Source organism: Medicago sativa, chromosome 8 (genome assembly GCF_051527215.1).
Source record: "Medicago sativa cultivar Bolivia chromosome 8, Bolivia_mono, whole genome shotgun sequence".
Lineage (NCBI taxonomy): Eukaryota > Viridiplantae > Streptophyta > Magnoliopsida > Fabales > Fabaceae > Medicago > Medicago sativa.
Window position 1 is genome coordinate 60,803,756 of NC_140756.1, and position 72,089 is coordinate 60,875,844.

At 34.0% G+C, this 72,089-nt stretch overlaps 2 protein-coding genes, 1 long non-coding RNA gene and 4 pseudogenes across 5 annotated transcripts; 3 read left to right on the forward strand and 4 right to left on the reverse strand.

Annotated features, from left to right (window-relative positions):
• Positions 1-6,763: 6,763 nt before the first annotated feature.
• Positions 6,764-9,022, reverse strand: LOC146900157 (uncharacterized). Its single transcript, XR_015023891.1, has 2 exons — positions 8,730-9,022; positions 6,764-7,083 (listed from the first exon to the last, which is right to left on the reverse strand). It is a non-coding gene; the product is annotated as an uncharacterized LOC146900157 (long non-coding RNA).
• A 6,823-nt stretch (positions 9,023-15,845) lies between these two features.
• LOC146900158 (L-type lectin-domain containing receptor kinase IX.1-like) lies at positions 15,846-17,931 on the forward strand. Its single transcript, XM_085733487.1, has one exon. It carries the CDS (start codon positions 16,270-16,272, stop codon positions 17,818-17,820), a length of 1,551 nt encoding a protein of 516 aa, XP_085589613.1. The 5' UTR covers positions 15,846-16,269; the 3' UTR covers positions 17,821-17,931.
• A 5,097-nt stretch (positions 17,932-23,028) lies between these two features.
• On the reverse strand, positions 23,029-25,278 carry LOC146900159 (L-type lectin-domain containing receptor kinase IX.1 pseudogene; annotated as a pseudogene). Its single transcript, XR_015022130.1, has one exon. The product of XR_015022130.1 is annotated as an L-type lectin-domain containing receptor kinase IX.1 pseudogene (transcript).
• An 18,066-nt stretch (positions 25,279-43,344) lies between these two features.
• Positions 43,345-45,793, reverse strand: LOC146900160 (L-type lectin-domain containing receptor kinase IX.1 pseudogene; annotated as a pseudogene). Its single transcript, XR_015022131.1, has one exon. The product of XR_015022131.1 is annotated as an L-type lectin-domain containing receptor kinase IX.1 pseudogene (transcript).
• A 1,362-nt stretch (positions 45,794-47,155) lies between these two features.
• LOC146900161 (lectin 11) lies at positions 47,156-48,001 on the reverse strand. The gene has a single exon (XM_085733989.1). It carries the CDS (start codon positions 47,999-48,001, stop codon positions 47,156-47,158), a length of 846 nt encoding a protein of 281 aa, XP_085590115.1.
• Positions 48,002-55,306: 7,305 nt separating this feature from the next.
• On the forward strand, positions 55,307-56,086 carry LOC146900162 (lectin 7 pseudogene; annotated as a pseudogene).
• Positions 56,087-59,338: 3,252 nt separating this feature from the next.
• Positions 59,339-60,121, forward strand: LOC146900163 (lectin 7 pseudogene; annotated as a pseudogene).
• Positions 60,122-72,089: the final 11,968 nt, after the last annotated feature.

The window sequence follows — 72,089 nt, forward strand, 5'->3', positions numbered from 1 at the left end:
ATAAACGCACTGAACCGGTTCGGTTCAGTTGAACCAAACCGGTCTAACTTAAGCCCAGCAGTCCTTTCCCTTCCTGCAGCCCAATCTTCCCTTTTTATTTCCTGCACCCCCTTGTTTGCTTCCTGCATCCCATTTCTGCATTGTTTTTACTACACTTCATGCATTTTAATTTCTTTAGCACTTTTATTTTCTTCTCATGCATTTTTAATTCGTTTAATCTCTTTTATTTTTTTTCTCATGCTTTTTTATTTTATTTTTTTGCATTACATTTTATTGTCTATTATTATCATATGCATATTTAAATTTTGTCATTAAATACACACCTCAAATCCAGAGTACTCTGGTCCATTTTAGTTCTCATGCATTTTTATTTTATTTTCGCATTACATTCTATTATCTACTATTATCATATGCATATTTAAATTTTGTCATTAAATACATAAATCAATCCAGAGTGCTCTGGTCCATTTTATTTTCGCATTCATTTTTATTTTATTTTCGCATTACATTCTATTAAATATAAATCAATCCAGAGTGCTCTGGTCCTAAATTAACTATTAATATTATTTTATTCTCCAGAACAATCTGGTCCTTGTTAATTAAATTTATCCAGAGTGCTCTGGTCCTAAATATATTTTCTTTCACACATTTTAATCTTTTATTTTCGTTCTCATGCATTTCTATTTTATTTCTTGTTCGTATCTCATCTCATCTTATTTTTTATTTTTTTTTATCGCATGCATTTAAATTATTGTTATTTATTTTATTTGCAAAATTTAGCATGTAATTAGGGCCAATGTAAACATAAACGAAAAATAGCGTGCGTGGAACACCCCGTTCTCCCAACAAATTAATATTAATAAATAAAATCAGAGTAATCACACAACGGAGTGTCACACTACTTTTCAAAATTTCATAATAGAAAATTGTCTATTTATTTAAAAACGGACATTTAAATTATCTTACAAACTGCAGCGGAATAATTCTTTAAAAATATAGTTTCAACCAAATTCAACCTCAATGAAAATCTTGGCACAAAGCCCTCAACGTAATAGACATTATTTTCAACAACGATAAACTCTAATAGCAAGTCTTTTCCAAAATATGTGATACATAAAAGAAATGAGAAGACATTCGCAACGATTTCCCCATCCTAGTATGTATCAGAGCCCTAGACACTTGAGCCGACCAAACCTACAAGTCATCAGTACCTGCACATTACCCACGGTCGAGGCAACATATACGCAGAAGGGGTGAGAAACTTATCCAATAATAATAATATATAATTTATCAAATTAATGAAAACATCAACAATTCAACAACAAGCATTATCAAGTTCATATATACATATATATATATATATATATATATATATATATATATATATATATATATATATATATATATATAACTCAGCATCATATTCGTTTTCAACAGCATTAGACAACATCCACCACAACATAACGTCATCATCAACAAAGAACACCAACTCGACTATGCAACATCATCAACTTAACATCATTTAATAAGGATAAAGCATCCTACCACATCTTAGACATCAACAACATATATATTCATCATTATATAACATCAATTAATATCATCCATTAACGTCAGAACAACAACATCATCAAGAACAGCAACAACATCTTCAAGAACAATAACAACAACATCATCAAGAACAACAACAACATCAACATCAAATTCGTTATCAATAACGACACCGACAACTCGACAATGCAACGACGGCAACGACAACAACAACAACTCGACAATGCGACAACAACAACGACAACAACGACAACTCGACAATGCAATAACAACAACGACAACTAGTGCATCATGCATGTGGTACCAATCTACGCGCGTTGAATGCTAAGCATTCCAGGGCATAAGCCCCCAACAAATTGGATGGTTAAAGCATCCCAGGGCATAAGCCCCCAACAGGTGAATGATAAACATTCCAGGGCATAAGCCCCCAACAATGTGGATGGTTAAAGCATCCCAGGGCATAAGCCCCCAACAGGTGAATGATAAACATTCCAGGGCATAAGCCCCCAACAGATGTGAGTATGCAAATGGACTCAACTTGTGTATATCAACATACAACTTCAACAACGACAACAACAACAACAACGTATGTGCCTAAACAATTATGACACACTCCCCAACTTCGACATCAGATGATACAACGACATCAACAACGGAAATCAACAACATAGCATATATATAAATCAATTACATTAATCTCAAAGTCTAAAACATCCCCCAAAAGCAATTAAGTTTTGATCAATATAACATAATCCAAATACTCATAAAACATCTCAACTAAATCCCTAACACTTAAGTTTGAAGTTGGGAAACCAACCATAAGTTTTGGACTAACTTGGGAATAGTTATGCTAAGTTTTCTTAAATTTTTCTGAAGACCCACCTGGACTATTTTTACCATAACTAAAAATCTACAAATAATTTTCTAGTCACTCCAAAGCCATTAGAAAGCTAACTCAATTATCTACAACTTTTATGTTTACACCTAAAGCTAATTCAAAATAGAAACGGGTGAAAAAGACACAAGAACGCGAAACAGAAAATGCTGTCACTGGACAATTTCGCTAATAGCGAAAATTGAGCTAATAGCGTACCTGTTCCAGAGGGTTACGCTAATAGCGAATTTCTGGCGAGTTTTTCATCTACTGTTACGATTTTAACACCATTTTCACCCCAAAAACCCATTTTCTGATCCCCTAATCACCCAAAATGAATTAGAACAATGTTTACAGGTTTTATATACAACATAGTAACTAAAACAACATAGAAACATGCATCAAACAACACCATTCATCATATTTTCTTCAATTAACATAAAACTTCTAACCCTAAAACCAAGAACAACAATTCATCAAATTTCAGAGTTATATGCCATGATTATTGAAAGGAATCCCACCCTTACCTTAATTCAGCAACACCAAACGTCAAGCTACCGCAATCGATTCCTTCCTAGCTCTCTCTTGGCCTCTTCTAGGTTTTTCTCTCCAAAACCAGTTTTCTTCTAATGTTTTTACGAGAAAATGTTTCTCTCCCTTTTTCTTTCTTTTACTTCAAAAATATCTCTCTTTTCTTTTCTCACCCAACTCCCTTAATTTCTATTAATTTCCACTTAATTCCCCTTAACCAAAAATAAATACTATTTCTATAATATTTCTATTTCTCATATTATTTCTATCCAATAATAACAACATTCATTTAAATAATACACAACCCCAATATTCATATAATAAATAGCATCATAACATATTTCATATAAAAATCATATAAAACATATATTTCACATAAAATCACATATATATATATATATATATATATATATATATATATAGCAATTAAAGTCATATAAAAGTATTCACACATCTACTAAAATATTAGAATAAAAATGGGGCGTTACAACTCTCCCCAACTTATAGAATTTCGTCCTCGAAATATTACCTCAAGTAAACAAGTCAGGATAAGACTCATGCATCTTACTCTCCAACTCCCAAGTAAGACTTTCACCAGCTGCTCCTCCCCAAACAACTCTCGCTAGAGGTATCTCCTTGCCTCTCAACGTCTTCACCTTACGATCATCGATCCTCAAAGGTAAAGTTTCTACCGTAAGGTTGTCTCTAACTTGCACATCATCTCTAGGAATGACATGTGAAGGATCTGCTACATACTTCCGAAGTTGTGACACATGAAACACATCATGCAAGTTCGAAAGATGTGGTGGCAAACCAACTCTATAAGCCACCGTGCCAATTTTCTCAGATATCTGATAAGGACCAATAAACTTTGGAGTCAACTTCTTGGACTTCAATGCACGACCCACACCGGTCATAGGAGTGACTATCAAGAACACATGGTCACCCTCTTGAAACTCAAGGTCCTTCCTACGCTTGTCATGATAACTCTTCTGTCGACTCTGCGACGCTTTCATATGCTCTCTTATCATCTTGACCTTCTCCGTAGTCTGCTGAACTATTTCAGGCCCTAACACAACACTTTCACCCGACTCAAACCAACATAAAGGAGTTCTACACCTTCGACCATATAAAGCTTCGAAAGGTGCCATTACCAATACTCGAATGGTAACTATTGTTGTACGTGAACTCTATCAATGGTAGGTGACTGTCCCAAGCTCCACCTTGCTCAAGTACACACACCCTCAACAAGTCTTCTAATGATTGAATCGTTCTTTCTGACTGACCATCTGTTTGCGGATGATACGCTGAACTCAACTTCAACTGAGAGCCCAAAGCTTCTTGCAAGCTCTTCCAAAATCTCGAAGTGAACCTCGGATCTCTATCCGACACAATACTCGATGGAACACCATGCAACTTCACAATATTATGAATATAGATCTCCGCCAACTGAGCTACTGAATAGGTGATATTAATCGGAATGAAGTGTGCCGACTTCGTCAATCTATCGACAATAACCCAAATGGCATCATGCCCTCTTTGAGTGTTTGGTAAACTCGTCACAAAGTCCATGGAGATGCTATCCCATTTCCATTCCGGCACATCTAATTGTGTCAACAAACCAGCAGGCTTCTGATGTTCAACTTTCGATTTCTGACAAGTCAAACATGCATAAACAAATTGTGCGACATCACGCTTCAATCCAGACCACCAAAACAGTTTCTTCAAGTCATGATACATCTTTGTAGCTCCCGGATGAATACTCAAGCTACTTCTGTGTCTCTCTTCTAAAATCAACTTTTTCAATTCATCATTATCAGGGATACAAATCCTGCCTCGGAATCTCAACACTCCTTGATCATCAACCTGAAAATCACCATCTGCATTCTGATTACTAGCAGTCATCAAATCTACAAATTTCACATCAACTTCCTGTGCTTCCTTGATACTCTTCAAGAAATCACTATTAATTTTTAACATACCCAACTGCACACTCTGAGGTGCCAATTCACAAACAAGACTCAAGTCTCTAAACTGTTCCAGTAATTCAAATTCTTTCACCATCATAGCCGACATGTGCAATGTTTTCCTACTCAAGGCATCTGCAACCACATTGGCTTTACCTGAATGATAATTCAAACCAAAATCATAATCCTTCAACAACTCTAGCCACCTTCTCTGCCTCATATTCAACTCCTTTTGATCAAATAAATATTTCAGACTCTTATGATCACTAAACACTTCAAATCTGGAACCGTACAAATAGTGCCTCCAAATTTTCAACACAAAAACCACAGCAGCCAACTCTAAATCATGTGCAGGATAATTCTTCTCATGTATTCTCAATTGTCTCGAAGCATAAGCTACTACCTTGCCATCTTGCAAAAGCACACCACCTAAGCCCAACTTGGACGCATCACAATATACAACAAAAGGCTTATCTGGCTCTGGTAAAATCAGAATTGGAGCCGTTGTCAATCTCCGCTTCAACTCATTGAAATTATTCTCACACTGAGCATCCCACACAAAAGCTTTACCTTTACAGGTCAACTGAGTCAATGGAAGTGCCAACTTCGAAAATCCTTCGATAAATCTTCTGTAATAACCAGCCAAACCAAGGAAACTTCTGATCTCCGTAACTGACTTAGGAGTCTCCCATTGCGATACCGCTTCTACTTTCGACGGGTCAACTGCAATACCACTACCAGAAATAATATGGCCAAGAAAACTTACTTCACTTAACCAGAACTCGCACTTTGACAGTTTTGCATACAATTTCTTTTCTTTCAGCACCTGTAAAACAATCTTCAAATGTTCTGCATGCTCTTCTTCAGTCTTAGAATAAATCAAAATATCGTCAATAAACACAACAACAAATTTATCTAGAAAAGCATGAAAAATTCTGTTCATATACTCCATGAACACTCCAGGCGCATTAGTAACACCGAAAGGCATCACTTTATATTCATAGTGTCCATACCGTGTCCTAAATGCCGTCTTTTGCATATCTTCATCCTTCACCTTAATCTGATGGTAACCTGACCTCAAATCAATTTTACTAAACACACGAGCACCCACTAATTGATCCATCAAGTCATCAATTCTCGGAAGTGGATACCTATTCTTTATCGTCACTTTATTCAGCTGACGGTAATCTATGCACAATCTCATGCTACCATCCTTCTTCTTAACTAGCAACACAGGCGCTCCCCAAGGTGACACACTTGGCCTTATAAACTTCTTATCAAGCAAGTCTTCTAATTGCTTCTTCAACTCTGCCAACTCTGAAGCTGACATACGTAAGGAGCCATCGACACAGGCTTCGTACCCGAAACAAGGTCAATTGAAAATTCGACCTCTCTTTCTGGCGGCACAACCGGAATCTCATCAGGAAAAACTTCAGGAAATTCATTCTCAACGGGCCATCTATCAATTACCGACTGATTTTCCACATACAAATATGCCATTAAAGAAAACATCAAGTCTCCATCATGTTCTAACTGCTTCAGCCGCTTGGTAGATAAAAATTCTGCTCCACTCTCTTCTTCAGCAGAAGAAAAGTACACCGTCTTTCTAAAACAATTAATATGAACATGGTTGTTCTCCAACCAGTTCATACGAAGGGTTACACAACAACAACAAACAGGACAAGAAGGACAATACAAAATTGTCACACAACACTACTAGGCTCGACACGACTCTACTAATTGGCCGGACGGACCGACTTGCTCTGATACCAATTGGAACACCCCGTTCTCCCAACAAATTAATATTAATAAATAAAATCAGAGTAATCACACAACGGAGTGTCACACTACTTTTCAAAATTTCATAATAGAAAATTGTCTATTTATTTAAAAACCGACATTTAAATTATCTTACAAACTGCAGCGGAATAATTCTTTAAAAATATAGTTTCAACCAAATTCAACCTCAATGAAAATCTTGGCACAAAGCCCTCAACGTAATAGACATTATTTTCAACAACGATAAACTCTAATAGCAAGTCTTTTCCAAAATATGTGATACATAAAAGAAATGAGAAGACATTCGCAACGATTTCCCCATCCTAGTATGTATCAGAGCCCTAGACACTTGAGCCGACCAAACCTACAAGTCATCAGTACCTGCACATTACCCACGGTCGAGGCAACATATACGCAGAAGGGGTGAGAAACTTATCCAATAATAATAATATATAATTTATCAAATTAATGAAAACATCAACAATTCAACAACAAGCATTATCAAGTTCATATATACATATATATAGATATATATATATATATATATATATATATATATATATATATATAACTCAGCATCATATTCATTTTCAACAGCATTAGACAACATCCACCACAACATAACGTCATCATCAACAAAGAACACCAACTCGACTATGCAACATCATCAACTTAACATCATTTAATAAGGATAAAGCATCCTACCACATCTTAGACATCAACAACATATATATTCATCATTATATAACATCAATTAATATCATCCATTAACGTCAGAACAACAACATCATCAAGAACAGCAACAACATCTTCAAGAACAATAACAACAACATCATCAAGAACAACAACAACATCAAATTCGTTATCAATAACGACACCGACAACTCGACAATGCAACGACGGCAACGACAACAACAACAACTCGACAATGCGACAACAACAACGACAACAACGACAACTCGACAATGCAATAACAACAACGACAACTAGTGCATCATGCATGTGGTACCAATCTACGCGCGTTGAATGCTAAGCATTCCAGGGCATAAGCCCCCAACAAATTGGATGGTTAAAGCATCCCAGGGCATAAGCCCCCAACAGGTGAATGATAAACATTCCAGGGCATAAGCCCCCAACAGATGTGAGTATGCAAATGGACTCAACTTGTGTATATCAACATACAACTTCAACAACGACAACAACAACAACAACGTATGTGCCTAAACAATTATGACACACTCCCCAACTTCGACATCAGATGATACAACGACATCAACAACGGAAATCAACAACATAGCATATATATAAATCAATTACATTAATCTCAAAGTCTAAAACATCCCCCAAAAGCAATTAAGTTTTGATCAATATAACATAATCCAAATACTCATAAAACATCTCAACTAAATCCCTAACACTTAAGTTTGAAGTTGGGAAACCAACCATAAGTTTTGGACTAACTTGGGAATAGTTATGCTAAGTTTTCTTAAATTTTTCTGAAGACCCACCTGGACTATTTTTACCATAACTAAAAATCTACAAATAATTTTCTAGTCACTCCAAAGCCATTAGAAAGCTAACTCAATTATCTACAACTTTTATGTTTACACCTAAAGCTAATTCAAAATAGAAACGGGTGAAAAAGACACAAGAACGCGAAACAGAAAATGCTGTCACTGGACAATTTCGCTAATAGCGAAAATTGAGCTAATAGCGTACCTGTTCCAGAGGGTTACGCTAATAGCGAATTTCTGGCGAGTTTTTCATCTACTGTTACGATTTTAACACCATTTTCACCCCAAAAACCCATTTTCTGATCCCCTAATCACCCAAAATGAATTAGAACAATGTTTACAGGTTTTATATACAACATAGTAACTAAAACAACATAGAAACATGCATCAAACAACACCATTCATCATATTTTCTTCAATTAACATAAAACTTCTAACCCTAAAACCAAGAACAACAATTCATCAAATTTCAGAGTTATATGCCATGATTATTGAAAGGAATCCCACCCTTACCTTAATTCAGCAACACCAAACGTCAAGCTACCGCAATCGATTCCTTCCTAGCTCTCTCTTGGCCTCTTCTAGGTTTTTCTCTCCAAAACCAGTTTTCTTCTAATGTTTTTACGTGAAAATGTTTCTCTCCCTTTTTCTTTCTTTTACTTCAAAAATATCTCTCTTTTCTTTTCTCACCCAACTCCCTTAATTTCTATTAATTTCCACTTAATTCCCCTTAACCAAAAATAAATACTATTTCTATAATATTTCTATTTCTCATATTATTTCTATCCAATAATAACAACATTCATTTAAATAATACACAACCCCAATATTCATATAATAAATAGCATCATAACATATTTCATATAAAAATCATATAAAACATATATTTCACATAAAATCACATATATATATATATATATAGCAATTAAAGTCATATAAAAGTATTCACACATCTACTAAAATATTAGAATAAAAATGGGGCGTTACAGTGCGTGTGTGGGTCTTTTATTTCTTTACAGCTTTACATATTGAAAAATGCAAAAAGATTAGGTTAGGGACTATGTAGTAATCCAACGTCACTACAAGTCTACTCGCTTTTATTTTTATTGCTCTGTTAAGTCTAATTTTCAATCATTATTCAAAAACAACAAAAAACATGCAAATATATAAAAATCACAAAAATATTTTCATAAACAAACCTTGATCTTAAATCAAGTGATCGTGCATTTTTGTTTTCTTTTTTAATCAAATCATCAAATCAATTTAATTCTACTTTAAATTTATTTTCTTTCAAATATCAAAAATACAAACAGATTCCAATTTGCCATTTGGCTTTTCATTTTAAAACTTTTTTCAAGAACATAAAAAACACTCAACCAATCAAACGTCAATTTTTACCCCGAACTACGAGGTTTTGATCCCTCACGGGTACGTAGGCAGAGGATACTCGTCCTTCCAAATCAATAAAACGTAGATAATTTAGGTCTCTAATTTTCTTTTATCATTGCGAATTCCATTTTTTAAAGCAAGCAAGTTTATAGCACAAAAGTTAAATAAAATCAAGAGGTTCTCGTAGAATACTACGAATATTTAGGGTGCTTAACACCTTCCCTAAATATAACCAACCCCCGAACCCTTAATCCCTAAAAATGTGGTATTTGAACCTTTTTCCACTTTCTTTTGAAAAGAATTAAATGTTCAGTCGTGAAATCAAAAAGGGGTCTTTCGACCAGTCCGAAAAATGACGCGACAGTCTTGTTTTGATTTGACAGCATATTGTGATGCTGATTATGCCGGAGATAAAATTGAAAGAAAAAGTACAAGCGGCACATGTCAATTTCTTGGGAATGCACTTATCAGTTGGTCATGTAGAAAGCAAAACAATATTGCTCTATCAACCACTGAAGCAGAATACGTGTCAGCAGCAAACTGTTGCTCCCAGGTATTGTGGATAAGAAATCAACTGGAAGATTTCTCAATAAGGTACACAAATATTCCTATATTATGTGATAATACAAGTGCAATAAATTTATCAAAAAATCCTATTCAACATTCGAGATCAAAACATATTGAAATTAAACATCATTTTATTAGAGGTCATGTCAATAAAAAGGAAATTGAATTAATTTTCGTTGACACTGAAAATCAATTAGCAAATACTTTCACTAAACCATTAGTTGAAGATCGTTTTAATTTTATCAAAGAAATATTACATATTATTCGTAAGCCGTAAAAAACTTAAGAACGTTCTCTGACGAGACTTGCATCTCAAGATTTTAAGATGTCTCACTCAAATTTTTTTTTTGAAACATCTTGTCCCCTCTTTTGGCTCTCTCTCTCTCTCGCGGTTACTAAGGGAAAAATACAACTCATTAATGCAATATCATCATTAGCTTTTCAAAACCACCTTTTTCCAAAAAACCACCATCAATCATGCCTTATAAAAATTCCTTTCACTCTTTTTCTTCTTCTTTTACCGTCCTTTCCTCTTTCTTCTCCTCTTCTCAATACAACTTTCTTTTCTATAAAACAATCACGCCTCTTCTCCAAAAGATTCATAAAACTTCACCATGGCTAGAACTTAAACACTTTGTAATCCACCCTCTCCTTCACCTTCTTCTTCTCCACCGCGGTCACCATCACCACCCTCACCACCACCTGACCTCAACCGATCTCCTCCACCCTCTCCTTCATCATCACCGAACTCTTCTCCACCACCATCTCCAAATTCCGTTGTTGAAACCAATCCTCTAGCAATGGTCATCTTCAAACCTGTTCAAACCCTTCTTCCTACCACCACCAAATCTGCTCCATCCATCAAAACTCAGTCAAAACCTAAACCTAGAAAAACAAAATCCACTCACTCTTTAGGAACAAGAAGGTCTCAAAGGCTGATTTCAAGTGGAGGAACAAACAAAACTCAAGATGGAGATGTTCCTGTCAATATCAATCTTGTATCTGATGAAGAAGAAACACGTGAGGATGTACCAATCACAAACCCACCTTCTTCTCCTAAAATCTCTCAAAAATCAAAACCTTCCAAAACTGTTGAGCCTAAAAAGGCGCCTCCTACCTTGAAGGAAAAAGGAAAATAGAAAGCTGTCTCTATCTCTAAATATTCTTCCAAAAAGAATTCTGCTCCAAAAAATCCTATAGCCAAAAATCTGTCAGTTTCAAAAACCAAATACATTCCACTCTTTGATGATGAGTTTGAAGAAGATTTCCAACTCAAATGGTCCACTCGTCCCATTGCTGTTGGACGATATGTCAACTTCCATGCTATTGAGCAAGATGAGGTTCCTCTTAGGGAGCATACCGACAAATTAGGTTGGTCCTCATTTCTTCAAATTAGGGAAAAACACTATCCAAAAGTGATTCGAGCCTTTTACTCTCAAGCAGAGACTTATGCTGATAAAGGTCTGATTGTTTCTACCATCAAAGGCGTTAAAATCTCTATTACTCCTAAGGATATCTCTGAAATCTTCAATATTCCAAACACTGGTTCTTGTGTCTATAGAGATTCATGGATTACTGATCTGAATCTCAATCTAGAATCCATCTGTCAAAAGATTCTCAAACCAACAACCACTGAACTTATCTGTTCAAACCTTCAGAATATCCCCAAAATGTTGAGTCTCTTAAGTCAACACAGTCTTGTGCATAGATATGGAAATCACGGTGCTGTAACAAAGAATAATTTGATGATCATCTATCATTTGTTCTTCAAAAAATGGTTGTGTCTTCCTCATGTGATTATTCAACACATGATAGCTGCTGCTAAGGACACACATAAGAACCATTGCCTGCCCTATGACATGATGCTCACAAAAAATCTTTCTGAAAAAGAAAATTCCTTTGGATGGGGAAGAATCCATTCTTGAGTATACCAAGTTTACTCCCAAAAATATCAGTCATATGAAGTCTGAGCCCTTCCCCTCTGAACCTGCTCCTCCCTCTGATCAACTTAAGAGAAAAAGGGAAGAAAATGAACCAACAAAAACAGTTGCAGAAGCTGCTGAGGTTCCTCCAGAATGTTCACCAGAACGTTCTGCAGAATGTTCTCATCAACCTTCTCCTATCTTGGCTGAACATCAGAACCTGCTGGCAGAATTTGGTAATCAAATCTCTTCCTTCTCTGCATATGGAGCAACAGAAGTACTTAGAGGTTTCACCTCAAACCCTTCTCCACCAATTAGGGTGTCACAGGCTGCATACTTATTTGTCTCTCCTCCAAAAACAAACTTCTCTGAACTTTTTCGTCCAGACTCAGTAAGCAAATTTTTCAATCATTTTCCAAAATTTGATTCATATGTGCCTTTGGACTCTTTTAGGACTATTCAGTCATCTGTGCCTACTTTGCCTGGCATGTTTTATGATACATGTCCATCCTTTCCTTCAATGAATGAGAGACCCTCTAAAAGGTCTAAGATTGAAGAAGACTCTAGCAAAATCATGAAGGAAATTGCTAGACTCTCTGCTGGACAGCAAACTATCATCCATCGCATGGAGTATGAATCCACTGAAAATCAGCGTCATAGAGAATGGGTATCGCAAACTTTGAGCAATGGCTTTAATGTGCCTCTTCCAACCATGCGCCCCTATCGACCTCTAAAGCTTGACATTCCAATTCCAGATGCATCCTCTTCTTTTGATGCATCCTCTCCTACTATCCCTTTTACTTGATGCTTTCTGCGCACCATCTCCTTTTTGCTGAAACAAAGGGGGAGAAACAATGGGAATGGAAGGGTAGTAATAGAAGGGTAGCAAATATAGGTTTAGTCTTAGCTTCAAAAATTGCTACTGTTGCCTTCTTTTGTTTAATTACTACTGCTGCCTTCTGTTATTTTGGATCTGCTACTGCAGACTTTATCTTATTATGCTTTTTTAACTTTTAGTTATTTTGATGAACCATATCTTGTAAAATATTATGCAATGGATGAAAAAGATATTTTAGTTCATAAAATTATTTATGCTCTCAATTTAAAGTTATTGGTCTTGAATGCTAAAATTGAGGGGGAGATTTGATAAAATTATTGTTTAAGATATTATCAAAATAAATCTCTTTTAAAATCAAAATAAATCTTTGTATGTTTGTTATCATCAAAAAGGGGGAGATTGTTGAGAACAAAATCTTCATCCTATATTTTAATTGTTATCTACTAATACTTTTTGTGAGATTGTTTCATGAGAAAGTTTATGAGAACATTCTGACCTCACAATGATAACAAGATATCTTCATCAAAGCAACAAACAATGCAATGAGCTTTTGAGCTAAAAGTCAAGACTTGCATAATTAAGCTAAAGAATAAATGTCATTCTCTTTGTCTCACCAAGAATAATCATAAAGGATCTATATGATTAAAAAGGCTTTAAATGGCAAAAAGGATATATTAATTGCACATGGGCCATAAGAGAACAAAATCTGCCAAAAGCCCAAAAAAGAATTTTGATCCATTAAGGAAGGAAAAGAAGGAATCTTTGGAAAAGTGAAAACCTTGGATGTAAAGCATGTGACATCATCATGATCACACCAGGTCTAATCAACTCGCTGGAAGCAATCATCAACTCTCAACAGCTCACTACAGCTAAGCAAAAGCGTGTGAAGCTTCTGCCAAATACAACTGAACACATAGAACGTTCTGCAGAACGTTCTGCAAGTGCAAAATGTCATACTTTCTCTCCAAGCTTCATTTTGGAGCTCAAATCAAATTTGAATTAAAACATGACAGCTGTTTTATGAAGTGGGGATCAAGTCTCTCTATCCCTATAAATACAGGAAGGCTGTGAAGAAGGAAGGCAAGAATTTACACACAAAGCTTTCAATCTCTCTCAAAGCAAAAAGCCTTCATTCTCTCTAAAGCTCTTCAACAAACATAAACAAACTCCTCAAGCTATCACTATATTTATTTGTTTCTCTATCAATTTGAGTTTGTGTTTGTAAAATCTCTTTTGAGATATCTTTTCTTTTACCAAAACAAATCACCATACAAAGTGTGTTGTATTTCTCAAAGTCTATTGGGCTTAATAGTTTTGAGATAGAAAATTCCAACCTTTCTTTTGCTAGTGTGCAAAGAATTGTAGAAGCCTGCTGAGGTTGATAATACAGAGTGTAATCGAACTGATCTGGTGTGATCAACAATATAGTGCTATTCAGATGTTTCTGATAGCTGGATACTATAGTGGATAATCTCACAAGAAGTGTGGGGACTGGAAGTAGCCGGCTTTGGTGAACCAGGATAAATCTCTTGTGTGATCTTTCTTCTCTCATCTCTTTATTTTTGTTTAACACATCTCACACACTATCACATCTAACTAACTCTCTAGAGCTCTCTGGTCCTTCTATTGCTTTATTTATTTATGTCATATATCCAGAGTTCTCTGGTCACCTTATTGCTTTATTTATTTCAGTTATATATCCAGAGTTCTCTGGTCACTTTATCGCTTTATTTATTTCAGTTATATATCCAGAGTTCTCTGGTCACTTTATCGCTTTATTAGTCATATATATTCAGAGTACTCTGGTCACTTTACTACTTTATTTAAGTTATTTATTCCAGAATCTTCTGGTTCTCGTATTATTTTACTTATTCCAGTTATATAAATCTAGAGTTCTCTGGTCCTGTTTATTTATTACGTAATTATTTATTAAGTTATATTATTACCTGCTTAACCCTTACCAAGAATTTTCTTGAGTAATTATTTTCTTTCAGAATTAAAATTTAAAAGGGTCACAATTCAAACCCCTCCTTTCTTGCGACAATTATTACTACTTCAATTATTTTGGGAGAAATAATACATAGTCTTTGATTTCATTGAGCATATATTTTTGAATCTTTATTTTAGCCACAAAGAATAGTCTTGAATCCGCTCCTATTTGTATGATCTAAATATTTACCATATTTTAATTATTGTGAACTAAAATGCAATTTTTTTTTTCGAAAATCCTTAGAGGTCTAATATTTGTCCATTTTGAAATGATAAAATTAAAAAGAAAAACACACAATGTTTTATGGTGGTTCATACACGAAATTGCCTAGATTTATTTTTCAAAGAGACTAAATGTTTGTTTAAGGACTAAATTGGATCTCAAAAATTTCTGATACTAAAATGAATTTTCACATCTGATCTTATGTGTGTGTTGCTTTCGATCTCTTAATCACTAAAAAATGTTTCCGAATTGAATTGTTCATGCTGGATAATTTTTACCCATTCAATGCTAGTAATATAACATATATATTTTTTGAATGGAGAAAGTTTTCGTGAGGGTCTATTTAGTGCATGGAAAAAATAAAACCTAAAGAAGTCCCTACCATTTTCATACTAGAGACAAATTAATCCCTTTATTATATATTGAATCAGGAGTAATATAAACCCTATATAAAAATGTAAAGGATTATTTGAATTTTATTTTCGCCATGAATTAAACTGACAGGCTTGAAAATTGTAAAAGACGGCACTCATATATCTATTTAATCATAAATGTCACATATGTTGTTTTGCTAGATTTGTCTTCATTGCTTTGTCCCTTTTACTACGTAGGAATCCAAGACATCTTATATTCATTGAAAATCATATACATCAAATAAAATTTGTATTAACATATAATATTTCTATTTATATGGTATGATTACAACTCAAAGCAATTCAAGACATGTCTTCCAGTTTCTATACCCTTCCCCTAGTCTTCTTGTCCTTAATTTTCTTAACTCTCCCTTCTAATTGAATTCACTTTCAAATTTCTCATTTTAATCCTAGTGATGCCAACATAGTCTACCAAGGTTCTGCAGCACCAATTGATGGAGAAGTTGATTTCAACATCAATGACGCATATTATACTAGTCAAGTTGGAAGAGTCATATTTTTCAAGAAAGTTTTACTATGGGACTCAAAAATAGGTCAACTCACTGACTTCACAACCCATTACACCTTTATTATTGACACTCAAAATAGTTCTAGATATGGCCATGGAATTGCCTTTTTCTTGGTTCCTTTTGGATTTGAAATCCCACCTAATTCTGCTGGTGGCTTTTTTGGTCTATTTAACACCACGACAATGAATTCAACCAGTAACCTTCTTCATGTGGAGTTTGATTCTTACGCAAATCGTCCATGGGGTGAGACAACGGAGCATGTGGGAATCAACAACAATTCAATCATTTCATCGGTGTCAACACCTTGGAATGCAAGTTTACATAGTGGAGAAACTACTGAGGTATGGGTTAACTACAATTCTACAACCAAAAATTTGAATGTATCTTGGAAATATCAAAACACATATGATCCTCAAGAAAAAACTAGTATTTCATATCAAATTGACTTAATAAAGGTCCTACCTGAATGGGTTACTGTAGGAATTTCTGCTTCAACAGGTTCCATTGTAGAAAAGCACAAACTTCTATCTTGGGAATTCAGTTCCACTTTGGATCAAAGTGATAATGATAATAATACAAAAAGGAGTAAATTAGTTATGATACTAGCAGTCACTTGTGGGATTGTAGTTATGGGAGTGGGAGCACTAGCAATATATGCATTACTTTGGAGGAAAATAAAGAGAAGGAAAAAGAAAAAGGAAGGGGCTATGCATTTAAGAACAATGAATGATGACCTTGAAAGAGGAACAGGGCCAAGGAGGTTTACCTACCAAGAACTTGATTTGGCTACCAATAAATTCACCGACGATAGAAAGTTGGGTCAAGGTGGTTTTGGAGCTGTTTATAAAGGTTACTTTTTTGATCAAGATTTAGCCGTTGCAGTGAAGAAAATATCAAGGGGATCAAAACAAGGGAAGAAAGAGTATGTAACTGAAGTTAAAGTCATTAGTCAACTGAGACATAGGAATCTTGTGAAGCTCTTAGGTTGGTGTCATGACAAAGGTGAGTTTCTACTTGTTTATGAGTTCATGCCAAATGGTAGCCTTGATTCTCATTTATTTGGAAAAAAGACACCTCTTTCTTGGAGTGTAAGACATAAAATAGCTCTTGGATTGGCTTTTGGGGTACTTTATCTACATGAAGAATGGGAGAGGTGTGTCGTACATAGGGATATTAAATCAAGTAATGCTATGCTAGATTCTAGTTTCAATGTCAAGCTTGGTGATTTTGGGTTAGCTAAGCTAATGGACCATGAGATTGGACCCCAAACAACAGTGGTTGCCGGAACCTTAGGCTATTTGGCTCCAGAATATATAAGTACAGGTAAGGCAAGCAAAGAGTCAGATGTGTATAGTTTTGGGGTTGTTGCCTTGGAGATCACTACTGGAAGGAAAGCTGTTGAAGTTATGAGGGATAAAGATGGAGATAAGGGATTGATTGAATGGGTTTGGGATCATTATGGAAGAGGAGAGCTACTTGTGGCCATGGATGAGAATTTGAAGAAGGATTTTGATGTGAAACAAGTAGAGTGTTTGATGATTGTTGGATTGTGGTGTGCTCATCCTGATGTAAGTCTAAGACCATCCATTAGACAAGCAATTCAAGTGCTTAATTTTGAGATTGCTTTGCCAAATCTTCCCCTGAATAGGCCTATTGCAACCTATCATGCTCCTACACCGACTCTAAGCTCGGTAGAAGCTTCCATAACCACAAGTCTTCAACATGGTCGTTAATTAATAGTGATAAATCTGGTGTTTGTGTCCCTTCTTGTTTAACATATGTATATCCATTTTTTGTGTATGAATGTTTGAAGTTGGAAATTAGAAACATACTCTTTTTAAATATATCATTTTTTTGCTTTTTGTTTTTGTAAATATACTATTTGTTGTTTCTTATTCTCATTTGAGTGAAAACAGAGATTTCCGTCTTAGCATCATGAACCTTGCTAATTGCTATGTGGGAAGAATTAGGAGATAACATCATGTATACGTTTTTTCTTTGATGTTTCCGTTTCACAAAACTTCACTAGGTGATTGATGGCAAATTAAAGGTCCATTTCAATGAATAGGTTTGAGTGCAGAAGTTAGATAACACCTATTTTGATCTCCATCTACCTTTGGTTGTTCCTAGGTTTGGCTGATCGAGCGAACCTCTTTGGAATGTTGTTGTTCTTTTCCGATGTTGACGTTTCTTCATTGTTGTTGGCCATTATATTTCTGGTGTTGACTATTGTTAATTGTTGAAGGGTTCATTTCTTCCTTCTCCTTGTTTATGTTATTCCTTTTAATCCTTTTGATACCGGGATCAAAAAGTAGTTGATCCAAAGGTGTCTTACCTCACATACAAATATACAATCAAACAACTGTACAAGTAATCAATAAGAAACTGTATTATACAAACTAAAAACAGAATTAAAAACTAAGTTATATATTTACAAGTTTTGACTAGTTTGGAGGGTGAATTAGCTTCGAGAAATGAGCAAAAAAGAGAAAAATATGTAATTTCGTATTTAAACTAATTTTATGTAGTTTGCGAAAACGGCGCCATTTGAGCAAGAGGGTCTTACTAATGGTGTATGAGTTGGCAAGTGTACCAAATTGTACACAACTAATAAAGTTATAAGTTATTGTCTTTATAGGGATCGTCGTTCAATTCGATAATTAGAAAATTTTATTATAAGTAAACAATTTAGAAAAGATGAAGTTGTTTTGGAGGGTTTTAATTGCTCTGCCTAATGCGAGAGTAGTTTTTGTGATTCAGAAGTTTAAAGACGATTAGGGAAACCTTGAACCCCCCCCCCCCCCCCCACCATCTGTATTAGTTGCAATTAACTCGGTTGATTATTAGTTTATGACATTTCTTTCGATATTAGAAAGTAAAACATAACCCCATGATAAATCAGTGGAAGTTTTTTTTTAATATTGCCGCAATTCAATCAGTTACAATTGTGGCATTCCCGTAACATGATTCATATTCCTAAATTCATACTTAGATTCTATTTAAAGATTTTAATTGAGAAAATAAGAAATTTACTACCGTCTAGTTCAGACGGAATTAGGATTGTCAATTCTAATATGTTCTATCTAAAATATGATATAGAAACAGACATATACAAATTAAATCAGACACTTGAATCAAAAACTACATAATTTTTTTATTAATTGAATCCAACAAATAAGAAGGGGTTCATCGTAGAACCCTAATCAAAGAGGTTTAGTTGCACATGACAACTTGCATCAATACAAAACAATAGAAAAACATACCCTAGAGAGAGCAATAGGAGGATGGAGATCCTCTGTCTTGAAGCTCTGATTCTTAAAACTTTCCTTGTACCACCAGCTTTATTAATTAATAAAAGAGTGTACAAGGGTCTGTATTTATAGTATTGTTAGCCTGCATTTTTATCCGGTGTTATTTCGACAGGTAAAAGAAAGTTTAAAGCTGCAAAAATTCTCTAAGTCCATGATCGAAGTTGCTGAGTTCGATAGATGCTGAGAGTATTCGACAGAAGCCACAATTCGAAAAAGCATTAGAAGTTTTCGATAGACACTTATATCAGCAAAGAAAGGTTGGTTTCAAGTGGTTTCAAGTGTCCAGACACGTGGAAGACATGCAATTTTCGACGAAGACATGCAGTTTTAGCAGTTTAGGTTTTGCAGTTATTTTCTATATGTATATATAGTAATTTTTCATACGAAAAACGGTCGCAAATCACTTATGAATATGATGAACATTTATGTATTTTCTGGAAAAAGATTGCTCAACATGTCCTAGGATTTTTGGTTTGATCATGCTTGTAATAACCAAAACTAGTCCTCTTGTTTGCCAAAAACACTGGTAAACAAGTACATCATTACTTAGGGGTTAAGAGAAGAAAACTAGGGTTTTTCAACTAAAATTGCTTGAAAAACAAGGAACCCCTGCTTTGTAACACATGGTAGGATGCATGATATGAGACATAGGGGCACATAAGGCAGCAAAGAAAGATTTCTCATGTCTGGGGCGCATGAGCTAGTGCATCCAATGCGAATTTTGCAGTTTTCATTTCTTTTTTGAGCGTTTGTCCGTCTTGCAATGACTTGGAACTTGAAATTAATTTTCTTCATTTTGTATTGTGTTCAAAGACCTTTTTAGAACCATTTATCTTCAATCTGCATATCCTCAATCCTTCATGTGATGTCTTATTTTGTCAATTTACATGATTCTTGATAGAGGTCTGGCAAGTGCACCAAATACTATCGAAGTAGTAAAAATATCGATCCCACGAGGACTGTTTTAACTTCAATAATTCAATCGCGTTATATGAATAGGATGTATAAAAGTTTATTTTAGTTTGCCACTAGGCAGAAGATTTGGTTTGATTTTTGGAAATCAAATAAAAAAGAATAGATTTGATTAAGAAAATAAGAGAGAAAGATGAGATCAGATCCGTCGAATCCTCTAAGTTCCCCTAATTGGTCTACTGCACCTATTTGTTATGAACCCTCTTCTAGTTTACGATGATTAACAAAATAGCCCTAATCAATCCCTTGAATTAGGACTCTCTTCTTAAACTACAGCCCCTAATTCCTTAGGTGGTCTATTAATTCTTGAAGGTTTTACCGAACGTTAACCTATTATCACTAACAAACGATTATCTATTCCTAGACTAACCCTGTTTATTAGAACAATTCAATTAGGTCTAAGTCGAAAGCCATGGTCAGTGGTCATTCGTTCTCACAAAATCAAGTTATATGTGATCAAGATATAAAAAGCATTAAGAACAATTGAATTGAATAAACTAGAATTGAATTCATAAACAAAATAGAGTTTCACAGCAACATGTGTCAATTAGGGTTACAAAGATTCATCTTGGATCTAATCTCTAAGAGATTTAGCTACTCATAATCGAGTTTACAAATAGCATAATCAATGAAATAATTAAAACATACATGAATTGGTAAAAGGTTGAAGAAATCGCCCTTCTAGCCGTCTCCGATGTCTCAAAATCGCACTTTGCTCTCCAAAATCGTAACCCTTGTTCTTCAGATTGAGTGCAGTATTTATAGAAGTCATGGGCCTGACCCATCAAAATCGCGCCGCGCCTTGTTAATTGGCGTGCCGCGATTTCCCCTTTACAGGAAGTGTGTATTTTTGCTTCAAAAATCGCAGCACGGCTTGAAATTGGCGTGGCGCGATTTCCTTCGAACAGACTTCAAATTTTAAGCTTTTTGCACTCCAGAACAGTAAAAATTGCATGAGAACTATATCAAAATGTCACAATAAGTCCCTAATATTACGTAATGACAGAATGTCATCAATTCTCACTAAAAAAACACAAAACACTTGTGAAGTTGCATAAATTAGGATAAAACTAAATTACAACGACTCAAATTAAAACAACACAAAATGTTTCTCAAACCATTGACAACTCCTCTAAATGACACTTCTAATTTGCCTTTAAATGCAAAGAAAATAACTAAAATTATAGCATAAAATATCATATTATGTTCCATCATCAGAAACCCAAACTTAAATCGTTGCTTGTCCTCAAGAAGCAAAATATCAAGAAGTTAGAATTTACATTAATTTAAAAATTGAAACATAACTTTCCAGAGATGATGCTAAGATTATGACTCTTCCCACTTCCACATTTGACTAGTTTACCACTTCCATGCAAGCGGAAAAGACTTAAAGAAGATACTCTTAATTTCAACCACTTATAATTCAAAGATACACGTATCTACCTCCTAAAGATACAATTCAAAATGAGGGGTGCCCCGGGCAAAAGCAAGTCTATGCCTAGTCACTAGGGTAGCGACAGAAAAGTCAAATGGTCAGAAAATAAAACAGGGCCTCTTAATGCAGTTTGACATGGGTTAGCCCTTGGGTTTGCAGCCTTTTCATAAACACGTCAGCCCATTGTCAAATCCTTCTACAAAATTGTTTTTTTGTCCAAAGCCAGGGTTAACCTCTGGGAAAGGCCCTGACAAATGGCCTGCCATCTCTGCAAACCCACATGATGTGTTCTTTATTTGAATTTCAAAACTCCTGCGCTCATTTTGCCAGGAGCCAACATGCAAAAACGAGGGGCACACCCCTGTGTCACCTTGGGATGCATAAATGCAATTTACCAAGGTCATCTCCTCGCTTCACTGCACACAAATTTTCCAGGGGTACCTGCCCCTGGAAAATAGCCATATTTCTTGTAGTGATCACAGCCAGGTTGTAACAACAAATTTTTATTTTTTTAACAAGCGGTTACAACATCCAACGATGAACAAGAAGATCCGTTTATGAACTACTTGTCTAAGAGTCAAAGGAAAAAAAGTTGAATAGAGCTTACCAAACGTGTTTTAAGTGTCCTCCTTTTAATGCTCCCCAATGAGTATTGAAATATGATGCAAATTGGCAATTCTGAATCTATAAATGCTTTCAAATTGTATCTCTCCTGGTCGTCAAGTGATTTCATATAAAATTTTCAGCGAAGGTAAGGTTTGCGCAAACATGCTTGTGAACCATGGCCATCAGATAATTGATACGGTTTGGTGGGTTTTTTTTCCGGTTTTATATGTGATGACTTTTTTAGGGACCATTATGGGTTACCTAATTTTTGCTTTCCGCAACTTTGTTTTGTCATCTTTTGCTTTCCTTTTGGCTTTTTCTTATAGGGTTTTGGTTTGGCCCCTCCTGTACATATTTTACCCTTACTTTATAATATATATTATTATGAGTAAGTGGCGTAGGATGAGAGTTTCTTAGGAGTGCCGACCTAGTCGGGATGCCCAATCTCTTCTTGATATCCTCCTTACTCGTGATTCAGTTAAAAAAAAAAAAAAACTTGTATTTATCTATTGACTTCTTTAAGGCATAATATATACTCAACTTTCACGCAACCATATTGCCACTGCTTAAGATAAAGTTTTTTATTCCTCAAACCATACTATATTTTACCTTATAATTATACATTCAAAGTGTAACCATTAAAGAAAAATATCATTGGACTAGTCAAGACAATAACTTTTTATTATAAACGTATGCAAAGAAAATAAGTAACATTATCATGATACCATTGATAAAGTATCGATTAACGACCATCTTGAAGGCTATTGGTTATGGAAGCTTCTACAGAGCTTACCGATGATGAAGGAACATGATAGGTTGCAACTGGCCTCTTTGGTGGAAGATTTGGCAAGGCAACCTCAAAATTAAGCACTTGAATTGCTTGTCTAATTGATGGTCTAAGACTTACATCAGGATGAGCACACCACAATCCAACAATCATCAAGCACTCTACTTGTTTCTCATCAAAATCATTTTGCAAATTTTCATCCATGGCCACAAGTAACTCTCCTCTTCCATAATGATCCCAAACCCATTCAATCATTCCATGCTCTTCATTTTTTTCCTTCATCACTTCAGTAGCTTTCTTACCAGTGGTAATCTCCAAAACAACTATCCCAAAACTATATACATCTGACTCTTTACTTGCCCTACCTGTGCTCACATATTCCGGAGCTAGATAGCCGAATGTTCCGGCCAGCCCAGTTGTTTGAGGCCCAAGTTCATGGTCCATTAATTTAGCCAACCCAAAATCACCTAGCTTGACATTGAAACTAGCATCTAACATGACATTACTTGATTTGATATCTCTATGCACCACACACCTCTCCCATTCTTCATGTGGATAAAGCAAACCAGAAGCCAATCCAAGAGCTATTTTGTGCCTTACACCCCAAGAAAGAGGTGTTCTTTTACCAAATAAATGAGAATCAAGACTACCATTTGGCATGAACTCATAAATAAGTAAAAACTCACCTTTGTCATGGCACCAACCTAAGAGCTTCACAAGATTCCTATGTCTCAGTTGACTAATGACTTTAACTTCAGTTACATACTCTTTCTTTCCTTGTCTTGATCCTCTTGATATTTTCTTCACAGCAACTTGTAAATCTAAATCATCAAAGTAACCTTTATAAACAGCTCCAAAACCACCTTGACCCAACTTTCTATCCTTAGAGAAGTTATTGGTTGCCAAATCAAGTTCTTTGTAGGTGAACCTTCTTGGACCTGCTCCTCTTTCTAGGTCATCATTTATTGAAGTTAAATGCATAGCTTCTTCCTTTTGCTTATCGCTTCTCTTTCTTTTCCTCCAAAGTAATGCATATGCTACTAATGCTCCCACTCCTATAACTATAACCCCACAAGAAACCGTTAGTATTATAACTAATCTTGTCTCTTTTGTACTACTATCACCACTTTTGGCCAAAGTGGAGTTGAATTCCCATGACAAGAGATAATTTAATTCTTTAATATGATTTGATGAAGCAGAAAATCCTACAGTAATCCATTCAGGCATAACTTTCATTAAATCAATTGAAAATGAAAGACTAGTATTTTCTTCAGGATTTGAGGTAGTTTCGTATTTCCAAGATACAGTCAAATTCTTGGTTGTAGAATTGTACCTAATCCATACCTCAGCAGTGTCACCACTATGTTTGCTGGCATTCCAAGGTGTCGTAGCTGATGAAATGATTGAATTAATGTTGATTCCCACATGACCTCTTGTCTCGCGATTTGCACGATTTGCGAAAGAATCAAATTCTACATGAACAATTTGGTTACTAGATGAAACCATTGTTGTGGTGTTAAATAGACCCATAAAGCCACCATAAGAATTGAGTGGGATTTCAAATCCAAAAGGAACCAAGAAAAAGGCAAGGCCATGGCCATAATATAAAGGCGATCTACCTTGAGTGTTGATGACAAAAGTGTAATGAGTTGTGAAGTCAGTGAGTTTTCCTGTGTTTGAATCCCAAAGTAACACTTTTTCTGAATAGAAGACTCTTCCAACTTGACATGAATAATTTACATTGATGTTGAAATTAACTTCTCCATCACGAGGTGCTGCAGCACCTTGGTAGACTATGTTGGCATCACTAGGATCAAAACTGGGAAATTTGAAGTGAATTGAGCTAGCGGGGATATTGAAGAAAATTAAGGACAAGTAGAAAAGGGTTAGGATATAGATACTGGAAGCCATGCTATGAGTTTCAACAGAAGCGATGAGCTTTGATAATCTTGAGATAATCTTTATCATATATATAGATAGATGATAGTATTATGAAAATGGTTTGCATCAAATCACAGCTACATGAAAGTATATAAAAAGTTCATAACATGTGACTCGTTCAATAAATATTAGATTTTTTTTTTTTGATGGTCGAAGTTCGAACCCAATAAATATTGGATGATAGTATTATGAATTTTCCTTCCACCTAATAATTTTTTTATAAAACTAATAATTAATATGTTCCTCGTTTAAAAATTTCAAAATTTGTTGGTTAATGTTTTTATGATATTCTAATTACACCTACGAAATTTGGAAACGGAATTTGACAAGTGGATATATGGTTACTCAAAACAAAGTTGCGATTTTGCATATTTTGGTTGAAAAATTAAAAGAAGTCGAGATTTATTCAGAATGCTACGAAATTTGGAAATTCTTTCTATGTATTTTTATAGAGGTCTCTAAACAAAATCAGTCCAAAGTTGACGAATTTATGTAGATGTTATCAGACCAATACAATACTAAACCTTAAGTATAATAATCCATTTATAGCCCTCTATGGGCCTGATTTATCGTGACTTAAACAGTAAGTAATGAGGATACTTAGGTCTTTATGCCGAGCTCTAGAGACTTCTAGAAGCTAGCTGAGGTGGCTCCGTGGGAAGGGCATGCCCTAGTCCTTAGAGCCCTTTAGAAGGGCGCTGAGGCCTCTAGGAGGATCCTTAGACCCTTTGGTAGGACTTCTAAGTCATTAGGAAGATATTAACGGTCCAGGGTGATAATCCTTAATATCCAAGGCCTTGACCGAAATCAAATTGAGACAAATATCAGGAACATGTCTAACATTCTCCTATACCAGCAATTTTACAAACTCCCTCATTTCCCATTTTTACCTCACACCACCATGAATTACAAATTGAGGACTGCATATCAATTTTCCGATGTCTCACTCAGTAAATTAATTTGATGGCATATTAAGACTCATAAGTATATGTGACTAGAAGCATACACAATGTCTAAAAATTAGCATCTACATATACATTTATTCCTGGTCCCTATATATAAAGTCTCTGTTTAGCTTTTTCTAAATAAAATAATCATTAAGAACTGGAATGAACCATCAATATAATGAAACAAGGATTATATATAACATTGATACCCGTTAACATTTTGTGTGCTCTTAAGATACTCGTCAACGTTTCCACAAGCGGTTGCACCTGAGTAGCTCAAGTCATTCCCCCCTATGCAAGTTACATGGGTAAGAATGTAATTGCAGCTTGTGATTTTTCTAATAACTTATAACATTGATGTTTTGAACATAGATTTTCTCAAAAAAATGATGTTTTGAAAAAAGATAAAATATAAATTTGTACAAAAACAAATATATCAATAAATTTTTTATTTTCTTTAATAATGATTAAAGTTTTTTATGTGCCGGCCGGCTAGAAATTGTAACATGTTGGTCTCTTCTGTTCCATATATAAATAATTTTTTTTTACAGGATATATAATGTTTCTATTTTTTTATTAAAAATAAACGGTGATAATTCATTTAAATTGATAGAGTATATCGATACAATACAAATTCACTAAAAATAAAAATGATGAATATGTGAACAAACTCATAACATCCATATTAATAGCATAAAAAAGCAAAGTACAAATGCATACGAGTATAACTATATTCAATTAGTCATATTCAATTCTCTAAAATACTCATACACCTTTGGATCTTTAACTTTGACGACGTCAATGTATTGATTAGATCTGCACTAGATCAAAGCTGATCTAACAATCTAAATAGAACAAAGACTATAATAAGACGGAAAAGACAAACAAAGACACACAAAGATGAAAAACAAAACAATGTTGCACTAAGACGACGAAATCACAAAAAAAAAATTAAATAGACATGAGAATCACTTTTTTAAATAAAAAGGAGGAGAAAAATGATTTAAAGGGGTGATTTGGAGTCAAAATTTAACTCTAAATCACCCTCTTTAAAGAATGAAGGAGAACAAACTATACTTTTAAAAGACGGCTCACAATAGAGTGGTTTGATTTCATTATAGTATTATAGTATAATGTTTCTACTTTGAAAATATTTGGAATTCAGCGAAAAGAAAAAAATTACTCCCTCCGTCCCTTAATGTAACCACTCATTTGATTTTATTTTTGTCCCTAAATGTAACCCCCTTTTCAAATTACTAGATGCATTTATTACTTTTTTCTTAAACATACCCCTAATTAATAATACTAATTTGTCTTGAAATATGAATAGTCAAATTTAATACACATACAAACAAAGGACAATTTGGTAATATTAATACACAAAACAGACACATTAATTACACTGACAACTTTTCTTAAGAAATGTGAAAAATGCAAAGGGGGGTTACATTAAGGGACGGAGGGAGTACTTAGAATTTGGATCATATTTTACTTGTAAGTTTTGACTTTTGTTTCAATTCAATGTAAGTTATACAAATGTCGTGAGGTGATAAATTGTAATTTTGTATTGTTAAATCTTAACTTATTTCTACACGTTGCTTCTTTCCATTTTATTTTATTTATATTCTACTTTTGAGAAGTTTCAGTGTAACTTACACCGGTAAGATTCCAGGTTTCGTCAAAAATAAAAAATTGCAGGATATAGAAGTTTTTTTTTTGGTGGTGATTTAGAAGTTTTTTTGGTGGTGGTTGGGGTTCGAATCCCAGACCTTGCATATTTTATGCATTGTTCCTACCAACTAAGCTACGCTCACGAGGACGGATTTAGAAGAATTTGTCAATGTACAATTAGGTCTGGAGATAATATTTGGAGCCTCCTTCATGGAGTATTTTCTAAGACATTTTTTACCATTCACCTTTCTCACATGCCTTTCAAACTTCTACTTTTATCCTCGTTCAGATAATATAATTCTATTGGATTGAGATTTTAAAAGATTGTTTTGATAGAAAAAATCTTGAAGATTTTAAAAGACTTTGTTGAATTGTATTGATTTTATGGGATTTTAAAAGACATTTTTTGAAAGACTTTTTACAATCAAGATTCTCAATGCAAGATTTTAAAGGACTTTAATGGATTTGTAAGATTTTAAAGGGTCCATAAATTTAAAGATACAGTACGGTATAATACTATTAGATGTATGGATCAGTTGCCAAAAAAGATCGAACAAAAGTACAGTTATTAATCAACAGAAAAAAAACATTGAATCAATGAGTGTATAGACTATAGATGATATACTACTAGCAGGTTGACTGATCTTAAAACTTATGGGCATGTGATATCAAAATAAATAGACCTATATTAAAATAAGTAATGTTAAGTTATTGATAATAATAATTTGATTGACAAATGCCTGTTACAGGTAGAAAAATTATTATAATAATGAACGTAAAGTTGTGATTGTTTATAATAATTTGATATATAGGTAGATCGTAAAATAAAGTTATGTTAAGAAAAGTGCAAGTTAGAGGCATGATGATTTCAACAATCAAGTTTGCCAAACAAAATATATAACTTGCTATTGTCACAGTAGAACAGAAAAGAATTTCGAAGAAACGTAAAAAAAAAAATGAATTTGGAAAAGTATTACAAAATCTCAAGAGTATGTGTGAGATTGTTGGATGAGTGTATTTTAACTAAAAAGTCTCACACAATCCATTCCACAAATGAATCCATTAAAATCTGTCTAATTTTCAATACCAAGAGACATTTTATAAATTCTTAGAAATCTTAATTGAATACCGACGGATTTCGATGCCTTGAAAAAAAAAGTCTTAATTGTCTTGATTGAATACCACAAGATTTATTTCGATTTCATAAAAGTCTTGATTGAATACCACAAGATTTTTTTATCTTAAAAAAGTCTATTAAAATCCTTTGAAATCTCAATTGAATACCCCCTAAAAATTGGAAAATATACATATAACACAAATCTAAAAAACGATAAGAAGTTTGAAAAACTGCACTATGTTATTTTACCTTCGTTCAGATGATAGGATCTGAACCAAAAACTAATAAATATGTATAAGACCAATCTAGAGAACATTAAGAATTTTCAAGAATTGCACTCTGAATTAGAGGAACTCTTTAATCAAATCGATTTTCTTATTGATCTTGTAAAGAAAAACATAAGAATAAAGTAATTTTTTACTTAGGATTTCTTTCATCTCTTATAATCCAGTAATGATTCTATATTAAAGAAGAAAATTTGGAATTTGACTAACTTAGTCATTTTGCCTCTTCTCGTGTATATATTTTTGTCTTAATAGTACTTGGACACGTGCGATATATGTACGAGAAGTTGATTGTCTTATTGACTAATAAATGTTGTAGTTGATCATGAAATGAAATAACAGTTGTTGTTGAGCATGAGTTTATGCTTCCAAAAGAGGACAACAACAGCCAAACATTATTCCATTAAGTGGGATCGACTACACGGACCGAAATACGTCATATTATTTTATCATAAATCATGTTTAGATCCAACTCATTAATCTATAAAACTTTCCTAATAGCTTGTCTTATAGTTTTTCTAGGTATTCCTATAACTCTTGTAATATTACTATTCTCTATTTGATATACTCTTCTTACTACAGAATCTACATGTTTACTCTCAACATGTCAAAACCACCTAAACATATTTTCCACAATATTTATACTAAAGGTGTTACCTCAACTATCTCTACAATGTTGTCATTTCTAATCTTATCTCATCTAATCTTACTACACATCCAACACAACATCCTCATCTCTGCAAACTTACTTTATTCTCGTGTTGGTTAAACCGCCCAATACTTTGTTCCATAAAACATCACTGGTCTAACAACTGTTTGATATTTTTTCACTTTAACTTAATCGGTATGTTTGTATCACATAAAACATCTGAGGCTCTTCTCCAATTCAACCATCCAACTTAAATACGATGATTTACTTCTGCTTTTATTTCTCAGTCATTTTGTACCATGAACCCAAGATATTTAAACTGTGTAACTTGTATGATATGATCTCCAGCTTTCACCTCTAAGTTCGAACTACTTCGTCTTTTGATGAAATCACATTAAATATACTATGTCTTGCTTATACTCAAACGAAAGTCATACCCTTCTAAGACTTGTCTCCAAGTCTCCAACATCTCATTCAATTCCTCCATCGACTCTCCAATTAAGACTACATCATCTACAAAACGCATAAACCTTGGTTCTAGTTGTTTGACATTTTTTGTAAGTACATCTAAAACTAATGTAAAAAGATATGGGATTAGGGTTGACCCTTGGTCTAATCCTTGATATGAAAAAATCATTGATAATGCTTCCAAAAGACAAATAATAAAACTCCCAAAGTAATTTAGACTTCGTATTATCACATCAGAGAGATTGTTGATAAGAATTATTTAAATTCTCTTTCTCAGTCTATTACAATATAATAGATCCAAAAATAGAGATAGCAAAAACAAATGCATCAACGAATGTAATAAATTTAGGTTCAATTAGTTAAATTAGATATAAAATTAAAATTTTAAAAATATTTTTTACTCCAAATATTGTTTAAGAGACTTAACAACTTTTATACATAAGATAAGATAATAAATTTCGGTTCAATTAGTTAAAATATATATATATATATATATATATATATATATATATATATATATAATTACAGTATTAACGTTATTTTTGGCTCCAAAAGTTGTTTATGGAACTTAACAACTTTTATATATAAGATAAGATATATAAGATAGTTGAAAAATAATATGGAATTTACATTCAATAAGATAAATAGAAAATATAGGTTCAATTAGTTAAATAGATATAGAATTACAATACTAACCCTATTTATGACTCAAAAAAATTGGTTAAGGGACTTAAAAACTTTTATGTATAATCATTTTAATAAAAGCAAAAAATTATGAAAGAAATAATTGCAACAACTTTTTTGGCTAAAAAAAATTGTCTAAAAGACTTAAGAACCTTTGATATATAAGATAAGAGATCATTGAAAAGAGGAAAAAAATTTGCAACAACTTTTTTCAATCCAAAAAGTTGTGTAAAAGACATATGAACTTTTATATCTATGATTTCTTTGCCTGAAGTGTTGTTTCCTTTTAATAAAATTGGTATCAATTTTTTTTTTTTGCATAAGTTTTGTTTCTCTCTTTCCTTTTTCTTTCAATTTGCGTTAATTTTTTTTTCCCTTTAAATGGTATCATTTTTCTTACTAACTCCAACTACCATGCTTGGGCTCCTTCATTGATGAGAGCTCGCGTAGGTAAGAACAAATTCGACTTTGTTGATGGTTCAATTCCAGTTTGGTCGGAGTTTGATTGAATTTTCAAGGCTTGGAATTGTTCCAACATGCTTGTGCATTCGTGGATTTTGAATTCATTTGAGGAATCCATTGCGTAGAGCAACATTTTTCTTGAAAATGCAGTTGATGTCTGGAATGGGATCAAAGAAAGGCTTTCACAAGGTAAATACATTCATATCTTTGAATTATAATGTCAATTTTTTTTGGTTTGAAGCAAGATTCGCGTTTATAGTATCAATTGAGTTTGTACTCATTGTGGTAGAAATGGCCACACAATTGAAGTTTGTTATAGGAAACATGGATTTCCTCCACATTTTGGAAAGAATCATGCTATGGCTAATAGTTCTTCACTTGAATTCAATGAAGAAGGGGAGGAAATTGATGATTCAAAGAGTTATAAGGGTACTAAATCCTATGGCTTCACCAAGGAGTAATATATCAGCTTGTTAATATGCTTCACACATCAGGTTCTAATACAAATCAGAATGCATCCTCTAGTAAGGTGAATTTGGCATGTGAACAAACACATAACTTCAGGTATATCTAGAGTCTCATTTTCTTTGAATCATTCTATAATTGTTTTATGGATTGTATTGGTGCAAGTGATCACATATGTTCGTCTTTAAGATACCTTGATGTTAGGAAACATGGCATCCATGGAAGGAAAGAGAGAAATATAAAAAAACTCTTTGTATTGATGGAAATTGGATATTACAAAATGAGAAAGTTATCCCACTTATGGGAAGGTTACAACTATATATACTAATGAGACTAATACTAGTGGTAACTAAACTATATATCTCTAATAGTCCCCCTCAAGTTGGAAGGTGTTCAAAACACTTCCAACTTGAAATGAGAAAATACAAGGAAATACATCAAGCAAATGAAAATACAAGGAAAGATGCCGGAAACACATCGGCTAAAAACCAAAGTCATCAAACAAGTGCTTGTCCAACAAGAAGCAACCACAACTCAAGGTTGAACCAATTGAAGGAAGAAGCATCAAAGCAACGCTTAACCGCCATCCGGTAGAAGCCAATATCAACAAAGCCAATTAAGGCACAACGCTTAACCATCAAGAGTGTTCAATCACTCAAGATAGAAGCACAAGATAAGAAAGAAGTGCAAGGAAGGGCCATAGTCTACAATGGAAGGAGGTCATATACAAGACCAAGGTTCCAAAGATAAAAAGTGATGCCCTCCAATGCTGAGCCGAGACAAGAAAAACCAAATGCAAGGAAGGGCCATAGTCTACAATGGAAGGAGGTCATATGTTGAATAAACTTCACACCAAAGGTACCATGAAGCAACAAGACCAAGGTTCCAAAGATAAAAGTAATGCCCTCCTATGCCGAGCCGAGACAAGAAAAAAACAATATGCAAGTCAATGGAGATGCATAGCCATGTGATGTGTCTTCAAACCATAGAAAACAAATCCATGTTGATGCACTCAAATAGAGGCTAAAACCAATGCTTCCAACAATGAAGCTCAAACATGTCCACAACAAACTGTTTGTAATCTTCAAAATGATATACAAACCAACATAGCCAAAACCAGAAATCAAACAAAATCCAGCAGTAATGGTGCACCAAAGAAATCCAAACATGCATCCCAGAGACATTAAAACTAAGCCAAGAAGATGCTCTAAAGGTCTTGCACTTTCAACTTCAAACAACTTGTGAGCATCCAATTCAGAAGCACACATTCTTCAATAACCAAAGAATAGAGATAGACATAGATGCCCAAATAACCATTCCAACATAAATGAACCAAAAGCAGAAGGTAACAAGATAGCAGCTAGGCTCAAGGGGCACTAACACTATCCAACAATATATGGTTCCTTGCCAAAATACTTCATACACGATCCAGGAATTAAAACATAAGGCAATCAATCAAAACAGAGTGCAACTCTGTCTGCAATCTATATCTCAAAACCAAGAACAGCAACAAAGCCAACAATTAAACTCCATTTAAAAGTCTTCATGCTAACACTCGGTCATTGTTGCATAAAAGGTGGCATGATCCAAAAGAAGGAAGTGAGCACCAAGGGTAACACAAAAGATCTTGAAGAAAGCAATGAATAACCACCAGTTGTAACAATATTCTTTAACAACATACAATAACAAATGAAAGAAGCTCCCTGCATATATCAGTTGACGAAGGCTACTCCACAATGGATTATCACATAACCATTCTTCTTTGATGGTAGAACCAAAGCAACAAGGATTTATGTTTAAGAATAAATCTGCCAAATATGGTGCAAGAAATTGCACTTTGCAACCAAGATTACAACTCCAAACACTTGCATACACAAAGCACATCCATCTGAACACAATGTCAATCTGTTTTCCATTGAGGACTTTCAACAAACACCTTGGAAGCAATAGTCATATATGGCAACAAACACTAGTATTGTGATCATGAAACAGCTATTCAAAACGATAAATCCAAGCCAAAACAGAGATCGGAGAAACTACATGAAACCGTCAATTATGAAACCAAAGAGGAATTTGGAACAGAACAGCGAATGATGTGATCAAAATCGAATCACAAACCCTAAGAATTGGGAAAAAACCACAAACGAAATCGCAATCTGGACAAAAAATGATAGAACAGGGAAAATGATTCAAAGGAATCAGATGAAATGGAGATAAGGATCGAACACGAAATCGATCGAACAAATTGAAGAGAATCGATTAGAAGAAAAACGAAAATGGAATTCAGTGAAAGTAAACGAAAAATTGACATGAGAAGAAACCGAATTGATCAGAAAAGGAACGAGAAAGTGAAATTGAATCAAAAACTTGAAATCAAGAAATTGACTCAGAAAGAAAAGGAACACGAGAAAGGAAACAAGAAAAAAAAAACGAAAAGATGTGAGAAAATAGATTTTCTCGAGAAAAGTGAAAGAGAAAAAAAAATGGAATGAGAAAGAAAAAGAAAAAAAACAAAGGAAGAGAAAATTAAATTTTCTCCCGAAAATGCAGCGGAAAAATCCTTCAAGGCGGATACCAAGTTTGCTCTGATACCATGTTAGGAAACATGGCATCCATGGAAGGAAAGAGAGAAATATAGAAAAGCTCGGAAATTGGATATTACAAAATGAGAAAGTTATCCCACTTATGGGGAGGTTACAACTATATATACTAATGAGACTAATACTAGTGGTAACTAAACTATATATATCTCTAATACTTGAATCATTCAAGAAAATTTCACCACATGTTAGATTACCGAATGGTAACATATTTGGAAATAACAAAGTTCTCAGGCACAATGCAATTTTCACCAGGTCTGATTGCACTGAATGTGTTATTTGTTCATGATTTTAATCTAAACCTTCTATATTTGCCAAAATTATGCATAGATATTGATTGCGTAGTAAATTTTGATAAATGCTTGATTCAGGAAACGTGGAGCTTGAACATCATTGGTTCGACTGATTTGATTGAGGGATTGTACTTCCTTGTTACTCAAGCTTCACCGCAAGCCACCTTATCTTCATCACAAGCTAAACCTCATTCAACTTTTATTCCATAACAAGCTCTATGCCATTTTAGAATATGATATTTGTGCAATCATATATTGCTTAGTTTACATCAAACTTTTCCTTTTATAACCATAGGTAAAAATTTAGTATGTGATACATGTCATTATGCCAGACATAAAAAGCTACCTTTTCAATTAAGCAATAATAAAGCTAGTCAGTGTTATCTTTATATAATATAAAAGAATACTTCTATGAGCCAAAGTACACATGGCATTACATTTTTCTTCTAGCATTTATTACTTCTCCAATACAATTCTACAATGTTTTTATACACATATTCAAATTTCAATCTCAATTCAAAATAAATGAAAATGATATACACCTTTACTTATCTTTTATGGAACTTTAATTTCACGTTGCATATATGGAACTTTTATTTTGACCAAATATATATATATATATATATATATATATATATATATATATATGGAACTTTTGTTAAAAATGAAAATGGCATTTATAATCAATTATTGTTGATTTTTTTTTCCGGTATTGTTGATTAAGTAGATGGAGCAAAACATCTTCATCATTGATTATTTTCTCAACCAAAATCAAATCAAATCAAATATATTTTGTTTTATTTTTTTAACTAATTTTTTATTTGTTCATGATTGTTCATGATGTCGTTTGCTTTTATTATTTTCCTATATATAGCATATGTTTCTTTTATCCTTTTCACTTGCACATTTCTTCCAAATTGTGCTGTGAAACTCCAAAAAATCGTCATGACACTAAGATCTGATAACATCTGTGAGATCAACTCAATCAAAGAATCAAAGTAAGTTGTTCGAATCATTCATGTATTGTTTGTTTATAATGTCAACAGTCACATACACCTGTTCTATCTAGATATGATTCTCATGAAGACTTTTATTTGTATATAATGAATTTATTTATTTTTTCGACATTATAAATTAATCTACTTTTTGTATTTTTTATTTCTTTGTACTTTCAAGGTAATATAATTCATTCCACTATGCGAAGAAGTTGTTATACAAATTTGGGCAACACCTACAAAAGAGAAAGGTGTATTCTATGAGTAACTTTGGTGGCGATGTAAATCTTGGACTGTATCGAACAGAAACAAAACGAATACAAACTCAATTGTATAAGTTTCTCAAGAATTTTATATTTTCATTTCAATTTCAATCCGGATCAGTTATAATTATATTGTGATAGACAAATTGTGTATTTTGCAATCTCTTCTTTGTCGTTTGCTCATTTTAATAATTTAGTGATATGTAAAACATATGTCGAACTAATTTAAATGATAAGCATCTTATTTTAACTTATAATGTAATTTCTAATCTTTTTTTAGAGGAAATGTAATTTATAATCTATTAATATGAATTTAAACATATTTAGCATATTTTATTCAAGAGAATTATACGGTTCAATGTTTGGCCAATAATCCATCCCTCCCTAACTAATTATAAGCCCTATTTGAATAATTTTCGTGTCCTTAGATATAAGCTCATTTGCAATTTACTAGGTGCATTTTTTTCTACTATCAAATATACTCCTTATTAATGTTATTTTTTGCAGAGAATACTATTTGAATAACTTTAAATCCGTCATTGATCACAATTAATTTATATTGATTTTTAATATTACTATTACACATATATACAATGGTTTCTAAACGCCCTTCTACCATTGTACTCTTTGTGATGTATTTTTCAAGACCATCCTATATGATTGGTGCAAAAAAAAAATGGTGAATTTATGATTGGGGCAAATTGGTTCTACTCTATACGGTTCAATGTAATAGATTTATGAGTTTCCATATTCTAATCATTCCCAAATAATATAGTTACTTCATGTGTGGAGTAGAATTTCTCTTTAATTTTTGTTATGGTTAGTGAGTGAATTTTTTACTTTCCACAAATTGAATTATTTAGATTGCATAAGATATTAATCGATACACATATGCATTACATAATATTTGTATTTGATTACGTACGTTTTCTTAATAATATTTTATTTACAAAAATTATTACCTTATTTACTACCAAATTTTTGAAATAATCTGCACACAATATATTTTTTCCCTTACATACATACATCATAACAATAAAAATAAAATCATAAGAGAGGTTTTTTTTTTTTAAAAAAAAAGGTTAAAAAATATGCTATTTTTTCCGTACAAAACAATGCTAATTTCTTCGGTTTAAAATTAAAATAAACCATAAATACGAAGTGCAAATTAATTGAAATAATTCAAAAGAGAAAGTGCAAGTTAATAGCATTTATGTACCTTAAAACCATTTCATTTTTTTTTAGTCAACTATTACGTTTTAAATTAAGTTGTTTGGTGTGCAAATGAGAAGAATATGCTTGATGAAAAACAATATGCCTAGAAGATGATTTACTTCATAAGGATGCATTCATAAATTAAAATACTCTGTAAAAAGTAATATTTTAATATAAAAACATTAATTGATTTTGTAAAAAAAAAAAACAATAATTGACTAATTGCAAAATTTTAAGTGTCCATATGTACTATTTCATGTTTACTTCAAACCAAATCCAAAATACAACCATGTTATATAATTTATAAACATCATTATTGCAATTAATTTTAATCAAGAGCAATGCGAAACAACATGACACTGATTATCCTCTAAAAAAAATGACACTGATTAATCACAAAATTCGAAGACGGTGTAATAACACTTTCCATACATGGGTAACGTGGTAAAAAAGAAACGTTTTAAGGGTAAAAGGTTAATAACAAATCAATAATAAGTCCATTCGTTGGTTTTTGTGAGTAGTAATAGTTTCTAATTAACCGTAGATAAAACATCAATAACAAATCAACTTGGCTTGATTTGTTTTAAATAAAAAAAATTATGTTCTAAACACATAGACAAAAAATCGATAAAAATTAAAAGTTTAAGAATAGTTAAAAATAATGGTTTTAGCACAAATTAATTTTTTTTTATTTGGACAAAAAAGGAAAGTTGTTAATTTTATAGGGATGAAAAACATATTCAACTCTACTTTTAAATCCAATGTTTACAGTATAATATAGATTCATCAACAAAAAAAAATATAATATAGATTAAATGAAAAATAAACATTCATAAGTACACTATAAAAAACGAATAAACACAATATAACCAACAAATAGTCAATAATTGGCTTAATTGCATGTTTGATCTCTTATGTTTATTTTAGTTTTTAAGTTGGTCTCTTATGTTTTAAAAGTTTCAATTTGGTCCCTTACGTTTTAAAAGTTTCAAGTTGGTCCAAAATGTTACTCACGTTGAGATAAGTTAGTCCCTTCCGCGACATGATATTGAATTTAAAAAAACAAAATATATTAAAAAAATGTTTTAAAATTGATTTTCTATATAAGTTAAGTTCCACCACTGCTATTGTCAACCTGAATCTTTAAATGTTAAGTGAAGGAAGGGACTAACTTACTCCAAAGTGAGACCAACCTGAAACTTTTAAAACGTAAGAGACCAAATAGAAACTTTTAAAACATAAGGGACCAACATGATAACTAAGATAAACATAAGGAATCAAACATGCAATTAAACCTTAATAATTAATGTATAACTAAGTAGAAAAATAAATTAATAGTAGAAGCTTGCGCAACTATTATTTAGTTAAAGGGAAATGCTAACCAATGCCCCAGGGGCACTGGTTAAGAATATGAAAAAGGAAATTATATAGCAGCATCCTTTTGTGGTAATAATTCTCTTTTATGATAAGCTTAACCGCTGCACCCAGGGAATAGTAGAAGCTTGCGCAACTATTATTTAGTTAAAGGGAAATGCTAACCAATGCCCCAGGGGCACTGGTTAAGAATATGAAAAAGGAAATTATATAGCAGCATCCTTTTGTGGTAATAATTCTCTTTTATGATAAGCTTAACCGCTGCACCCAGGGCACTGGTTAGCAAGACCCTTAGTTAAATTACATGGTGGTCATCCAAATAGTTGACACTACCAGGATAATATTAAAGTTTACGTAATATGTTTTCGTTCACCTTGATATAGTGGTGGATCGTTTTCTTCAAAAAAAGAAAAAAAGATAGAGATGGACCGTCACCACTCATTCTTATTGGTGAAAACTATAATTGCAATGGTAGTCTGATGTTAGGTTCTAATTATGCACCAACAATTGAGTTTAAGAGTCAAATGAACATTTTAAATACAATATTTCTTTATACAGTGCGAATGTTGACGGTCAAGATCTTAATGTGTCTTTGGTTGAGAGCTTAAAAAATACATTGATGAGCATAATGTACTCGAAAAAATGATTTTCTATGTTATAGATCACGTCGAACAAGAAGCCCCGACCAATTTGTATTTTAGATTATTATCAATCTTTCAAAGGGTGCTAGAATGCATAATTTACTTATGTTATGTGTGATGATGTTGCAAAACTAATAATCAACGATGGTAATGCAGTTGAAAAAGGTCGAGCCATTAATATTGAAAGTGTGTGTGTAGAGTTCAAACAAATATATGAGACATATATTTTATTTGTGCCACTTCAATATCCATTGTTGTTTCCTTTATGGTTAAGATGAATATTATGTAGATATAAAAATTAGATTGGAGGACCACAAGAATGATGAACATAAAGGAAAAGGGTTTCAATGAGGGGGTTTATTTCGTATTGGATTGAAGAGAGACATGTTGAGTATGGTAACATCACATTCAACCAAGAGCAACCACATAAATGAGGATAACACTAGACATGGCAACACAACTCATACTCGCGGTTACCCGTCCAAATCAACCCTGATTTGACGAGTTTTCCCCTTTTTGACTGGGTTTGGCTATGAGTTTGTGTTTTCTCCGACTTCAAAACATGGGTATAACATAGATATAGGTACTCACCCCGAACCCATACCCAAACCCATCCCATTGTAGAAAATTACTTTATCATCCATTGATATTTGACATTTTATAAAATTTGCAATTGATATTTAAAGAAGCAACCAACTAATTCACTCAATGAAATGTTAAAATAAGCATATTATTGGATAATGCATTACAATATTTTCCTCGAGGTTAAAAAAACTTATTTTTTATTGAAAAATAATAATTCATTATGGGGACAGAGATGAGGCGGGGATACCAAACCCGTTGGGGACGGGGATGTGATTCAATTCCTCATCCATGTTGGGTATGGGTAAGGTAATGAGTAAGTATATGAAAGTCAGGGTGTCAATATATACATTAACATTAACATATATACATTAAGTATGAGACTCTTTGTGTCAATGGTCCACCGCCAAGAACCACTTCTGCTCCCCTCCATTGTTGAACCGAGATATGATACCACTTTAAGTCCTTCTTAGGTAGTCAACATTAATGCGAATCGATACATTGCAAAAAGAGCAACCACATGTGAGAATGATACCGCGTCTTCTTTCAAAATATTTAGGCTTAATTATATGCGTTCATTTACTTATTTGTTGTACAACCTCGACTCATTTATCCAATGTTGAACTTTAACTAACAATTGATACATCACAATATTTTCTCCCCCAAGTATGTGAAATTTTAGCCCGTGCTTGGCACGGGTGTCCATACTAGTTAGTTCCATATTAACATTTGGGGTTGTATTGGATACATTAAAATTTACAACAAATAAAGTTTTGTATGAATATCTTATACATCCATAAGCGTTCGTACATCAAAAAAATAACTTAACTTGTCTAAAACATAACAAATACATCCTTGAAATCCATATCATCCTGCAGCGGGTACGAACGAGCACTTGTTGAAGCATCCATACGGCTACTAGCTTGCCATACCAACATGTTTATCTGAAACAAATAAGGATTGGGATGAGACATAATGTCTTAATGAGTTCCACCTAACCCTAGGCTATAGGTAACCTCGGGGAAAAGCTACGGTCACCATGTGTCTACAATACAACCTGTCGGTTGATTATACGTGTGTGGTCATGCTTTCCTAGACGGTCGTGCATACTAGATCCGTCATAGATTCATCTTACTTGTCATAGGTCTTCACTAACATCTTACGTGTCATGACGGTTAAAAGGGAACCTATTACTGCTATGCCAAGATACGGTAAACGCATCGAGGCCTAACAAAACATAATCATGACACAATCCCAAACCGGACGATTAGGGAAACCTAAGATCGTCATCGGCATACACTTCATAACTTGCTCTATTCATAACTTGTATGTATCTAACATCATATAATATCTTGACATCCTTGGGAATTCATGCTATCATACTAGTTCTCGACGATCTACGTCAAGACTCTATTACATAACCTATACATATCTAACATCATAACATAATCAAGTTCATTTATTAAGTTAGAGGTTAGCGTTGAACAACAACATTATCTGAGTTCGTTTTACGGAGAGCCCAGGGGTGGAGTAAACCCGAGCACAATCCCTATCTAACCGATGAAAACCTATCTAAGGTACAACATCGAAACTCCCTCAGTGACGTGCGGGCCCCCTTACGAGCTTATCCCGTTTCACCTAGCGGAAACCCCTCGAGATCCAACCTAGTGTGGATCACAAGAGACATGACACCTACGCCTTTCAATTAAGTCTTGGTCTTAATCATTCATGACAGGTTAAACCTATACATGCTTTCTTATTACCTCAGATCCTTAATCGATCCGACTAACGGTAAACTACATACTTACTCGTTTACCACGGGTCCGTGAACTACCTGCTTGGCGGTAAACTACCTACATAAATTGTAATCATTCTTAGTGAAGGGATTAAATTATCTATTCACGGCTTAACATGCGTGCATGGTCGTTCTTATTCATATGTAAAGAGAATACACTAAACACTTCGCGTCTTAACATAATTAAGACTCATGTATAACATTCTAGTTCTCAACAAACTATGTCGAGGCTCTACATTCATTCCCTTCCTTAGAGATTAGTTTACTACCCGACTTATATCGAATCATTCTCTCGTATGCCATGCTTTACCAATATGTTAAATACTTGCTTCATTCTCAAGAAAACCTTTTAAAAGATTATCAAATGGGACCATGGTTTGAGGGGTTTACTTTCATAAAAAGACTACACCGAGGAAAACCGGCACGAAAAACAACAAAACTGCCTGAAACGAGCAAACAGTACATTTTTGCACTGTTTACTCGCCTAGGCGAGTTGGAAGCATGTGGGAGGCGAGTAACTGCTCGCCATGGCGAGTTGGTGGCGAGCAGACCCCCTTGTTCTGTGGTCTAGCTCGCCATGGTGAGTAATAGCTCGCCCCGACGAGTTGTGATAGTCCAGCACCTTCAAAAATGGTATTTTTGACCCAAAAAAACATAAAATCAAGTGTCCCAAAGTACATTTTAACTCTATGGATCATGTAGTACCTAAAAAACATTCTTATAGCAAGTATTCACATGTATAGCAAGCATGGCATAAAAGGGCAACTAATCATTAAACATAAAAACCCTAGTTTTCATATCTTTCCTTATTTGTTATACACATAGTCCCAAAAGGGTAGGAAAAGATATCTATGTAACTCACCTAATCACAATTTGCACATGATTCCCAAGCATCCAAGCTTCACTTTCACTTCACATCTTTCAAACCCTAGCTTCTTAATCTTATGACATGAGGTAGGATGTGGAAATCAAGCTCAACCCAAGTCCAATATTGCTTCTTTGATCTTGAAGAATCCATATCATGCACAAGTTCATGCTCCAACTTTACCAAAGACCAAACCCTAACTTCATGAACTTCTCTTGATGAGGAGGAGTAGAGAAATCAAACCAAAACCAAGCTTCCACATGCTTTAGAAATCATGAGGGAACATAGGGTAAAATCTTGTCATGGAAGAAGAGGAAGTTTTTGGAAGAATTGGTGGAGAAGAGAAGAGAGGGAGGCGTGAGAGTAGAGAGAAGGAAGAGCAAAAATCTTCAAGAAAACCTAGAGAGAGAAAGAGCAATCCCAAATGAAAGATTTTGGGCCAAAATCACTTAAATACCCCTTTTTCGTGAAAGTACCAAAATGCCCTTCGTCTTAAACGTGTTTAATCCGACATTGATACTTAACTCGTATTTAGCTGACATCACGTAATAAACATTTTATGTCATACTTACTTTGCATGTCATTATCCTCTGACACGCTCGACTGGTAATATTCCATTAGCTAACGAGTGGGATATTACAGGGGTTCTTTCTCTACTCAATCTATACATGGTCACAAGCATTTCATTAGTCTTTTCACTTGGATCATTATTTGTAAATCTAAATCAGAGGTCACCAATAAGGGACGGAGTGAGTATGCACCTACCGACTTCCTCGTGGCGTAGTAGTATATACTCCACTTTCACGTAACCATGTAACTATTTGTGATAAAGTTATTTATTCTTCAAATCATATTGTATTCAAACCTTGCGAATATACATTCAAAGTTAAATCAATAAAGAAAATATCATCGTACTAGTAAAGACAATATTTTTTTAATAAACCTATGCAAAGAAAATAATTAACATTATCATGATTCCATTGATAAAGCATCAATTAACGACCATCTTGAAGGCTATTGGTTATGGAAGCTTCTACGGAGCTTACAGATGGCGTAGGAGCATGATAGGTTGCAACTGGCCTTTTTGGTGGAAGTTTTGGCATGGAAACCTCGAAATTAAGCACTTGAATTGCATGTCTAATTGATGGTCTTAGACTAACATCAGGATGAGCACACCATAATCCAACAATCATCAAGCACTCTACTTGTTTCTCATCAAAATCTTTCCTCAAATTCTCATCCATGGCCACAAGTAGTTCTTCTCTTCCATAATGATCCCAAACCCACTCAATCATTCCCTTCTCTTCATCTTTTTCCTTCATAACTTCAGTAGCTTTCTTACCAGTAGTTATCTCCAAGACAACTATGCCAAAACTATACACATCCGACTCTTTACTTGCCCTACCTGTACTCACATATTCTGGTGCAAGATATCCGAATGTTCCGGCCAGCCCCGTTGTTTGAGGCCCAAGTTCATGGTCCATTAGTTTAGCCAACCCAAAATCACCAAGCTTGACATTAAAACTAGAATCTAACATAACATTACTTGATTTAATATCCCTATGAACCACACACCTCTCCCATTCTTCATGTAGATAAAGCAAACCGGAGGCCAATCCAAGAGTTATTTTGTGCCTTAAACCCCAAGAAAGAGGTGTTCTTTTACCAAATAAATGAGAATCAAGACTACCATTTGGCATGAACTCATAAATAAGTAGAAACTCACCTTTGTCATGGCACCAACCTAAGAGCTTCACAAGATTCCTATGTCTCAGTTGACTAATGACTTTAACTTCAGTGACATACTCTTTCTTACCTTGTCTTGATCCTCTTGATATTTTCTTCACAGCAACTTGTAAATCTAAATCAGCAAAGTAACCTTTATAAACCGCTCCAAACCCACCTTGACCCAACTTTCTATCCTTAGAGAAGTTATTGGTTGCCAAATCAAGTTCTTTGTAAGTGAACCTTCTTGGCCCTGCTCCTCTTTCAAGGTCATCATTCATTGAAGTCAAATGCATAGCCTCTTCCTTTTGCTTTTCACTTCTCTTTCTTTTCCTCTTTAGTATTACATATGCTACCAATGCTCCCACTCCGATAATTACAACCCCTAAAGAGACTGTTAGTATCACAACTAATCTTGTCTCTTTACTATTGCTATCATCACTTTTCTCCAAATTGGAACTAAATTCCCATGACAAAAGATTATTTACTTCTCCAATGGAACCAGTTGCTGCAGAAAATCCAATTGTAACCCATTCAGGTAAAACTTTCATCAAATCAATTTGATATGAAAGATTAGTTTTTTCTTGAGGACTAGAGGTGGTTTGATATTCCCAAGATACAGTCAAATTCTTGGTTGTAGAATTGTACCTAATCCATACCTCAGCAGTGTCTCCACTGTGTAAACTTGCATTCCAAGGTGTTGATATTGATGATTTGATTGAATTATTGTTGATTCCCACATGTTGTGTTGTCTCATCCCATTCAACATTTGGGTACGAATCAAACTTGACATGAACAATTTGGTTACTAGATGAAAGCATTGTTGTGGTGTTAAATAGACCCATCAAGCCACCAGAGGAGTTAGGTGGGATTTCAAATCCATAAGCAGCTAAGAAAAAGGCAAGTCCATGGCCATATGAAGGTCTATCTTGAGTGTTGATGATAAAAGTGTAATGAGTTGTGAAGTCAGTGAGTTGACCTGTTTTTGAGTCCCAAAGTAATACCTTTTTGGAATACAAAACCCATCCAACTTGACATACATAATTTTCATTGATGTTGAAATCAACTTCTCCATCAACTGGTGCTGCAGAACCTTGGTAGATTATGTTGGCTTCATTTGGATTAAAACTAGGAATTTGGAAGTGAATTGAATTTGCAGTAAAAGTGAAGAAAATCAAGATCAAGAAGAACATGGGAAGGGTAAAGAAACTGGAAGCCATGCCTTGAATTTCTAAAGAGATAAATAGAAAGGATGAGCTTTGACAATACAAATCAACGATCTTCAACATATAAATGATTTTTTGAAAAATTGTTGCATAGAAAGACAGCTACAAATGAATATAAAAAGTGCATAACATGTGACTAGTTCAATCAGATTGAATTGAACAACGTAATAAAATATTTAGTTATTACTTGGAGAGAAAGCAAAACAAAATATATAATGATCTATATGATTTGCACCTGGTTCTGTTTTTATGCTTCAGAGTCAATGCATAGTAATATTTTTAAAATGTCTGACATCAAATTTTCATTAAACTAAGGAAAATGCATGTTTACACGACTAACATATAAACCAAAGCGAATAATGTTTTTTTATGTTACATCCACTACCCTCCTTGTTCTCCGGCAAATACTAATTTAAATGACTTTGGACATTTTATATAAACGATACCTTACTATTCTTCATGTCATTATATTTCATCAATTACAAATTAATAATGAGGAGGACCACCATGAGATCTTGATACCCCATCTTCACAAAAAACTACGAAGCGTTGAAATTGGGAATATATAGAGTTCCGTTAGTCCTAAATTCACTAAGCATGTGTTTGGAGTGGCGTTGTATTTTTCAAACGTGCGGCTAGGAATCACGGTACCGTAAAAGCTATGAAACAAAGCTTCTCAGTTTCCACGAAAGTAGCTCTAAGAATAGTTCCCAAGAATAAGTTAAAAGAATAGTATAAGTTAAAAGAATGACATATACCAGACGTGACACATATACTAACAAGTGATGTTGTCCTCTTTTTCCTTGACTTGATTTCTCCTAGTGGATGGCCTTGTTAAATGCTAATAGTCTTTAATGTGATTATTCACTTACTTGTAACCTATAAGTTTTATGTCCTATAAATAGGACCTTATTGCATTGTAGAAGATACCTTGAAATAATGATCACATATTTTTCTCTTATTCTTTCTGCCATCCATATTTTTCTATGAGTATTGATGTTTGAACAACAAAAAATTGATAGCTTTTGGGACAACCTTTTTTTTATTATTCTTTTGGGACAAAACCGATAGAGAGAGATAGAGAAGGAGAGAGGGTGAGAGAGAGAGAGAGAGTATAAATACAATGAGAGTATAAGAATGAGCTATCCCAAAAGATGTCGACTTTTCAATGTTCAAATATCATTACTCATACAAATATATATGTAGACAAATATATGTATGTATATGTTTGACCAAAATACTGCAAAATCTCGACATGTCTCAAAAAGAGTGACCCATGAGAAAATAATAATTGTATTGACGATGAAATATCCTGAGTTATTGAAGAGTTGGGTTCGATCTTCCTCTACAAAATTGTCTTATAAGATAACGATTGTCCATCATTTATAAATACATTTTTAAATTAAATATGGGACTTATAATAATACGACGATTGTCCACCATTTATAAATACATTTTCAAATAAAATGTGGGACTTATAATAACATTGTGTCAATAAACTCAGTACTTCATTTATTTTTCTATAAAACTTACGTTCATCGGACTATTGTGAATCCAAATCCTATTTATATATTCCATGCATTCAACACAAGAAACAAGTATTATTATTGACTTTATTCTTATAGCAATTACATGCACTTTATTATACATCCTCTAAGCATACGAGGTTATTTGGAACAATATATAAAGTTCCTACTACATGTTTGAAGTGAAAGACCAAGAGAGAATGTCATGAGTCTCAACTAAATCCCCAGTAGAAGCAGAGAACCCAATTTCAATCATTTCCGGAAGAAAAGTGGTCAAATCAATATTATACACCAAGCTAGAATCCACATTAAACTGTCCCTTTTCAGAATGAGTTACCGACACCTTCAATTTTTTGTCACTAGAATCATACTCTATACGAGCCTTTCCTACTGTTATATCATCAAAATCATTCAACCATAGTGCATTAGCCACTGACTTAATCGAGTTAACGTCAATTCCTAAATGAGAACCGATTCCTAAATGTGACGAAGGATTTGGATCCCATTCATTTGCAAAACTATCAAATTCAACAAGGACAACTTCTTTGGTATATAAAGCAGTTTCGCGGGTAAACATGCCGAGGAATCCACCTTCCGATTTGTTTTTGTTGGGGATTTTGAATTTTGGTGATACCATAAAGAAAGCGAATCCATCGCCGTGATCTTGTCTACCGTTTGAGTTCACAGAAAAGGTGAATTCGGTTACGAAATTTGCAACTTTTCCGGTGGTTTGGTCGAAAAGGCGAATTGGTTTTAGCAATCCAAATTGGCCAGCACTGTGTTTGAGTGGATCACCATAAGCATCTTTCTTAGTTAATTGTATTACTCCATTTTTTAATTTGGCATCATTTACGAAACCGAGTTTTTTTAAAGATTCGGGTTGAAAATTAGGGAAATTGAAGGAAGAGTCGGATTTCACATTGGTAGCAAGAATGAGTAAATATATAGAGATTGCTATTGAAATAGAAATAGAATTTTTGGTTGCAAAGAGTTTTGGAATAGTATTAATAGTCATGTTTGGGTTGCTAATGATGAAATAAAAGTGTGAATGCATGGAAACACAACTAAGGTATATATAGTAGTTCGTACGTGAAAAACAATCATGCAATATTGATCCAAAAAGTATAGATGCGATTTTGGTGTGTGCCAAATAATTGGCTATGCCTAGGACTAAGCATGTGTGTTGGCTATATATATTTGTACTTATATATTGATTTCTGGAGTTTAATGTTTAAAATTTGGCTAGCAAATAAAATTGACAAGATGATAACGAGGTAATTTAATCTATAGACTTGGCAACACGACAAGTAAGTAATTGTTAACCTAAACGAGGTATTTGGTGTAAATTTTTCTTAATCATGTAGATTATTAGCTTTTTTAATACATGGCTGAACAAAATTTTCAGAAGGAGCAAACTTATTGTTTTGTGCATGTTGTTTACCAATCAGGGTCGTGTATAGTATAAGGCCATCAAGGTTGTAGCCTTAGGCCCTATATATATATATATATATATATATATATATATATATATATATATATATATATATATATATATATATATATATATATATATATATTTAATAGAGTAATATTGTGGGTGGTTGATGTGTAGAGTCAGGGGTGGCTTTAAGCATGGGTGGAGTGGCGGCCGCCCAAGACACCATTTTTTTAGGGGCATCAAAATTGTTATTTTTACTTATTAGTTTGTAGGATATTCATATATTCATATATTACTTTTAACTTGTTTTGGTTAATTCTATTGAAAAAATTATTTAAAGAACTTTATTTATGAATGAATCTTTTGCAACAAAAATTGTAAGAAGAAAGACATTTGAATAAATAAAAGGGCATAACCTTATTCGTTCACTAAGAGCACCAAAAGTCTTAGGACTGTGTGTGGTGTAGTAAACTCTGAACTACGAAGTTCAATTAATAATGATAAAATAGAAAGAAAACAAAGAATAGCAATGCAATCATAAGGTTGTTAGAGTGGGGTCTTACTCTCTCAGAGGTAACTGAAACATAAAAGATTTGGGATTCCTAAATATCATTTAAAGGTGCCAACTTCGTTTATGAATATAAAAGTAAGTACATTACATTTTATTTTTTACCTTAGTAGTTCTACAAACAGGTATCCCTATGTCGTCTACCTTACTAAGGGAAAGAAAAAAGTTTATAATACAACGTTCAAAAAAGAGTCACTAGGGTTGTCCTTAGGATCACTGTGTGCTCTCCTTATTTCTATGTTCGGTTATAAGATTCTAGGTATGTCACACTCCATAAAATTCAAAAGAGCATTAACGACTTTTGCATATAAAAATTAAATAGATCTCAAAACATAATTGAACAAAATACTTGAATTGATCCAACAAGTAAATAAAGGTTCATCTTAGAATCCTACCCAAATTACAAAAGAAACAAAACATAATCCAAAGACAGAGGTGGGGGAGAGACTTCACCCTTGATACTCCTAGCGCTTAACTTCTTGAACCGCTTCGTTCTAAATGAGAATTTGTGAATGAAATGAATTGTATTCGTAGGCTGATTTACAACTGGATTTGGGTTGAAAAATTGGGCTTCTTCCTCAAACCTCACTAAAAACAGCAAACTGTTTTTTTTTTCACGGAGGTACATGCACCTCGCGCGTGTCGCGGGTGTAAAAATAGTTCTTTTCAACAATGTTTTGCACACCCCCTGGGCACATTGCAGCACACCCGAGGCGCACAAGACCCTTTTCGAGTGTGCTTTTTACATTTTATTCGTCTTTTTGAGTGTGTTTTCTCATCCAAACTGGTCTTAGGTCTTGAGATAGAATTTCTTCAATTTGTAATGTCGTCTTATTAAGCCTCTTGAATCTTCATTTATTATCTTCCCAATTCTTCATGAGGTCTTCCTTTGCTGAATTACCTGATTTTTCAGTGAAATACATCAAAAACACCCAAGAATTGCTTGGTTGAGGGAAAACCAGAATTACATGACTCAGTATGAAATTATTATAAAATATCACTTAAACCGTAGTTAATTGTTCTAAAACTCCTCTAATTTGGGTTAAATTATAAGTATAATGAGTTGAAAATAAGGTAAGATAGTGTTCTCATTTCCAATCTCCAAATTCTTTATAGCCGCCTCATTGATCTTATGAGCTTTTTCGGGAGCCATAACCAGTCCTTAAATATGACCCTGAGATATTTTCATATGCTGAGTGATCATCCCCTCTAGACTCAACCTTGGTTACTTATGTAGATTACCTTGAGAAGGGTGATTAGGGATGTTGGAGGGTGTTGTTGCTTCTGTAGGAAATATTCGGATGATCTGTCCAACCAGGGTTATAAGTACTGGAATACAGATTTCTCTGCTCTTTGGTAAAGGATCCCGTGTACTTTACTTGTTCTTTTGATAACACCAAACTTGCAGGGAGGTTTGCCCCGCTTTCATGACATTGCTCATAGAAATCACAAGTTGTATTTGCTGAGTGTTGCACCACTTCCCTTGGATCCAACATTTTTGTGAATGTTCTAGTTGAATACTAAGAAGTTTGTTATTAGCAAGTAAAACATCTTTGAGTGTTTAGATCAATCATACATTTCTTCTTAGGGGCAGCCTCTTCCTCGATGTGCGGACGATATTCATTCAACGACATGTTGTCGATCAACTCTCTGACTTTCTCTGCAATTCATGACTTCCTCATACTGAATTTTTTTATAGGAATTAAAACATGTAACTTTTTTTACATGGACCAAAAACAAAAATATAATATATTTACAGGTACTAAAATGTATTTAACCCTTTAAAATTTGTTAATTAATAAATCAACAAGACAAAAATGTTTTCAAAATATGTAGGTATTGTTGTATATTTTAAATATCTCAAAAGTTATTTATTTATTTTTTTTTGATTGATTTAATTAATTTTGTTTGGAAATTAATTTTGTTGACCTCATCACCACTTTTCCGTTTTGCCATAATTTGTATAACTCCCTTTTGAAGTAATCTACCTATTTAATAGGTGTTATTTGTTAAACTTAAATATTATTTATAATGTGCTTTAAGTGGTGACTGATTTTGACTTGCTATCATATATGTGTAATTCAGTTTCCTGAAAGGTAGAAAAACGTGCTACATCTTCAAAAATACATTATTTATATATATAAACTAAAAAACATTGTTTTCACGTGAATACAGAGAAAACATATATTGTTCTTCCTTTCTCGTGTCTGAGTAACTATGTCAATATTTTTTCCGTGTCTTGATAGCCTCGGTATGATTATCGCCGGGAAGAACCTGCTGTATTATGGGGGAATTGCGCAATCTTGCGGATAATTCCTTAGTCCATGACATAGTCACGCCTCAGGTTTTACTTTATATTTTATTATTTTGCAGGTTCATCATCTTCCGGTCATCCGCGACAACAATCTAAGGAATTATTGGCCGGAGACGATTGTGATCATGGCAAGGAGAAGTCGGGGATTGTAGGGGATTGTACCGTCTTTGCTACCGCAATGAATGGATATATGTCATGAAGTTCATCGGTAATTTAAATCTTTCTTCTCTTAAACCTACCCACGAGCCAGGTACATACTCTAAACATGATCGTTCCTATGTTTAGATTTTTGTGAAGGTATTATGACTTTTGGATGAACATGCTTAAAAAAAACGATTTTGAATCTATTATTATTTTTAACTCTTTGATCATCCAACGCCGAAATGTTTGATTGCTATTGATTTTAATATAATTATTGGCTTAGTGTGGGGCATGAACAATCCTATGGATCTGGAAAAATCTTTTTAAACATAGAAAATGTGTTATTGATTCTTGAAAGAAGTTAACCCTCATAGATTTGGGAGTGAACAATTTATACCGTATGATGACAAATGTGACTAGTTCTTATTATAATTTCATATAATTTTATAATAAAGCTTTGGTTGATATCCTTTAATTTGATCATATGAAGTTCCAAGTCAATGAGGGAAATTTTACCCTATACCCCTACACATATATTTTCACCCCTACAAATCTTCATAAATTCCAATTTTACCCTTGTTAATTTTCCAATGATTATGAGTTCACCCCCACATCATTCCATACCACTTTAAACATATCGGAATTGTGTTTTTTATCCGGAAATCAATACAAAACGTTTTCGAATTCAACAAAATTTTCAGAAAACTCATGTTTACAATTCTGGAAAATAGTAAATCGAAAATTGTATATAGTGTTTGGGTGTATATGCCATTGTTTTTCTTATATCTAGCAATAGCTTTCATCAAACATGAATTAATTTTATTTTTAGTTTTGACAAAATCCAACATAGATTAATGTTTCTCTTTCATTGAAAAGTCGAATTGGCTATTGTCAAATTTCCAACCACAACACCATTCAAACAAGATTTTAAGAAAATGCTATCGATTAGATTATAGGGATACAACTCAAAATATATGTCATCATGCATTCCTCAACTATTCCTAAAGCAAAACAAAATTGGAAAGTTTTCCGGCAAGAAAGGATTGGATTCCGGTGACGAGAAAGGATTCAAATAACAATCTTACTCTTTGTTTTCTCTGAGAACGTTTTCTGGAGAAAGTGCAGAACAATTGCAAGTGAGTGGAGTTTTATTTTATATAAAAGGGTAAATTGGGAAGTTTGAGTCAAATGTTGGGGTCAAGGTATAAATGTAGGGGTGTGGGGTAAAACTTCCGTCAATGAGTTATTTGAGTCAAGCTGGAATATTATGTTGCCCACTATTTTTTTTTTTGAGAGTGTACCCTAGATTTATACCATTGTTTCATATATGCCAAAATAATATTTAACTTGAAATTGAAAAGTTGACAATGGTTATATGATTTGAAGTGCATTGACAAGAAACATTCTTGAGAAATTTATGAAATATATGCATGACATTGTGTTAGAACATAGCTGTGCCATGTTAAAAGTAAATGAAATAATTTGAAATTATTATTTTTGTTTGGCTAATTATTTGAGTTAAATGAGTAGAATTGAGACATGTTTTCTAATGTTGAAATTTTGTGAGTATAAATGTTCCCAATGTGAGAATTCATTTTAACATGCTAGCGTACTTACATTCTTGGAAGAAAACTGAGACTTTTCTTGAGAAGACTTATTTAAAGAAAATTGAGGAGATATCTTATCAATTAATTTATGGTAGAATTATGGGATATTTGAGAAATACCATAAAATATTATATGGTATATTATAGATTATCCATTGTATTATAGTAATATAGTGATATTTAATAAACTTTGCTTATGTTTTTTATGGAGATTTGTTTTCTTCATGGTGAGAGTGTTGTCACTTAAAAATTATTCAAGTTGATCTCTAAAATAAATCTACACATTGCATTATATTAATCAAATGTGGGGGATTTGTTGTTTAAAGTTTTTAAATAGACTTGAATAGTAACTTTATCTTTGGATTTAGTTTTCTCCTTTGTGGATACGTTGTCGCTTGAAATTTATCTAAGTAGACTTGATAAACCATATTAAGGAAGTTGATTTGACAACATATGTGATAAAATTTAGAGAGGATGAACCATTGTATTCAAATAATACAATGATGTTAATTAGATATGAATCCAATAAGGATAAATAAATTTATAAGTTTATTTATTTCGTTGATGAATAAGTTGTCGCTTAGGAGACAACCAAACAGACTTTTACAAATTTATTGTGTAGTCCGAGTTTATTTTTATAAATTTGATGAAATATGAGGTTAATTGACTTAGAGACGTCTTAGTCAATATTTGTGAATTTAACGAATCCGTTGATAAAAACTCCAGGAAGAAAAAAAAGCAAATGAGACTATATATGCCACCCGAAAACGACAAGTGATGGGAACCCAAATGATTGGATATCCCATGAAAAAGGTTCATATTGGGAAAAACAAGTCACTTGTTAGTTATGTTAGCAATAAATTGTTTTGTCTTTTTCCTATAGTGTTATGTCAATGAGAAGTGCTAATTAAATTTTAAATTTGAGGGGTAAGCTTTAGATGCTTTTAATGATTACCATAAGCCCTTATGGGTGGTGTATGGCTATAGCATGCACTAGATGGAATCACCTATATGAGTGTCAAGTGTGGCCGCTTGCATGAGACCGTGGTGGGTCTCTTGAGCACTCATGAAAACCAGACATGCGCACGGCCTAAATGCGCAACACAGCGATAACACGAGAATTGTGGGGGGTGTGATGTGAGTGGTAGACCTCTAACACACACCAAGTGTCTTTGGTTCATATAGCTTGCTACACCAATTCACTGTATGTTAAGTATATCATTCTAGCACTGGTTCATATAACTTGCTATACCAGTTTGATGCATCACACTTAGTTGACTCAGGCAATTTAGTTTAAAATAAAACTTTTGAAATATGTGGAGGATTGTTGTATATTTTAAATATTTCAAAAGTTATTTATTTATTTTGATTGATTTAATTAATTTTGTTTGGAAATTAATTTTGTTGACCTCATCACCACTTTTCCGTTTTGCCATAATTTGTATAACTCCCTTTTGAAGTAATCTACCTACTTTCTCTCCAAAAAAAAGTAATCTACCTATTTAATAGGTGTTATTTGTTAAACTTAAGTATTATCTTTAATGTGCTTAAGTATGGTAACTGATTTTGACTTGGTATCATATATGTGTAATTCAGTTTCCTGAAAGGTAGAAAAATGTGCTACATCTTCAAAAATACATTCTTTATATATATAAACTAAAAAACATTGCTTTCAAGTGAATACAGAGAAAACATATATTGTTCTTCCTTTCTCGTGTCTGAGTAACTATGTCAATATTTTTCTCGTGTCTTGATAGACTCGGTATGATTATCGCCGGAAAGAACTTGTTGTATTCTTGGGGAATTGCGCAATCTGGCGGATAATTCCTTAGTCCAGTGACATAGTCACGCCTCAGGTTTTACTTTATATTTTATTATTTTGCAGGTTAATCATCTTCCGGTCATTCGCGACAACAGGTATATAGTTGGTAAATGCAACCAACAAACTTTTATTTACATTGATCGATTGTTACTAGGATCGTACATCTCAACCCTCTGTAAATTGCATTTAGGGAAACCGGTCTTATGCAATGTCCAAAATCACATAGTTTTAATCACCATTTTCCTAGTACTATCGAAAGTCAACATTAATGTAAGATGATATTTAAAGAATTTTATTTTCTCCGTTGACAAAAAAAAACTCTACATACCACACACAAAAAACCTCTATGCATATATATATTTTTAAAAAAATATCTATATATAGTATTGAAACTTCAGCTTTCACCATATCTAACAAATTTATAGAGAGCAATGCCTCTGTACAATACAAAACCTGTTTTCTTAATCCTTATTCCACTCCTCATGCTGCATCGCAATTCAAATTCATCCTTCAAATTCCCAAATAATTTTGGTCCATATAGAAACGACATCATCACCTACCAAGGTGATGCGGTTGAATCTAATGGCGCCATTCAACTTACTAATATAGAAAACGATACAAACATGCCATATAGCGCAGGAAGAGCCTCTTATATTCTTCCAATACGCCTTTGGGACCCCAAAATCGGTCTTGCGAATTTTACAACCACATTCTCTTTTCTTGTTACATCGAATGGACAAAGTCCTGGTGTTGGAATTTCATTTTTCTTAGCACCATATCACTCGAAGATATCAAAATCTTCGAGTGATGAGGATCTTGGTCTTGTGAGTCCCAAGACTGTTTTTAATACTTTTCAAAATCAAATTGTTGCAGTTGAATTGGACAACTTTCAAAATGAGCTGGGCCATACATTTGCGCATGTGGGTATTTATGTAAATTCAAGTAGTTCGGTAACAATGGTAAAATGGGGAATTGGCAGTGTTGTGAACTTTTTAACACCGGTGGTTGCTACCGTTAGTTACGAGGCACTTTCACACCAGTTAAATGTAGTTGTAAGTTCCTTGAATGGAACTAAAATTAGCCTCTCACATGAAATTGATTTGAGGGAAGTTCTGCCCGACGGGGTTAGCGTTGGGGTCTCTGGGGTCACGGAACGATTGGTTGAAACACTGGAGATTCTTTCTTGGACTTTCAGCTCTAACTTGTATTAGAATTAAATTATGGGAAATGTTAATCGGTGCTTTTGGGAACTCTTTGCTAGCTTTGAGTGTTAATTCTTTTAGGGTTAATTAAGTAAATGGTTCCTATAAATATTCATAATTTTGTTTTTAGTCCATACAAAATAAAATCACACTTTTTAGTCCCTATAAAATTTTCCATCAACATTTTTAGTCCCTATAAAATTTTCCAACAGCATTTTTAGTCCCTATAAAATTTTTTCGTTAACATTTTTAGTCCCTAAAATACTTAAGGAAAATGTCACAGGGACTAAAAAGTGTGATTTTATTTTGTAGGGACTAAAAACAAAACTGTGAATATTTATAGGAACTAAAAACTTAATTAACCCATTCTTTTATGAAAATACGTGTAATCAATGCATTGGAAATTGAAATATTTAAATTTTTTATGGAATAATTTCTTATTTTTGAATCTTTAAAAAACAAAACTGTGAATATTTATAGGGACTAAAAACTTATGGATTTTGATCCATAAGTATTTTGATCACAATTTTGACATCTCGTCATTACATAATTTTATATGTATTTTGATCACAATTTGGAGTTCACAAGGCAACTTATGCAGCAAAAGAGCAGAAAAACTGAAGAAAATGCAAAGAAAGAAAACCTGTCACGATTTGGTATAAACGTGACACGATTTTAGAAGACCAAAACATGCTTTCAACATTGAGCAAAACGTGGCACGATGGCAAAAACGTGACACGATTTGAGGAAACCCTAATTCAGCTGTTTGCGATTCAAAGGAAAACGTGTCACGATTTACTTAAAACGTGACACGATGTTAGGCGAATTTTTGTGCCTATTTAAGCTGAAGTCTATTCCAAAGACAGGGTTACGAATTAAAGAGAGCAAAGTGCGATTTGAGACTACAAGACGGCTAGGAGGGCGATTTCTTTATCCTTTTACCAGTTCATGTAAGTATTGATTCCTCTAATGATTATGTTATTTGTAAACACCATTATGAGTAGCTAAATCCATTAGAGGTTAGGTCTGAGATGATTCTTTGTAACCCTAATTGAAACATGTTGCTGTGAAACTCTATTTATTGTGAATGACAATCTAGTCCTTATTCAATTCAATTGTTCTTAATGTTTTTTATATCCTGATCAAATATAAACGTGATTTAGTGAGAACGAATGACTACTGACCCTAGCTTTCGACTTAGACCTAATTGAATTGTTCTAATAAACATGGTTAGTCTAGGAATGGATAATTGTTTGTTAGTGATATTAGGTTAACGTGCTTAAACCTTCAAAGATTATTAGACCACCTAAGGAATTAGGGGCTGTAGTTTGAGAAGAGGACCTAACTCAAGGGATTGATTAGGGCTATTTTGTTAACTATGTAGGACTAGAAAATCATTCATAAGAATAGGTGCAGTATACCAATTAGGGGAACATAGATGATTCGAAAGACCTAAACTCATTTCTCTCTTATTCTTAAAAACCAACTTTATTTTCTGTCGTTACTTTTACGCAATCAAACCAATCAACTACCTAGTGGAAAAACAAAATAACTTTATACATCCTCTTTTACAACGTAAACGAATTATTGAAATTAAAATCAGTCCTTGTGGGATCGATATTTTTACTACTTTTATAGTATTTGGTACACTTGCCAAACGTCTATCAGAGCTACCGAAAAGAAGATGCATCTTGTTGATATAGGTAGTACCAAACAATTCTTGTAAGCTTTCTTTCAACCATGCAATCCCATACCAGCATGGCTTCAGGATCCCTCTCATTCTAATGTGATTCAGTTTTGCCTAGAAGCATGCCAGGAGCTGGACCACTCCCCGCACTCATCAGCCTCGAGCGTTACATGCCCACCAAGCGGAGGCGTTACAGTTCTTATGAAGATTCTCTTGACTCCAATCACCCTTGGTGTTCTAAGTAATCCTATAAGTTGTATAATTACCGTGTCGCCATTTGTCTCCACCTTTTTCTACTAGTACGTAGAAGATTCCACATCAAGTTGAGCTTTCTCCACCTCAACTTTCAAATGCGTACATCGTCATCCCTTTCACCTTGTAACCTCCACCTGTAAGGTTGGTCATGAGGGTTCTTACCTCTGCCTCTCTACACTGACCTTGTCTTAGCACTTCCTTTCTAGGATGATGTTAAGTGTTCAATGTCTATCAAGACAAACATCCCTTTTGCTTGAAGGTCAACTTGTATAAGTGTTGTTGTTTCCAAGATGAGAAACACCACCTTCTTCCAAACAAGACACCAACATAGCACTTGTATCCTCGTGGTCCAGTGAGGCAACTATCAATTGCACGGAGTCATCATTGCCCTCCCACCCGAGACAATTCTTCTTGAAGTGACCGGTCTTGTGACACGTGAAGCACTTATACTTCCATTTGTCACCAACCTTTAAGTTTATGTGGTTTCCCCTACTCCCAAGTCCCACTCCTTCCTCTAGACTCACTCAAGCCTTCACAACTGTCATCAACCTTCAAATCCTTCAACTTGGTTAATGCCTTAGTTCTCAATGTTGCTTAGACTTCCTCCAAAGTGACAATATCTTCTTTACCATGGAGCATGATATTCTTGAAGTGATCACATGATTTAGGTAATGCACACAACAAGAGTAGAGCTTTGTCTTCATTCTCAATTTTCAATCATTGCTCACCAAATGACCAAGGATTTTGTTGAAATTCGTCAATTGCTCCATTATAGATTTTGACTCCGCCATTCGGAATGAATAAAGTTGTGGTTTTAGAAATTGTTTGTAGGCCAATGATTTTGTCAAGTATTAAAAATTTAATATGGACTAAAACATTTCATTTTCTTAATACTGAAAAATTTAATAAGGACTAAAAACAAAATTTGATATATTTATAGAGACTAAAAACATTTTTATCCTTTTTATAGTTAATAATAATGCAACTAAACAAAAATGTTTTCAAGATATATATGTATGTATAGTTAGCGAATGCAACCAACAAACTTGTGTATTTACATTGATTCATTGTTCCTACCGTCGTAGATCAATCCTATGTAAATTGCATTTACCGAAACTGTTATGTTGTATGCAATGTCCAAAATGACATTGTTTCAATCACCATTTTCCTAGTTCAATCAAAAGTCAACATTAACATTGTAAGATGAGATTACAGAATTTTATTTTCTTGGCTCAACACAAAAAACTCCAGCCATATATATTTTCGAAAAAAATTCTATATATAGTATTAAGACTTTACTAACAAATTTATAGATAGCCATGCCTCTATACAATACAAAACCCGTTTTCTTAATCCTTGTTCCACTCCTCATGCTCCATCATGATTGGAATTTATCTTTTGAATTCTCGAATTTTTTTGGTCCATATAGAAACGAAATCATCACCTACCAAGGTGATGCCATTGCATCCAATGGTACCATTCAACTTACTAAAGTAAAAAACGGCATAAACTTGCCATTTAGTGTTGGCAGAGCCTCTTATGCTATTCCAATACGCCTTTATGATCCTAAAATTGGTCTTGCAAGTTTTACAACCACATTCTCTTTTATTGTAAGATCAATTGGACAAATCGTAGGAGATGGAATTGCATTTTTCATTGTTGCACCAAATCACTCGAAGATTCCAGAATCTTCGAGTGGTGGGTATCTTGGCCTTTTTAGTCCCGAGACTGCTTTTAATAGCCTTCAAAATCAAATTGTTGCCGTTGAATTTGATACATTTGCAAATGAGTGGGACCCACCATATGCGCATGTGGGTATTAATGTAAATTCCATCCGTTCGCTACAAACGGTAAGATGGGCAATTGAGAGTGATGATAACATTTTAACAACGGTGGTTGCTAAAATCAAGTATGATGCTCTTTCACATAGGTTAAGCGTTGTTGTAAATTCGGTGAATAGAACTACAATTAGCCTTTTAGAGGTGATTGATTTGAGGGCATTTCTACCGGATTCGGTTATCGTTGGGTTCTCTGGTGCCACAGGAGGATTGGTTGAAACACACGAGATTCTTTCTTGGACTTTCAGCTCTAGTGTGTATTAGAATTAAGTAGGCAACATACCCTACATTTCTAACGAGGGAATTTTCTAACGATTTGTCTTTCATGTGTAAACTTCCACATGTTAAGAAGATTAAATAACAAATTTGTATTGAAACTTGTGTATTTTATATTAAATATATTTTTTTTAATAAATAATTGTTAGTATTCAATAAATAAAGTTTCTACCCTTTTCTAATACTTTCATCTCATATTGATTTGAGGGAATTTCTACCGGATACGGTTATCGTTGGGTTCTTTGGTGCCACAGGAGGATTGGTTGGAACACACGAGATTCTTTCTTGGACTTTCAGCTCTAGTGTGTATTAGAATTAAGTAGGCAACATACCCTACTTTTATAACGAGGGAATTTTCTAACGATTTGTCTTTCATGCGTAAACTTCCACATGTTAAGAAGATTAAATAACAAATTTGTATTGAAACTTGTGTATTTTATATTAAATATATAATTTTTCAATAAATAATTGTTAGTATTCAATAAATAAAGTTTCTACCCTTTTTCTAATACTTTCATCTCATATTGATTTGAGGGAATTTCTACCGGATACGGTTATCGTTGGGTTCTCTGGTGCCACAGGAGGATTGGTTGAAACACACGAGATTCTTTCTTGGACTTTCAGCTCTAGCGTGTATTAGAATTAAGTAGGCAACATACCCTACTTTTCTAATGAGGGAATTTTCTAACGATTTGTCTTTCATGTGTAAACTTCCCTATGTTAAGAAGATCAAACTAACAAATTTGTATTGAAACTTATGTATTTTATATTAAATATATAATTTTTTTTAATAAATAATTGTTAGTATTCAATAAATAAAGTTTCTACCCTTTTTCTAATACTTTCATCTCATATTGCATAAACATTATGTAGCAGTTGTATTGTGTTAGTTTATATCTTGATTTATATAAATGTACTCTGTATTGGGAATTATGATAAGGATGTACTCAATAGGACAATTATATAGTTTGTATTAATTACTAAAATCTTGCTAAACAGGAGTTGTAGGAAAAGTAACTTACACTATTTTAAAAGTAAGTTCAGCATGGTTAAACTTATAATTACCCATAATAGAAGGGTGGCGAAATTTCTGAGAATTTAGCGTGTGATTGGGTTGTGAAAAGAAAATGAAAAAAATAAAAGAAGAGAATGCGAGAAGAGAAAAAAAAGTTAATAATAAATAATAAAATTTAAGAGAATGTTAAACAGTGTCCTTGGGGTATTGGTTAATCATCAAAAAAAAGTAAAGTTTTTGCTAAAAAGTAATGTAATTATTACTTGATAAAAAATGATAGTTTATAGTTACAAGACAGCAATTCTATTTTTGGATTCCTTAACCGGTGCCCGGGGGCACCGGTTAACAAGAACCTAAAATTTAAGGTATTGTTTGATGAGTAAAGGAGAAGAAAATTATATGATGGAGGAACATAGGCAACAAATTAGGATTTTCCATATATCTCAATCATACTAAGAGATTGGTAAAAGTGGTGGGTTCCACTTCTTTTCTCCTGTTTTCAACTAATCACACCGTTTGTCATGGTTAATGTTGTGAAAGTGCCTCAAAATTGAAGAAATTGGAATTCTGGAAGCTGAAAATCGATGGCCGATTTTCAGGGCACTGTGGCCGATTTTGACCTGGTTTATTTGAGCTTTAGGTTCGACATTTATCGGTGGCCGATTTGGTGAGCACGATAGCCGATTTTGCCAGCAGAAAATAAAACAGTGATTTATCTTGGTTTTTCGGGTGTCAAACATTGATTACGTTTGAACCTTTTTAACCGGTGATATCTTATTTTTTCTTGGGAAGGGAAAAAGTAAGCAAAACCCTTGAGAATCGAGGTCCGGGAGTTGTTTTCGCTACGGGAAGGTGTTAGGCACCCATAACGACTATAGTATCCTATAGGAACCGTCTTTAATTTCTACGTGCGCGCTTTATTTTTTAAATGCTATTTTGAAAGAGAATATTAAGCCTAAGAGTTTTCTAAGTGGAGAATTGGAGGGAGAAGAATGTGTTTGAATTTTTATTTTATTTGAATTGAAGGAATTTTGTCCTTGCCTACGTACCCGTTTAAGGAATCAAATCCACCGTAGTTCTCTTCCAAAAAATGTTTTTTTGTTTTTGTTGGTTGGTTTTAAGTTTAAAAATGGGATTTTGAAGAATGAGAGAGAGAGGCCTCAAGGGCATAAGATTGTGAAATTGTGAGGTGGGATTAGTTATTTGGCAAAACAAAAGTCAAAGTATGATTAAAATTCATTGAAATTTGATTAAGAAAATAAAAGAGAATACAATGGGATTTTGGATCCCAAGGTTTATTATGAAAAAGATTTGAGTGAAGTTTGTTCAAGTTTTTTGTTTGGAAAATTGATTTTTCTAAGTATAAATCCTAGGCATTCATCTAAACATACAATCCTAAGCATACATCTAAAAAAAAAATATCTATGTGATGTGTGTGCATGTGTCGGTGCTTGTGTCGGTGTACATCATTAAAGTCCATAGTCCATATTACATCATTGGCCTAGATACATTCTATGGTCTTGCAAGGAAAAAATATAAAGAAATTACAAAACTCCTAGGTCTTTACATACTAAGTTTTGGTAAAGCTTAAAAAATGCAAGGAATAAAGTGAAGGAGGGGATGAAGTATGGGATGCTTTATGGAGTATGAAACCAATAGATGAAATGGTTAGTAATATAAGGCATAAAAGAATAGAGATATAGGCAAGTAAAGCTATCATAACAAAAAGGAAAAAAATGGATATAAAATAAGCAAAAGCAATGTATAATAGACCTAAAATTATTCACCAAGGCAAGGCTTAACTATGACTTATAACTCTCATGGTCCAACATATTTTCAAGACATGAAATCCAGGGTTTAAAATGAGAATCTAAGAGTTATAGTAAGCCTTACATTTTAATGTGAATTTAGACCTATTTACACTATTTGTTCACCCACATTACTTGCAAAGCAAGCAAGTAAACCACATATGCTCATTTTCAACACAAACACAACATTCAAACAGTAAAAAAATTCCACAAGATCATACACCTTGAATTACAACCATCCATCAAGAAAAGGAATCAAATCATGCAATTTTTTAAAGACTTTTTAATGTGAAATTCAAGTGAGAATGCATGAAATTATCACAATATTTTCCATCAAAGCTTTTAGTAAACAAGTAACACGAAAACATCACAAAATTATCAAGAAAATATATGTATATTTCATGGAATTTTCTAAAACAAATTAGTCGTGACAGGGGTGCAATTATCAAAGAAATAATGTGGAAATAGCAAAAAAAAACTAGAGAAAAACGAAAATCTGCAAAGGGACAGGTCCAGGCCCAAAGGAAAGTGGATCCTGGATCATCCAAACGTATCAGGGACGTTGGATTGATCCAGGATTCTAAACCCTAGATCAAACGGCGTGCATAAATGGTCCAGGAGTGAACCAGACCGGTTCGAATGAACCAATTCGGTTCACTCCAATATAAAAGCAGGGGAGACCGGTTTGAATCATTCCAAACCCTAGTTTCTCTTTCTTCTCTTCAGACTCTCTCGTTCTCTCTCACCTTCTATCATGTTTTTCACTCGTTTCTCATGATTTTCGAGTTGTAAACTATGAATTAATCCACAAACCAGCATAGATTGGACACAAAACGTTTCGATCTTGTTATTTTCTGAAGGATGTTGTTCAAACCGTTTTGAACTTGTCATTTTTTGAAGAAAAGTGTCTAAAACGCTTCGATTTTGATATTTCTTGAAGAAAAATGTTCGAAATGATTCGATCTTGTTATTTTTTGAAGAAAAATGTTCGAATCGATTCAATCTTGTTATTTTCTGAAGAAAAATGTTCGAATCGTTCTGATCTTGATATTTTTTTTGAAGAAAGATGCTCGAAACGTTTCGATCTACACTGATTCGAACGGATTTGATTTTAAACCTTCACAAATTCGAAACGTTTCGGATTTTTGAAGCTTTCTTGGAACCAAACCCTAATCAGATTCGTTTTCTATGCTAATGATGATTTTGAACTCTGAATTAAAAAATAAATGGTGAATCTTCATGATTTTGTGTTTTAGGGTTTCGGTTTTCAACTTGTTCAAATCTTTTCAAGCTTTTCATTTGGATTCACCGTTCATTTTCAATACGAACCTTCGATGATGAATATAACCAAGAAATGAGAAGGTTTTACGTGTTTACCTGAATTTGCTTGGAGATTCGAACAAATAGATCCTTGCGAGCTTTTGATTCCTCTGGTAAGCTTCGAAACCGAAAATAAATCGGTGCTTGATCTTCTTCTTCTTCGAACTGGTTTGATTCTGCTTCGATCTCTCTTCTTCTTCACTCCTCCGAACTGTGATCGCACAATTTCTTCGATCTTGTGCTTGAATTGCAGTTCTATCAATTCGATGATGAAGATTCGAACTCGAATCTCTGAGAATTGCAGCGAATTAGTTTCAATTCGATTCAATTCTTTGTTCTGGAAACTTAGGGTTTTTCATTGTGTTCTTCGTGTTCTTGGAGAATTGGGGAAAACGGTTACGATTTTGATCTATTTGGGAGAAGAGAGAGAAATGGAAAAGTGTTTGTGGTGATTTGGCACATTGTGATTGATTCTGTTACTGTGATTGATGATGTGGCCTATTTATAGCTGACATGTGTGATGATTGAACCAATAGTTTGCTGACACCTGTTCTGGACTGTAACTAACTCGTCCTTGGCTGAAAATTGGCTTGAGGGCCTTTCTGCAAAATTGAAAATTACAAGGATCTATCTACAAAATGATAAAAAGGACTAAAAAACAATACTGGACAAAAATAGGACTATTTTGCAATTTGTAAAAATAAAAGACTTAAAAAAAAGATGAAATTCGAAATGAGCAAAAAAAGGACTTGAAAATAAAATTTGAAACAAGAAAAAGGACTTGAATGCAATTTTTAGAAGTTTGAGGACTTTTAAGAAAAAAACAAAATAAAAAATAAAAATTGGACTAAAAATTGGTAAATTTGACTAAACGTAAAGTGAAACGATTAAAATTGACAAAACGGACTAAAATGAACCAATTACCTAAAATGAGGTACTTTAAAATAACCTCTCACTGCCGAAATTTCGTGTGAAATGACCAAAATGCCCCTGGGGACTAAAACGACTAAAAATGACTCAGATGCAATTCTAAAATGGATTTTTAACAGGGAATTGAAGCAAGAGCTTATTCAAACAAATTAAAAGACTCAGAGACAATTTTAAGAGATTAAACAGAGCTTTAACACATGAAAAGACCAAAACGCCCCTAGGGGATAAACTGACTCAAAATGACTTCGAATACAATCTTTGAAATGGATTTTGACATAGAGTTGAAGTAAAGACTTATTCAAACTATTTGAAAGGACTCAAACAATTTTTAAAAGACTGAAAGAAAATTTAACATAGGAAATGACTAAAATGTCCTTTTATGTGAATTTTGCAAGTAATATTGAAATAAAATGCAAAGAAAGATGTAATTGATCAGAGACATATCAAGTGACTTGAAATACAAGAAAAGAAGAATTGAGTTAGTATTTTTAGGTCCAAAATTAGGGTATAACAAACAGAAATCTCTTTTGATATCTCTTTTGTAAGGTTACTCATCATTATAGTAAAACAGAGGGCTGCTCTCTCCTCCAGACTAGGTCAATTTGGACCGAACTGGGTCAACAAATTCTTTTGTGTTCTCTCTTTCTTTCTCTCGCTGTTTTCTACTTTTGGCTTGTGTTTAAGTGTTATCCACTTTTATTTTGGTTGCTTGATTATTCCTTGCTCAACACATCAAGTTTGTTATTGGTGTGAGTTTTCATCGAATTCACAACAATTGGCGCCCACCGTGGGGCAAGGGTCAATGGATAATCTAGTACCATGGGTTCGAAGTGGGATATTGAGAAATTTGTTGGAGATAACAATTTTGGGTTATGGAAGGTAAGGATGGAAGCAATGTTAATACAGCAGAAGTGTGAGAAAGCTTTGAAGGGTGAAGGTGCGTTACTGGTCACCATGTCACGAGCGGAGAAGTCCGAGATGGTGGACAAGGCCATGAATGCCATTGTCTTGTGCCTCGAGAATAAAGATTTGAGAGAAGTAGCGAAGGAAACAACTGCGACATCGATGTGGTAAAAGTTCGAATATTTGTATATGACAAAGTCTTTGGCTCATCGGCAAGTCCTAAAGTAACAACTTTACTCTTTCAAGATGGTAGAGTCAAAGGCCATCATGGAGCTACTTGTGGAGTTTAACAAAATCATTGGTGATTTGGAGAACATTGAGATGTGTGTTGAGGATGCGGGTGTTCTGATGGTGTGGTGTTGTTTGGAGGATGAAGAAAGTGATGTGTCTCACCTTGGGATTGATGCCTAGTGGAGCGATGGTCGTCTGGAGAGACGTTAAACACTCAACATCAGCCTGGAGAGGCGGTGGTAAGAATACTCATGGTCAGTCTGGAGAGTCGGAGGCAACAATATTCATGACCTACCTATTGAGGTGGAGTTTCAAGGTTGAAGACATAGTGGTATGTACGCATTAGCTAGTTGAGGTAGAGTACGCTCAGCTTGAGGTGGAGTTGAACACACCGGTAATGGTACGACTATGGAGGACCTTGGGTGCTATGCTCTATGTTGAGGAACGAATATCTTCATGAAGATGAAAGGCATTCCGGAGGTTGAATAATGTATAGCACACCTTGCGGGATACCCTAAAAAAAAGGCCAAGGGTGATTGGATGCAAGGAGACCTTCAAGGAAGCGGGAGATGTCCTGTGTTGAAGATGTTATGGTGAATGTTTGTGGAACTACCTAAAATTCCCAGCGTAGTTGGACTGCAAGAACCTTCGAGAAGGTGGAAGACATTTCGGTGGCTAAAGGGATTGAGGTGTGTACTTGTGGATTACTCTAAAAGCCAAAGGTGATTGGGCACAACTAGATCTTCAAGGAAACGGGAGATGTCCTGTGTTGAAGAAGTATGGTATAGTCTTGTACAACTACGTGAAATTCCTTGAGTAGTTTGATACAAGGATCTTCGAGAAGGCGGAAGACATTCCGATGGCTGAAGAGGTTAAGGTGTGCACTTGTGAAACTACCTAAAATTCCTTGAGTAGTTTGGACACAAGGATCCTCAAAAGGGCGGAAGGCATTCCGATGGTTGAAGAGGTTAGGGTGTAAACTTGTAAAGCTACTTGGTGTAGTGGGAAGCAAGGGAAAGAGCAGCAAGGTGGTTGATGGTTTAACATCATCACTAATTTAGAGTCAAGGTGGAGATTGTTATGAAAGTGCCACAAAATTGAAGAAATTGGAATTCTGGAAGCTGAAAATCGGTGGCCGATTTTCAGGGAACGGTGGCCAACTTTGACCTATTTTATTTGAGCTTCAGGTTTGACATTTATCGGTGGCCGATTTGGTGAGCACGGTGGCCGATTTTTCCAGCAGAAAATAAAACATAAACGTATTTTCGGGCCTAAATTTGTTCCAGTTTTATTGAGGATACTTTTACTATAAATATAGACTTTGTATTAGTGTAAACCTTGATATAGAGGGGGCTGAAACTAGGGTTTAGAAAGGCAACAACAAAACTAGGGTTTGTATAGAGTTTGTCTCTTGGGAACAAACACTAGGGTTTGAGGCTAAATTCACCTTAGGAAACACTATTAGGATTGAGTCTCTTGGTTACGGGAAGAGATTGGGACTTTGGGTAGAATTAGGCGGGAGACTTATTCTTGTAACCCATTGATATCTCTTTTGTAAGGTTATTCATCATTATAGTGAAACGGAAGGCTGCTCTCTCCCCCAGACTACGTTAATTTGGACCGAACTGGGTCAACAAATTCTTTTGTGTTCTCTCTTCCTTTCTCTCATTGTTTTCTACTTTTGGCTTTGGTTTAATTTCTATCCACTTTGATTTTGGTTGATTGATTATTCCTTGCTCCACACATCAAGTTTGTTATTGGTGTGAGTTTTCATCGAATTCACAACAGTTAAAACCGTGGCTATAATATTGATTGTAGTTTTTCCCCAAAACTTTGCCAAACATAAAATATAGTTGTAGAAGAATTTCACAATTGCAAGTGGTTTTAAATCTCAACAATCGATGTCATATTGGTCGGTTAATATACATCTTCAAAATGTCAGTCCTAAACAATCTCTACCAATGGCATGTTGTAAGTGCGTGCAATCCGCATCCTAATTAGAGCTAGTGTGCTAAACATATTTTGTCGTTTCAATTAGGCAATTCGATTATCAAATAATAAAATGTACGTAGAGTATCATATTCACATGAATTGTCGTTTCAACTAGCCAATTCGTGTTACTCATTTAAGAACAGATAACAATAAATAAAACAATAAAATAAAAGATAAAGAGGGAAGTTTGTGCAATTTGACATGTTTTCTCATAGAGATAGTTTAGAAGTAACATGTTTTTCATTGCAGAATGTTAGTGGCGCTTAGGATTCTTCGAATCCCCTCTATTCATTTGTTGGAATTAAATAATAGTTAAGCATTATTCAAGGATTGGTTAAAAGTCTTCCATTTAAGTGATGTGTTCGTGGGTTTTTATTTCCCTTTCAGCTGTCAAGTTGCACATGTTTATCACACAAAGGTGATACGCGGGCTACGACATAGGGTCGTCAATCATATAGGGTCCGTAGACCTTTGTAAGGATTATTAGTGTGGGTTCTTTCTCTTTCAAAGGTAAGTGAAACAAAAAGAAGAAGAATTCCTAAATTGTCATCTAAAGCCTCTCTTTAATCTATGAATCTTATAAGTACATCAACATACTCTCCATCTCAGTAATTTTACAAACGGACAGTCCTATCACGTCTATCTTACCGAGGTTGTACGAAGAGTAAAGTTATTATGTTAGTTCAATTACCGTTGTTACTACTGTTGAAGCAAAAATCTTTTTGATGAATGTTTTAACGATAACAAACCTCGTGGAATAAATAATAAGTTTTATGAATGGTGTTCTACTGATGATTGCACTTGAGTTTTTGTGATAAGAACAGGAATCACATAAGTGGATAAGCTAGAAGCCACCCACATCAATAAGTGCATCATATCTACTCAACAATGAAAGAATGAATATATCATCAGTTGAAACAACCAGATCATATCTCAATGAAGATTCATAGCTCAAGAATCATGATGGAAGAACTTGAATCATGATGAAAGAACTTACATCACAAGCTACACAAGAATGTGCTTGAAGTTATGTGACAAAATTCACATTGAGTTTTGTGCTATATGATCTGAAGATAGGTAAACAAGATAAAAGGAAACATGCATACAAGCTAGGAAGATTCTCAGAACCTCCTCAAAGTATCACACTTCCAAAGCTTCTGAAGATAAGAAGTTCAGAGTTCAGAATGTTCATATGAACAGAGTTCAGAATGTTCATATGAATGGAGTTCATAATAATCATGAACATTAACCCTGAATATATCCAGAAATATTAAAGGATTACTTCATGGATAAACAAGAATATTTCAAGTCATCGGTTACAAGCAATGATGCAAAGAAATATTCTTTTGGACTTCAAAGAAAGAATCATCTTGTTTGTCAAAACAAATGATCTCTCCTTTATATGCTTCAAGTAGTTTTTGAAGGGAATAAAGAAATAACCTTCATAAGGTTCAAAGTGTTGAAGAACATTAGTATGTTTATGAACATCAGAAAGTTCAGCACAAAGTACAACCATCAAAAAGGAAGGAACCCAGAAGAAACACTCTGAAGTTCATATGTATGAACCCAGGAGTTCAGAAGGTTGTTTAGAAGGTTGCTCAGAAGGTTCATTAGAGCAAACTCATAAATCAATATCCACACCAAGAACATGCAAGAACAGATGTGACATGAACATATCTTATGCATACAATGATTTTAACTTTGGATCAAGAAATCATTAAAGGCATCTATGGTGATTAAAGGATTAATGGACTTGGATAGTTCTTGATATTTGTGTGTTCATGAGTGATTAACTAAGACACAAACAAATTATAAATCAAACCAAGAATCAAGTTATCAAAGAACATGAAAACTTATGAACTCAGTCAGAGTTCAGAAGGTTAGTCAGAGTTCAGAAAGTTAAAAGAGTTCATAAGGTTGGACAGAGTTCAGAAGGTTGTTCATGATGAACATCAAGAACCAGGCCCAGATATTCATGAACAAAATGAAGAACATGCAAGGTCTACGTGACTTAAATAAAAGCCCAGTAAAGTACAATGACTAATATCAATCAAGGAATAAAGGCATTTAATTGATTAAAGTCAAAGAGGGCATCTTCAATGTTCATTCAAGACTATGAACATTTGAAGTACAAAACATTAGGAATATTCCATCAAGAATATCATCCTAGATGTTTTCCAAGCTGCACTTCATAAATGTTTCACTATTAGGATTTGATTACATCAAATGAAAGTCTTACAAATCATTCTAAGTGAAACAAAAAGGAACATTCTGATGTCCCTTGAGTTCAGAAAGTTCGATCCTGCTCCATGCTTTTTCTGACATGAACAGTACAGTTGTTGGAAAGAAAAAGGCAAAGCCTAAAGCAAGATCAAGTCTGAGTCAACAAGATTTCGACACATAAGGGAGTTGGTACTGTACAAAGCAAACCAAATCCCCTAAAGCATGGAAGTGAAGTGACAGCACCACTTTATGAGATCCTGCACTAGTTCCAAGACAGATTTCAAAGAAGATCTGATCCAGGAACATCTGAAGTACGTCCAAGAACAATCTTCATAGTACAACCCAGAAATTCATGTGATATTCATATGATGAAACCCAGAAACACATCTGGCCCTTCATCCACATGAACCCAGATGAAGATCATGATGAACACAACAACATTCTGAAGTATTCTCACGAACACAACAACATTCTGAAGTATTTCAGCTTGCCCAGATTTTCAAGTAAAAGTTAGTGGGTCCCAGGACACATGGCACAAGACCATTGGACACCCTACAACGGCTATATGAGCCCAAAAACTCTATAAATAGAGATCAAGGCCTCAGCATAACATGCACCATTGCAAAGAAACAAGAAAAACAACATGAACATTGTTGTGAAGCTTTAGCAAAAAATTGATCATCACAAAGATTCGAAGAAGTCTTTTCAAGTGTAAATCAATTATCTTTCTCTTATCTTTTCAAAGATAAGTTCTTCTTCTTCTTCTTCTGTTTGTTTCACAAACATTCAAACTCCAAACATCTTGTAAAGTCTCATCTAGCTTTAGGGGTACTAAAGTGTAGTTTGAGTTGAAGGTGTAAAAGTCTAAGTGGGTAACTTAGCAAGAAGAAAAGAAAGTCTCATCTAGCTTTAGGGGTACTAAAGTGTTAGTTTGAGCAGAAGATGTAAAAGTCTAAGTGGGTAACTTAGCAAGAAGAAAAGAAAGTCGCATCTAGCTTTAGGGGTACTAAAGTGTTAGTTTGAGCAGAATTTGTAAAAGTCTAAGTGGGTAACTTAGCAAGAAGGTGCATGCCTGCTGAGGCTTAGAGAATACAGGGTTGTAACTATTCAGGTGAACAAAGATTGTAAGGTGCAGGATTTGAGAAGTTATCTCAAACATCATAGTGGAAACTCTCACAAGATTGTGAGGAGTGGACTAACCCACATTGGGGGAACCACTATAAATCTCTGTGTGTTTATTCTCTCTTCCCTATACTCTTTATTTACAGTATACACATCACACACAAACACATTTATTTATTTATTTAAACTGTTTTTGTACTAACACTTCAGAACGTTCTGAAGTCAGTCTCCAAACTTAACCATTCCAAGTTCACAACTTGAGAATCAATTTTAAGTTACAGGTTTAATTTAAAAGGGTCACAATTCAAACCCCCCCTTCCTTGTGACTATTATATCCACTTCAACTGGCATCAGAGCCTGCCTCTATGGTTTGAGCACTTAACAGTGTATGAGGAAAAGATCCAGAAGGAAG

Excerpts from the sequence above, each read along its gene's own strand:
- LOC146900158 (XM_085733487.1), top strand. The coding sequence starts at position 16,270 with ATGAATTCAACCAGTAACCTTCTTCATGTGGAGTTTGATTCTTACGCA.
- LOC146900161 (XM_085733989.1), bottom strand. The coding sequence starts at position 48,001 with ATGACTATTAATACTATTCCAAAACTCTTTGCAACCAAAAATTCTATT.